This window comes from Coenobita brevimanus, chromosome 103 (genome assembly GCF_032717465.1).
Source record: "Coenobita brevimanus isolate Jiangsu-jjx chromosome 103, ASM3271746v2, whole genome shotgun sequence".
Lineage (NCBI taxonomy): Eukaryota > Metazoa > Arthropoda > Malacostraca > Decapoda > Coenobitidae > Coenobita > Coenobita brevimanus.
In genome coordinates this window covers 27,403,778-27,475,866 of record NC_137056.1, presented here as the reverse complement: position 1 = coordinate 27,475,866, position 72,089 = coordinate 27,403,778, and the positions used below count along the sequence as shown (strand labels likewise).

Genomic DNA, 72,089 nt, shown 5'->3' with positions numbered 1-72,089 from the left:
ACAATTACTGACATTAAAATCCATTTGCCATGTTTGGGCCCAGCCAAATAGTTGATCAAGTTCTCTCTGAATTGCCTGCTTCTACAATGTCATGTCTGCTCATTACCTGTTTTAGTATCACTAACAAATATAGAAATCTTGCAAATTGATTCTTCTTCAATATTGTTTATATATATTAGAAATAGAATAGCACCCAACACAGAACCCCACAGCACTTCACTTGTATTGTCTATCATTCCACTTACAACGTCTATCAAGTGTGATTCATTTTCATACATTGTAACTCTGTGCCTTCATCCTATAAGACAGTCATCTATCCACTCGAGGACACTGACATTGAAACCTGTGCCTTTAGCTTCTGAAGGCGTGTGGAACGTTGTCAGATGCCTTTTGAAAATCAAGGTAGACAACGACAATGGGATTAGTCTCATCATGCAGGATCAATATGTATACCATTGAAAAAATTCAACAGATTCATGAGGCAAGAGCAGTTACTCTGAAACGCATCTTGTGGATTTCATGAGATAATCTGATCTACCATAATTCAGTGTGTGTGTGTGTGTGTGTGTGTGTGTGTGTGTGTGTGTGTGTGTGTGTGTGTTTAATCCAGCCAGAAGTGGAAAAAGGATTTTGATGAAATTTGACAGGGTCTTTGGAACAGGATTCCACTTGGGTCAGTTTGAATTTCATATCAACTGGAATTTTGTGACGGGATGTTTTCGCCCCAAATAACTGTTCCCATTGGTATTACATTATGCGTACGCAGAAAATGCAGCAGGGCATTTCCCTGCAGTTTCATACATCTCCACAGGAGCAGGTGCTTTGCATCAAAGACTAGTGAAAAAATGGCTTTCACTGGGGTAAGTACTGAGCGACCCAGTAGGGCCACAAGGCACTTGTTTGTTCCCTGTTGTTTACCCAACTTGTTACTGAAGATAGTTTCTAACAACTGGCAAACCACTTATGTTAAACTAACTAAGCAACAGTTTTCTGGCTGTGCTTCCTTTCCCTTTTTGATTATTGGGTTTATGATTGTTGGCTTCCACTCATTTGGCACTTTACTGCTCTTTAGTGATAGGCTGGAAAGTTTAGTTAAAGGCTTTGGTATTTCATTCTGCAGTTCCTTTAATATGTGTACAGGTATTTTGTCCAGCCTTGGTGTTTGATTCACCTGACATTTACTAATTGCAAGTCGCACATCTGTCTCATTAACTGTAATATTGTTGATTATGTTACCTTCTTTTATAGGCACTGTGTAAACAGTAGGAATTCCACTTAATTTTCTGTTCTAAACATTGGTGCAAAAAAAAAAAAAAAAAAAAAAAAAAATTAATAATTCTACCATCATCGTTTAATCCTCAGTATGCTTACCATTTTCTGTGATTAGAGGCCTATTTGTTGGCGTTCTTACCTTTTGCTACTGATGTAGACAAGGATATTCGGGGGTTTGATTTACTAATAGTAGCAACATGAGCTTCAAGGTTTTCCTTGCATAACTTTATTAACATTTTTTAAATCAAACATCGTCATACTTGTATTTATCACTTTGCTTACTCTTGTCATTATAATTTTTGTGCTTTTTTTCTTCTTGCTAACAGGCAGTGTTCAGGATCGGAGTTCCATTATTTCCAATTAGAACTCTTAGTAGGCCTACTGCACATTAGAATACACAATTTGACTCATCTGTTAAGAGTTTCTGTGAAAAATTGTCATGCATCATTGATATCTAAACATTTCGACAACGAGATACCAATCACTGACACCTACAACTGCCTTTTTAAAATTTGCTTTCTCGTAATCAGGTACTTTCTCATATCCTGTCTTGCCATTGTCTTCACTGAATTTAACATTAAATGTAACCTACACCCTCAAGCAAATTAAACAAAATGTGATTTCCACTAATTTCAATCTAATCCCTTTCCATATGCCGAAAGACCAACATTTAATATAAAATTAAAAGTGGTCTGACGGAATCAGTGAAATTAATACATCAGCTGGATTGCATCAGCTGCTTTAACATGGTCTGATGAAATTACTGCAGTTATTACATCAGCCAGTCATTTCTGACGCAGTCATCACTCGTAATGGACGTGACTCTTAGGAAACGCAGCAAGATCTTTACACTGCACGAAAACACATCAAAGACCTACAGGGATATAGCAAAAATACCTGTAGCTGATGTCAGCCTCGCAACTGTCAGCCGTGTTGTGAAGTTGAAGAAGGAGACAGGATCCGTTTCTCCAAAGACTAAGGACATTGTGGTCATAGGAGTAAAAGTACTCCATGAGATTATGTTTATTTGCACTGGGAAAGCAAAAAAAAAAAAAAAAAAAAAAAAAGACCCTTGCAAGGTAAATGATACACTGGACAAAGATTTAAAGGATAAAGGAATAGATGTCATTTTTTCTACTGTCTGCAGACTGTTTCTAGAAGCTGGTCAGAAATCCAGGTAACCCATAAAAACCAACTGACAAAAGCAATGAAAGAAAAATATCACAAATTCGTGATGAAACACAAGAGCTGAACCAAAGAAGATTGTATAAAGCAAGGGCGGGGGGACTATTCTAGGGTACTACCCAAATATTTTTTTTTTAGTAAAATGAAATTACCTCCTGACTTCAAAGTAAACAAAAACAAGCTACGTTACTCCTACAATTGTTTCATATGGTAGAGTATCCAAAAAAATCAAATTAAAAATGTTTATTGGATCCAATATTATGGAAGAAAATAAGAAACTTACATTCTGGCATAAATATAGCACACAAACAAAATGACTAAAAATGATTGAAAAACTGAAGAACTTAATTCAAAACCTCTCCACTTCAAGATTTGGAAAAATGACACTGCTTCAATTTTTATGCAACATGAAAATCAGGGACTTTTGATATCAGAGCAACTTGGATTTTGTCTTCAGGGTGTAGCTGATTTTTGTACTTTGTTTTTAATTCACAAGGGCCATTCTTCACAAAGGTAGGCTGTTGCAAAAGGAAGAAGCATTCTTGTTGCTTCCACATGTGCAATATTGAAACCGTATGCGAGTATTGACATCCAAAAGATGAGAGATCTGCTTTATTCTGAAATTCTATACGTGCTTCACTGTTGGAGCAAGTTCAAGAAGAGTTTCTGCCAATTCTTCAGGCTCTTCAGGCACATCAACAAGTTCACAGTTTAAGGCATGCACAACCCAACTGACAGAATGTGAAGCAAGATCTGCAAAGTAATCAGAGAACTGCTGTTTGAATTTGGTCCCGTGCCTTATCACTGACTCCTTGATATCACCAAGACTGAAATACTCACAATCCTCCAACGGCTCTGTTAGCTATAGAAAGGCAACTCTCTTGTTCTTATTCACTTTTTGGTTCCAGTACAGAAGCTTCGATCCAAATGCTGATATATTTTCTCTTGCTAAAATGACATTCATTTTATTTCTTGTAGTTCCTTGTTCAGGACATTCACATGCCCAAAAATGTCAGCTAAATATACGAGATGTGCTAGCCAAGTGGAGTTGCTGAACTTATCTGCAAGGGCATGTTTTTGATCCACCAGAAACATTTTATGTTCGGTTCTGAAAGCCCACATTCCATTCAGAACATTTCCACGTGAAAGCCACCTCACTTCTGTGGGAAAAAAAGAGGCCTGAATATTTAGCCTCCCCATCCTCACATAAAATACGTAACAGCCGCGTGTTTAATGCATTCCCTTTGACAACATTGACAATCTTGCTCACATCATTCATGACAGCTTCCAGTTCAGGTTCCAACTGCTTCACAACCAATGCCTGGCGATGTATCATACAGTGAGAAACTGAAGTTTTTGGATTCTGCTCTTTGGCCAAAGCTACAAATCTACTGGCGTGATCCAACATGGCTGGAGCTCCATCAACAGACACATCAATACAGTCTACTCACTTCAAATCAACACATGGTGTTTTTAAATATGCATCAGCCTTGCTGAAGATAATTATCAGTTCCACGAGATCTCAACTCAAGTGGAGAACATAACAACATTTCTTCTTCAATTGCATCAGAAGCCTTGTATTGAGTATAAACCATCAGATGCGAATTGCTAGTGACATCTGTAGTCTCATCAAGTTGAATAACAAAATCTTTGGTCTCTTTTATCGAAGATATCACTTGTTCTCTCACATTTCTTGCTAGGATGGAAATTCCCTCTTTCACAACTCTTACAAATGCACTGAACCCAGTTGCATGGCCTCTTTCTGTCCACTCATGATTTCTCCCATTTTCACAACTGCAGGTTTGACTAATTCTTCGCCAATAGCATGTGGCTTCTTGTTTTGGCCAATAAACCAGGCCACATCAAAGCTATCTTTTGATGCTGAACGTTGATCCAATGTTGCTGTCTTGTTACTTTCCAGTCTCTGCCTTTTGACAATTCTTTCCAAACTCTCAAAGTAGTCCCGAGGAAGACAGATGTGAGTGCAGCTGATTCTTTTTTACTCTGCGCACAGCATTTTCCAACAGACGACGCTTTGTGGCTTCATCTGTCCATTGTCCATTATTTCTGTGAAGCCACACTTGAGGAAATCTGCCTGGTATATCTTTTACCTGATTGATGCCATCTGAAAAAAAAAAAAAAAAAAAAAGCCACGTCTGTGCACACATTTGTCAATGGTACAACAGCTAAGCAACAAATATCATGATACGTGATACATGATTTACATTTTGTTTGGTAGAACTTACATCATTTATGTGAAAAATCAGCAATATATCGCACGCAATACTTCTCATACTACACGCATTCCCCCCCAGATTTTTAGATTTACCCTATTTGGGGCAATTTCCCCTGTTCCCCGACCACTGACGTAAAGTAATGCTGTGTGATGAAAGACATTTCTTTTATCCAAGGCATGCGAAGTTAGCATGATGGAAGGTCACCAGAAGATAAGCTTCGGAATTGCCACATCGACCAGAGCTTGAAACACCCACAAAAGAAGATGTTTTGGGAATGCTTCAGTTATTACGGTGTCGGCTCCTTGTATCAAGTCAAGAGTATGATGTGCTCACAACAGTACACTGAAGTTCTGCAAAGGGATGTTGTTGCAGAGCTGGAAAAGTGATTTCCAGATGGATCTGTAATATTTCAACAAGATCTGGCGCCATGCCATAAGTTGAAAATGGTAAAGAACTTCGTGATCCAGAAGCATATAAAGGTACTGGACTGACCCAGAAACTTTATGGGCGCAGATTCAGGTCTGGTTCAATGACCCAAAAATCATCAGTGACTGTTCAAACTTAGTGGACTCAGTGCTAAACTGCGTTCAAAATATGCTGAAAACCTTAGGAGGTCATATCATGTACTATTATGTCGAATTATAATGTAATGCTATGTGAAGTTAAATCACAGTTTTGTATTTTTTGGCTACCTGTTTCATTTAATTTGCACAAGGCTATAATTATATGGTGACTGCATGTACTAAATATTTCTGCAATAATGTTACTCACTAAATTTTCTGATGAGGATGCATGAAAAAAAATGTTTGCTCCATCTGTTGGATAATTTACAAACTGATCAATTAGCTTTCCTGCATAATTGTGAACAGGTCTAACTCTGCCTGTGAGGATAGGGCTTCTCATTTGAGAAATTTAACCTGTTTGTGCCCCGCGTCCCCGATATGGGACGGAACAGGGCATTTTAAAAATTTAATAAAGAAGGGAACCCCGGGGTAGGGACCTATGAGCTTCGCGACTATGGGCCGACAGGCTGAGGGCGATACGCCCAGCACCCTTCAGGCACAATCCTTTGCACAGGAGCTCTGGTCCCTAAGGGGTTAAAATTACTAAAGTTTACAATATTTTGTGCACAAGAGATTTTGGCAGTTTGTTGATTTCATTGTTGATATAATTTTATTATAGGGTTCATGTCTAAGATGGCGATAATTACTATCGATGTTTTCGGTAGATGGCTTAGTATTTATAAATGAATAGCACCCAGATCTAATGTATAGCAATACACCACGCCCTACTCTATCTTTCCTTTTCCTACTGAAAATGTGATAACCGAGTACATTAAACTTTGCTAGAAAATGTCTTCGTATGTTATCCAGACACGATTCTGTTGTGCCAATTACATCATAATCTCTATTAAAGAAATGAGTCTCTAAACCAGAAGACTTTTCATGTAGATTGCACTCATTTACAGTACAAGAGGAGCTGTATTTTATTTGCCTTTCTGATGTGGGGAGCTTATGTTAAATAAAAGGGTATTATTTCTATGTGGGCTGGTGTGTTTACAACTTGTGATGATTGGTTCTTCTCCAGAAACAATTGTATTGTGACTCATCAAACAACATAAATGGCAAAAACCAATAATACTCAAGCGTAGTCCTTCAAACAATGCTTGCTGCTCATAAAAGTGGTTCCATGTGTCAATGAACTCTATGCATTGCTGTGAGCAAGTGGTTTAACTCTGTCATTTATAATAAAAGCTTTACTGAAGAAGATATTCCCTGGATCGATCGTTGGGAGTATATCTGAAAATTAGATGTTTATTTTCTTCTTGTAGCTCTGGATCATCTTTCTGTACAGTATCTCTCCACCAACTCTTCTGATTGGAATCGTACGGCATCATTGGTTCCTGCATCCTCAACAACAGCATCCACAACTTCAGTTACTTCGTACAGTCCTGCATCTGGAATGTACGAGTAAACTGTTTTCATTTAAAGCACTGATTCCCAACCTGTTTAATTACCCACAAGTGGCTAATTCGGATGTTCTGATGTGGGTAATTGGAAGCTGAGAATAAAGGTGATTATATCTAAATAAAAGTCCTACCGGAAGGAAATTCAGGGCAAAGCTTAGACTGCTGAATTTCTAATACTTTATTTAGATCAGTTTAGGCTCTTGTATAATTCAGACTTGACTTCTTAGAATTTAGATATTGAAAGAACACTTTGGGACTAACAATTTTTTTTTTTTTCAAATTAGAGGTGGCAGTGTTGCAGGAGATGGCAGGAAAGTATGTTACTTCCTTGGCATATTCTCAGAACTAAATAATCTTAATCCTTCTCTCCATGGGAACAGTAATTGCTCTATTGACTTACATGAGAAGGTGCATGCATTTGATGATCAAGTTATCCTAAGTAAACGAAGAATCAGTGTAGAAAACCTAGTAATTTTTGATGAACTGAAGTATATAATTAAGGAAGTAAGCTGGAAGTGCACCTTCAAAAAACGTATTCTCAGTCATCTCGCAGCCAGGATACCGCTCTAGAAAAATACTTTCGGGTAGACTTAGAATTTAGCTGCTATATATATGGATTCATTAACCTTTCATGTTTCCTTGCAGCAGCAAAAGAAGATGCAGACCCTGCGAAGGAATCTTTCTTAAAATTAAAATTTGATTCGACGCTGTGAGTGCAGGTGATGGATAGTTAATGGTTTCAGCAATTTCTTGAATCACTTTATTGCCTGAATAACGGTTCTTACCAACAGTGATTCACTCCAGTTACTTCCATTCACATATACATATTGCTGCAGGGCAGATATATCCTTGCTTCAGCTGTCAAAACAAAGCTGTGCTGTGGTCTGTTTCCTGAATGATGATCTATGCTTTCTGTCAAACATATTATTAAGTGACTAATAAATAGGATAATAATTCTTTTCAGGTTTGTCCTCGCAGTGCACAAAAAATTTAATTTTTCCACAAAAAGATAAATTTTTGAAGAAAGTTAAGTCTTTAAGAATTTTAATATGATTATGGTCATGTGTATTTCACAGTTCTGTTTGTAACTGAATTCATTAAAAGGTTAAAATTTTTCCTACCTGGAAGATTTGCTTCTTGTAAAAAAAAAAAAAAAAAAAAAAAGACTATAGGATATAAATAGATGTAAAACTTTAATCCTTTAGCATGGCATTTTCCTTTTTTAATAACTGACATTTAATCATCATAAAATACTACTGTATGTACATTTCATGACCTAGGAACACAATGTTCGAAATGCAGGGGGGATTGGGGGGGGTTGACCCCTTCAGATAGAAATAACCTATGCACGAGAACCCACCCTGATTCATAAAAAGACCCCCTGAAAAAAGACATGTTTAATTTTAGTATGTAGGATTGGATGATGGATGGATGATGGATGGAAGTACTTATTTTACGCACATGATCATTCAGGTAGGTGGGTACGCTCACCATCCACTCACTCGATGTAGTGCTGCACTTGGGTATCTGCCCTTTCCTCTCCTCCACCCTTTTTTCTTTCCATCCTCTTCTGTCTTTCTTTTCGTCATTCTTTCCTCGTCCTTTTGCATACGGGTGACTTGACACTCCCTCTTCTCTCTTTCCTTCATTCTTTCCCCTTCATTCTGCCTGTGGGTGACTGCACTGAGTGACAAGCCAAGTGGTTTCCTGGACACCAGTAAACCATTTATTGCTCTGGGTGGGAACCATAAAACCAAATTTTGGCGTCTGGTGGTTTAGTGTGTAATTACGGCGCTCCAATCGGATTGAGCCGGTGAAGGTTTATATACAAGGGATGGTTGGGGCTTATTGCTCCCGTAATGCCACTCAAGGATGAGTGAGGCTGGTCACTCTCATCTTAAATGTCAGGACCACCTTGCCTAGCCTCGGGCTCCTACGCTCCTCATGGGGCAACGTAGGATTAGATGATGGATGGATGAACGGATCATTCAGAAGGTAAATAATGTGGCGGGGGGGACACAATCTGGCCGCAATATGGGGTGGTACTACTACTCTGTGGCCAGGTTGTGTTAGGAAGAATAGTGCCACCGTATTCCCTGCGTGTCGTAAAAGGCGACTAATAGGGGCGGGGTGAGGGGACTAGGGACTCCCTCCTCTTTTTTTTTAGTTCCTAAAAAGAGACAGGCCAGAGAAAGGGATGGGGGATGGAGTTATCCCCGTATCCTGAAGATTGGGTCTATGAATGTGCGTGGATGTAGTACGATTGAGGCTAAAAGGGAGGAGATTGGGAGAATGTTTGTGAGAAGAAAGTTGGATGTGTTAGCTTTGAGTGAAACGAAGATGAAAGGAAAGGGTGAGTCTATGTTTGGAAGTGTGAATGGAAGACTGTCAGGTGTTGATAGAGGAAGGGCAAGAGAAAGTGTGGCCTTGTTAGTGAGTCCGGAAATACAACAGTGTGTGATTGAATGGAAGGATGTGTCATCGAGACTGATGTGGGTGAAAGCGAAATTTGAACGTGAGTTGTGGGTGTTTGTGAGTGTATATGGGCCTGGTAGTGAAAGGGATGAAGAAGAGAGGGAGTCTTTCTGGAATGATGTTGATGAGTGTCTGCAGAGTTTTGGAGCGAATGTGAATGTGGTAATGATGGGAGATCTGAACGCAGAGTGGGAAATGTAGCAGTTGAAGGTGTAGTTCGTATGCATGGTGTGCCTGGAAGAAATGAAAATGGGGAACGAATATTAGGGATATGTGTTGAGCGAGAGATGGTGATTGGAAATACGCTGTTTGAGAAGAAAGATATTTATAAGTATACATGGGTGAGACAGGAGGGTGGAAGGGTTGTTGATAGAGCTTTGATGGACTATGTGGTTGTGTCTAGGAATGTAATAGGAAGATTGTTGGATGTGAGAGTTCTGAGAGGGGAGGGTGGAGGATTGTCTGACCACTACCTGGTGGAGGGAAAGTTAAGAGTAGGTAAGAGATGGGTGAGAGCTAGGAGGGTTAGGTGTGGGAGGGAAGTTTTGAAAGTGAGTGAGTTGGATAAATGAAAGGAAAAGATAGAGTATCAGGAGAAATTGAAAGGTGAGTGGAACGCAGTGAAAGATCAGGAAAATGGCAGTGTGGAGGAGGAATGGCAGTTGTTTAAGAGTGCTGTGGTGGGGCATGCAGAAGAAGTGTATGGTGTGAGACGTGTGGATGGTGGTGTAAGAAAAAGAAGTGAATGGTGGTGCGAGGAAGTAAGTATGGCTGTGGCTGAGAAGAGACGTGCATATGAAGTGTGGCTGCAGAGGAAGGATGAGGTGTCATGTATAAGGAAAAGAGGAATAGGGCGAGAAGGGCTGTGCATGATGCTAAAGAGGCAGGAGATGAGAGGTGGGGTAGGTGGCTGACAGAGAATTTTCAACAGAATAAGAAAATGTTTTGGAAGGAGGTGAAAAGGGTGTGAAAGGGAGTCTGGAAAGGAAGAGCGAGTAAAAGCAGAGGATGGAAGGATGTTAATTGAGATGGATGCAGTAAGGAAGAGATGGGCAGAGTATTTTGAAAGATTGTTAAATGTAGTGGAGGAAAGGGTGGCTGAGATTGTGGCTGATGGAAGGGTGCAAGGAATAAATGTGTTGGGAGATTTGAATGATTCTTTGATCACGAAGGAGGAAGTGGAGAAGGCAGTAAAGAAGATGAAAACAGGGAAAGCTTCAGGTATGGATGGGTGTGCTGTGGAATGCCTGAAGGGTGGTGGAGTGACTATTGTTGACTGGTTAGTAAGATTGTTGAATGTATGCTTTGTCAAAGGTATGGTGCCAATTGCCCGGGCAAGTGCTTGTGTGGTCCCGTTGTATAAAGGCAGTGGTGATAAGTATAAATGTACTAGCTTTAGGGGTATAAGTCTGTTGAGTGTTGTAGGTAAGGTTTATGGTAGAGTGTTAATTATGAGAGTTAGAGAGGGTACAGAGGGAGTGATTGGTGATGAGCAGTGTGGCTTTAGGAAAGGGAGGGGATGCGAGGATCAGGTGTTTGCTGTGAGACAAGTGTGTGAAAAGTGTTTAGCGAAAGGCAAGGATGTGTTTTGGGCATTCATGGAGTTAGAGAAAGCGTATGATAGAATTGATAGGGAGGCTTTGTGGACTGTTTTAAGATTGTATGGACTTGATGGTAGGTTACTAAAAGGGGTGAAAAGTTTTAATGTAAATAGTAGAGCGTGTGTAAGAGTAGGAAATGTTGTGAGTGATTGGTTTCCCGTGAGAGTGGGGCTGCGACAGGGATGTGTGATGTCGCCTTGGTTGTTTAATATTTACATGGATGGTTTTGTAAGGGAGGTGAATGCAAGAGTTTTTGGTGGAGGTCTGAGTCTGGTGAATGTTGGTGGTGGAGAGTGGAATCTGAAGCAGCTGCTGTTTGCAGATGATACTGCACTGGTGGCTGATTCAGAGGAGAGATTGAGACAGTTGGAAGAGGAGTTTGGAAGGGTGTATGAAAGGAGGAAATTGAAAGTAAATGAGAATAAGAGTAAAGTGATGAGGTGTACGAGGTTGGTAGATGGTAGGGGGATGAATATAGTTTTGAATGGCGAGTTGCTTGAGGAGGTAGAGTGTTTTAAATATCTAAGGTCACATGTTGCTGTGGATGGAAGAATAGATGCAGAAGTGAAGTGTAGAATAAATGAAGTAGGAAAGGTGCTGGGAGGAATGAAAAAAGTGTTTAGATGTTGTTTGCTTAGAATGGATGTAAAGAGAAGGCTGCATGCGGGTGTTGTCGTACCGACTGCGTTATATGGGGCTGAAACATGGAATATGGGTGTAGCAGAGAGGAAACGTTTGAATGTAATGGAGATGAGGTGTCTGAGGAGTATGCGTGGAGTGACGCGTATGGATCGAGTGCAAAATGATGAAGTGCGAAGGAGAAATGGAGTTGTTCGGGAGATGGCTGGTAGAGTTGAGTAGAGGGTGTTGCGATGGTTTGGACATATGGAGAGAATGGATAATGAGTGATTGGTGAAAAAGATAACTAGATCTGATGTGAGGGGTGTAAGGCTGAGAGGAAGACCATGAATAGGATGGATGGACAGCGCGAAGAGAGCGCTGGATGCAAGAGGTATGTCTGTTGAGCAAGGAAGAGTGATTGTGCGTGACAGAAATAAATGGAGAGAAATTGTGAATGAATAAGTGATGACGCAGCCCTGAGGGGATATTCTGCCACATTTGGTCAGATCAGCTAGTCAGGTCAGATGCGGGAAAGGGGATGGGTCTGATATGATGTGGCAGGGGTAAACCAGCTCTGCTGTGGGGCCCTGCTGCGGATGTCACTGATTGCATTGTGCAGTTGACCCTTGTGCAGTATGGTGCGGTGAGGGTCTGTCCTTTCTCCCCTTTGGGACTAAGATGCAAATGAATGTGTTTGAATGGATGAGTAAATGGGGAGTGTGTCGTCCTGTCTCGGCTACCTCCCTTTCCTTGGGGGAAGCAGCCTAGGTATATTGATCGATAGATAGGAAGTTCGGAGACAGGGTAATTCACTTGCATCCTATACACGATGTCAATTACATTGTGAAGAAGACTGAAACTGCTAAGCTTGTACCATGTCCCAAAATTTATCACTAATGATTTTTAGCCAACCTATACTTAATTCAGTGATGTAGTGTTAAGTTATGACAACACTGGAAATGTTCTGACTTTATTACATTTTCTTTCATTTCATTTACAAGAAAATTAAGAAATATGCTTGCTCAGTGCTATATGAATCAGGGAGGAAATTTGAAGGTGACACACATTATATATAAAATATTGAGAATACTGCATCCCGAAACACTGAATATTGGTTTGGAATCTGTCACGGGGTTTTTAAATATAAATGCAATTATTAAAGGATAATTCTCGATAATACTGAAGAGCAGGGACAATGAATTGTCTTGCTAAAATCAAGCAATGATTACTTTATTCTGGCTTGCTTCGCCGATTCTCTCAGAACGAGAATTTATAAACTTTCTCAACAGTACACAGCAGAGACTAATTACTCACAATTGCTGTTTATTAGTACTGTTAGCCTCTGGAGAAAGTGACTTCACCCCTGACAATAGATAACTAATACTATTAATGATATCAGGTTCTTGCTGATGCGTTAACTCCTAGAAGGCACAACGGATTTTAAGTTTAATACAACAAGACTGGCCTAAGTACCAGTTATGAATGGCAAAGCGTTTATGCAAGCTAGGAGCTATAAGGGAAATAAGCTTAATTATGGAGAAATGAAACACGATTTTACATTACATTAAGCTTAAAGAAAAAGAACTGTTAAATTTATTGATTACAAAGAAATAAATTTAACGTTACATTTCAAAGTGAATTCAAAATAAAGAGATCGCACTCACTTACTCACTCAGAAGCTAACCTCTTAAACCTAGGAAAATACGAAAAGAAAATACTGGTCAATGTAACGTATCAACAAGGAAGGGAGGGAGCCTGGAGAACTGTAGTCTAGTGGAGTCTGGGTGCTAGAAGACCTCTCTCACTCTCACTACTGGAGCACAGAACCACACTCCGTCACGACAGACAAAAGACTGATTCAAATACGATGTATGGGGTAGGATGCACAGGCCAGCCAGAAGAAGGCGTGGCCAACGGTTGAGGCAAGCAGGAGCGAACAATATAGAAACAATAATATTGCTCAGTAGAGCACTTAATGACGTCCATTAGAATGGTCACTTTTGAAACAGTGATGAATGTTTTGAAAAAAGCATACCATCCAAATGGAGAGAGAAACGGTTAACTGAACGATACACAGTGAGTTTTCCACTAATAGTTCGTGGTTTGTCACAAAAGGAAAATGTTGCGAATTTGATACGTGACATTACGCCCCTTCAAAATGAAATTTTTTCCTTATGGGAAAAAATTTGTAGATATATATATATATGTACACATCCTAACTCAGTCACACAAGATTCACACTGTGGTGTGTGTGCTATCCTGCTACAGGAGAAAATCACTATCGCCAATGAGCGGAAAAACCTCATATTTACGTTAATAGAGGCAAGCTTGAGGGAAAAAACTCCGTGACGACGGTGAAAATCCTGTACTCAGGTCAAACTGAGTGAAAGTTCGCTACATTTACACTGACAACTAATTGTTGTGTAGCGTGGTGTATGTGATACACGGTGTAGGTGTGACAGTTGTAGTGTAACTGTACCTACGTGTAAAATGATACAGTAATTATTAATATGGCGACGACGAAGGCAGAGGAGAAGAGGCGGCAGCGTGCGGCAGACGATCAGCTGGCCTTCACAGCAAAACTGCTACACCCATCGCTGTACCTGCAAAATCAATTAAGGTGGAGCATCAAAAGTGTCATGAGACAAATATTCTTATTACATTACAATTACTCTCTCTGCCTAGCAATCAGTACATGCTATGAAAGGTACGCTCTAGCTGAAAAATACGAGTGACAGCCTAAGCTTCGAACATTCGAGGTCGCCATTAATTTATTAGGTACATTATTAACCAGGAAACGTAGTCCCTGGACGCCGTTGGTCTCGAGGACTCGTGTAGTTTACTGGTTAAACTTAACTCTACACTTACAATTAGTGTCGGCAAGTTGAGAATCCCTGTGCAAACTCGGGCTCGTGTGTCCTCAGACACAGCCTCTGACTGCACACAGGTCCTCAACCTCCGCCTTAACCTAGTGCCTATATTAATATCGGGGAGCTGAAAATCCTTACGCAAACTCGGGCTCGTGTGTCTGCAGACACAGCCTTGGGTCGCCTCTGCGGGTTCTCGAACTTTCCCCCCTTAAACTCATGGTATACATGTATGTACAGGCCATGGACATGACGTGTCCTGTGGGGCTAATGGGTAAGACATCAGGTCTGCACCCACTTCACCACTACCCTGTCTCTCAACTGACTCAGAGATAACAGGTGTGGTTACAAATGGCACAGGAAGGACATGTCCCTGATTGGTGTTACATGGACACACATTGCAGGAATGCACAAAACTATCTATGTCTCGTCCCATCCCTGGCCAGAAAAAGTCAGCTCGGATATGGCCCTGGGTCTTCCTTTTGCCCAGGTGACCTCCTGAGGCTGAACAATGACCCCATTCTAACACTGCTAGGCGGTACTTGGCGGGAACGACAAACTGCAGTCAAACCTCGCCCTCGGGTGTTCGTGACTCACGGTAGAGCCGTCCTTGTTTGCGAAGGAACTTGGCTCGGCCTCCCCGTGAATACTTAATCACTCGACCCTTTTGTTTCTTTCGCACAGCAGCAAGTGTCGGTTCAGAATGTTGTTCTTGAACAACAATTTGGCTACACATCAGATCTTGCGGCGATTCAATGGTCACTGGGGTGACACAATCTGGAGCCTTAGTCATGGCTCGTGTTTCTGCAGCCGAAGTCTGAGTAGTGTCATCTTCGGTGCAACTATCCTTGACACTGGAAATATTGCCTACGATTAGGTTCTGGCATGACAACTGCGAGTGTCGTACCAGTATAAAATGGAGATGCCACCTGGATACATGCCTCAGGGAACAATCTCACTGATCCATTAATAAGGTTTGCATGGATCTGTCGACCTGTGTACTGCTCAGGCCGAACTAGACTCTGCTTGACAGAGCAACCTGAGGATGCATTATCTCTCAGGACCTTCACAGGGATGCCTCCCACAAACCCTGGCTGAACAAGGAAGGTACTGTCACCTGTGGGAGGGCCTGTGGAGGAAGCAGCTAGCCACTGATGAGGCTGCTGAATAGATGATGCAGCAAACATGGTGCCCTGAGAATTTGATACTTGAGGGATCGTACTCACTGCCTGTGGAGATGGAACATTGGCCATCTGTGGAGGGGTGTTCACTGTCACTGTGGGACTAGTGAACTGTGAGGGAGTACCCATACTGGTAGGGACATGACCACAGAGCTGTTACTGAGGAATGAAGGCTGCATTCACCTCCTACCTCCTATTCACTTGAGCTGTGGTGAAAAGGACGGTCCCAACGGTCGGTTGCGTGGCTGATACTGCTGCTGGTTAGGGTACCTGTTGTACCTCTTCCACTCAGGTTTCTGAGTGTTTTGCCCCTGGTCCTTCCTCTGCGGTTTTGGACCTTGGCCATTATTCTGAGAATGGCCTTGTTGCTGGGGTTCAGTCTGAGACGGTTTCCCAGATTTATCAGGTTTTTTGTTCCAGGTATGCTGCTTGTGAGTTTGTTACCCTTATGCAGTGAAATATGCGTCAGCCTTTTCCACCATTTGGCTGGCATCTTTCACCTGGCAGATCTTAAGCTGTGCTATGAGCTCAGCAGGCCACGACCTCTCTAGCTGTGTACCCAGCATAAGGTCAATTATCCCCTCATGCGTGGAAGGAGTTTCATCTTTCTCCATCCACTCATTTAAGTAAGCAGTGAGACGGTCAAGGAACTGAACAGCTGTCTCCTTGTCTTGGAGACGAGCTCGCATGAACTGAACTTTGGCGTCGTCTACTGTGAGACCATACGCCTTAATGAGTGCAGCTTTCATCATCTCATACGTGAGATTGTCTCCACGAATTCTGTGGAGAATATCGAGGGCAGGGCCCTCAAATAAACTAAGAAATTGGAGCCGCTTAGCTGCCTCATCCAGTTGATACATGTCTGCCATGTCCTCAAAACGAGCTATGTACAGCTCGATTCGCTCGCCTTCCTTGTATGAAGGAAGCTTGATGCGTGGGATCGCCAGGACATGTGTAGGAAGAGTGCTAGTGGAGCTTGGGTTGGCTGCAGCAGATGTGTCTGAAGCCAAGGAATCTCGTTTGAGCTTCAGCACTTCAAGTTCATGTTTTTCACGTGCTTCTCGCTTGGCACGTTTGTGTTCTCGTTCTCTCTCGCGTTGTTCACGCTCATATTCGCGTTGTTCTCGCTCGTATTCGTGCTGAATCTTACGCTCTTCACGGGCATCATTCTCGCGCTGCTGCTCCTGATTATGCCGTGAGAGTATGTACTCCTTAATTTCCTGGGATCAGTAAGCCCCATGTCTTTGGCTTCCTGTAAAAATACAGTGGTAGCCATGACGCTAATTTACTAAGCAAGCCGAAACTGAGTACTGACTGCTGCTTCGCAAACAAATGCTAATCACACAAGTAAAGCATACAGACACAAGCTAGTGGTGACCAGTCTTATCTATTTAACTGGCAAAGAATAAAGCAAAAATGCAAATGACTGGGAAGACTCAATAATTAACGCAATGGGTATGGCGACTTCCCAGGAGCGAATAAAATCGTCTGGCGTTACCAAGAATAAAGTACTAAATAGAGTTAAGTACTCTATGGATTAATAAAGCAGAAATTCACTTGCTAAACTAACGGTAAACACCAGTAAGCTTATGCCTATAAACTTTAATGATAAATACCTAAATATGAACAAGTGAGTATTTTCTCGTGAATAGCTTTAGAGCTAGGAGTTAATATCCTGGAATGAGGTCGCCAATTGTCACGGGGTTTTTAAAAATAAAAGCAATATTAAAGGATAATTCTCAATAATACTGAAGAGCAGGGACAATGAATTGTCTTGCTAAAATCAAGCAGTGAGTACTTTATGCTGGCTTGCTTCCCCGATTCTCTCAGAACGAGAATTTATAAACTTTCTCAACAGTACACAGCAGAGACTAATTACTCACAATTCTTGTTTATTAGTACTGTTAGCCTCTGGAGAAAGTGACTTCACCCCTGACAATAAATAACTAATACTATTAATAATATTAGGTTCTTGCTGATGCGTTAACTCCTAGAAGGCACAACGGATTTTAAGCTTAATACAACAAGACTGGCCTAATTACCAGTTATGAATAGCAAAGCGTTTATGCAAGCTAGGAGCTATAAGGGAAATAAGCTTAATTATGGAGAAATGAAACACGAGTTTACATTACATTAAGCTCACAGAAAAAGAACTGTTAAATTTATTGATTACAAAGGAATAAATTTAACGTTACATTTCAAAATGAATTCAAAATAATGAGATCGCACTCACTCACTCACTCAAAAGCTAAATTCTTACGCCTAGGAAAACAACATGCGGCGCAGCCGGCCGGCATGTGAGGGAACAGCACACTTAACTAAACTCTGAAGTCTAGGAAAACGAAAAGAAAATACTGGTCATTGTAGCGTATCACCAAGGAAAGGTGGGGCCTGGAGAACTGTAGTCTAGTGGAGTCTGGGTGCTAGAAGACCTCTCTCACTCTCACTACTGGAGAACAGAACCACACTCCGTTGCGACAGACAAGAGACTGATTCAAATACAATGTATGGGGTAGGATGCACAGGCCAGCCGGAAGAAGGTGTGGCCAACGGTTGAGGCAAGCAGGGGCGAACAATATAAAAACAATAATATCGCTCAGTAGAGCACTTAATGACGTGCATTAGAACGGTCACTTCTGAAACAGTGACGAATGTTTTGAAAAAAGTATACCATCGAAATGGAGAGAGTAACGGTTAACTGAACGATACACAGTGAGTTTTCCACTAATAGTTCGTGGTTTCTCACAAAAGGAAAATGTTGCGAATTTGATTCGTGACAGAATCCATTAGCCGCTGCATATGGCCACTTACTATCCTGATTTCCAAAACATTTACTGAAAGAGGATTACAACACCCATCTGTATAAGGCTTGCTGCGCTCACTCCACCCTTCGTTCCCCAGAAGGCTACCACTCTTCAAGCTGATGACCCGCCCTAATACAGTGAGCTATTTCGAACACAATAAAACATGAGGAAGTCAGTTAATGGGTAGGGAGTTGGAAAAGGTTGGGAACCACTAGTTTAGTGGGTGCTGACAAGTTCTGCAAACTGACCAAAGATGATGGTGTAACTTACACTTCATACCTAGCTGACTTCTTTCCCTATGTTTAGGAATCTTGGAGTTTTACTTATAGATGCTATAGCCTATTTGATTAACCTGTGCGGCTGAGATGCATGGGCTGAGAAGGGTGTCTTTGAATCGCGGCTGCTGATTGAGCCCCCGACGATTTAAATCTGCATCTCTTCTTATTTTAACACACACACACACACACACACACACACACACACACATATATATATATATATATATATATATATATATTTAAACTGCCTTCAATACAAGCTGCCCGATTAAATATGGAATAATTTCCGAAGCTGAAGAGGTCAAAATTAGCTTTCAATGTTTACTGTTATAAATAAAGTTAAACATGGTTATAAAGTTTCATAAAAAAATGAGTGAAGTTTGAAATAAATTATCCATCCACGGTGTACATCCACGTCCGCATGTTGCACAATACATGCCTGCATTTACCTCAATGACATCATCAGTGGCCAATCAGCAGTACTTGCAGCATACATCTCAGCTGCACGGGTCAATCAAATAGACTATAGTACTGTATGATGCTCCTTGTCCTAAGTGCCCTCGCACCATCTGCACCGACATGAACCCATCCTGTATAGTGGCGGGAGGATTTAATACACTGGGACGAGAAAGGTCGACAGTTATATCACCTTTGACAGCACCAACTGTTGGCTGAATGCTGATGTTCCCCTCCACTCTTTGTCCAGAGTTCCTTCCGGTAAACTTCTCCAGCATATCAACCTTTTGAGTGACACTGTTAATTATGTTAGTAGCCTCGGTCAGCTTGTCTTCTAGATCTTGACGTAGTTTGCATATCCTCCAAACAAATGTGCAATTTATGTCAAAGGATCCAGTGCAACTACCGGAACAGGCTACGCAAGTAATGTTCCTGAGCATTCTGAAATTCAAAGTGACTGTGGAGGAGGGATGACTGATGGAGAAGAAAGTGGAGAAGGTGAGAGAGGATGGAGGTCCTGGGGAGTGATAGACTGAGAAATATTAAGGGAGGACGTGAGAAAGTTGAAAGGGAGCAGGAGTGAGAAGAGGAAGGAAGGGAGATTAAAATCATTAAACAGAGGAGGGAAGTTAGGGAGATGGGTTGATTAGGAGTGAGTTGGGGAAGGGAAGAGAATAAGCAAATGGAGAGAGAAAAAGACAGTAAGACAGAGATAAGGGAAATGAGAGTGAATGAGAGGATGAGTGAGTGACATGGAAGGGCGGTGAGGGAGATAAATGAGGGAATTATGAATGAATGAGGGAGATGTACGTGAGGGGGAGGGATAAGAGTGACGTATAGGAAGGATAAGGAAGCGATGCAGGAGAGAGAGAGAGAGAGAGAGAGAGAGAGGATATGGCAATATCTTATAGTGATACTGTACCTGGTTCATGTACCTGTGTCCTAACAGTAAAGTTCTATCCGCTCCGCATGGTGAAAACAGATGCACGATACTGGGTATGTATGGGGGCATGTTTATTGCTTCCTGTGTATTGCCCATTAAAAATCATGTGTGGCCGCCAGGAAACACACACACACACACACACACACACACACACACACACACACGCTGTGCTATGTATACTTTTTCAGCTCGAACACGAAACGCAACTTTTTAAAAATTGCATATCGTCTCTAATACAGGCTATAAATCACGTTTCCTAGGTCCCGTGAGCCGCTAACGCCATTGAAAAGGATTTGCCTCTTGCCACACTCACACATCACTTGGTATTTGGACCTAATTTGGCCCGGAAATATTGGCTATCCACTTTGAATGCTGAGCTGTAACAAAAGATTACCAAAAGAATATGATGCCTGTGAAGGAGAAGTGTTATGGAGAGGGAGCAGAGTCATAGCGTTGTCTTCTGCCAATGAGATACGTGAAGTAAGCTGTAAAAGTGGAAAAATCTGTGTTATGAGTAGGTGAAATATATACTGTATATATATATATATATATAGATAGATAGATAGATAGATAGATAGATAGATAGATAGATAGATAGATAGATATATAGATAGATAGATATATAGATAGATAGATAGATAGATAGATAGATAGATAGATAGATAGATCTATAGATCTATATAGATCTATATATCTATATATATATATATATATATATATATATATATATATATATATATATATATATATATATATTGATACGTTAGCGATATTTCATTCACGTCTGTTGTTGAGGCAGTAAAGGAGGTCTTTAGACAACGTGTCACTGAAATAAATGAGCATGGTGTTATCGATTTTACATCCGTATTCTGTATGGAATACGGGGTATCCTAGCATCTTTTCTTTGCCATTTGCTTTGCATATTACTTCTTAGCATTGTCTTCTGTGATATTCATGTCTTTTTACTATCGGAATTATTTGCATCAGTAACATCTGTCAACCCATTATCCACTCATCTATTGCCTCCATCGTGGGTATAGGGGTCTGGGATTAGGCTAGTGAGTCCCAACTGCTGCATATATTTCTTATTTTTCCAAGTGAGTACATCAAATATTATGACATCGGAGCTTCACATGATACTTTGTATTTCAGAACCGTGTTTTCCTTATACACGTACAGTAGTATGGGAAATAAAGAAATTTTCATTTAATATCAGGGTGGGCAGACGAAGAGATCCCAAATATGGTAATCGTGATCCAGAGGGGATGCCCATGACTCAGATGTACCCGTGATACGGAAGTGGACTCTGCGATCCAGAGGTGGTGCCCGAGAAGAAATGTTACCCTTGATCCACAGGTGGTGCCTGTGAACCAGATGGTGGTACCGATGTAACAGATGGTGGTGCCAATGATCCACACGTGTTGTTCATGATCCAGAATGTCGTACCCGTGATCCACATATAGTGCCGGTGATCTAGATGGTGGTGACCATGATGGACGGGTGATGCCCGTGATCCAGATGGTGTGCCCATGATCCTCATATGGTGCCAGTGATCCAGATGGTGTGCCCATGATCCTCATATGGTGCCAGTGATCCAGATGGTGTGCCCATGATCCTCATATGGTGCCAGTGATCCAGATGGTGTGCCCATGATCCTCATATGGTGCCCGTGATCCAGATGGTGTGCCCATGATCCTCATATGGTGCCAGTGATCGATATAGTAGTGCCCGTAATTCACAAGTGGTGGCCAGGCAATTGTGTATGTGACTAAGAAGCGGCACCATTGATCCACAAGTTGTGACCATGGAGATGTAAAGCATACGGTTTTCTAGGAGCTGGGAAGTGTATTCTGAGTTTTTACCCGTCCCCGCCACGGACGGGCTTGGGGAAGGGTATTGTTTTCACTCGGTTTATCTGTTTGCTTGTCTGTCTGTCTGTCTGCTTACAACTTTACATGAAAATTACTGGTGAGATTTTTACTAAATTTCTGGTGAAACAGCATTAAATGTAAAGGTTGTAAGAAATTCGGAGACATTCATTGCCACATCGACAATATTTTGTGCGTCGAGTTGCAAAACCAGGAAATAACTTCCTCTACTATGTGTCAAACAAAGATGCAGCTGTAAAACTAAAAAGTTGTTTGGAGGAGGAGTAACTATCTTCATATCCTTTGGAAACCATGTTGAAGACTGAATGATACGTGTGTATCACGAAGGATACACCTGCAATACATTATGGTAAAGCATTTGTTGGTATGGCAACACTCCTCCTCCACAGCAGGGAGCAACCCAGGCTTTATTACTCTGAACAAGACATCACACTAGGAAGACAATTCGGCCTGCACCTGACTTCCAGTGTGCTTTATGAGGATGAGTGTGTGGTAATGACAGTACCCGACTGACGACCCACAAGCAATATTTGTCCATCATCACAAATGCTTGTTAATATACAAGCTGGCTCTCTCAGTGCTGCTGGCGTCCCCTTATTGGACAGGAGGAGTCATCATGTGTCCACCAATTACCCGGTTGATACTGTGTGGGAAAAGGGGGAAGGGAATGATGAAGTAATGGTTGTCGGGAAAAAATGAAACCCTGAACATCGTTAATGTTGCTGTATCTTCATTATCAGCATTATTAATTTCAATCTGCCACTCAAAAACTTAACTCTCTCTCTCTCTCTCTCTCTCTCTCTCTCTCTCTCTCTCTCTCTCTCTCTCTCTCTCTCTCTCTCTCTCTCTCTCTCTCTAGTCATCCTTTTGATGGGTTTTTACGCTGGACTCTTGGGTATTCTGTGGGGGAAATTACTCGCTCAGCTCTCCAGCACATAGTGACTCTTTGAATTTCACATTTTCATTTTTGGATGGCGCTTCGCAGGTTATGCAAAAATAAGAGAAGTGACAAATTCCATGGCAGCTTCAAGTGTGCCTGTGAGGTGTGAGGGAAGGAAAAGGTGAGGAGAAAAGTAAAACTGAAAAAAAGTGTGGGTATGTAGACTAGGCCAGCGAGGAGTTAGATCATCAATCTGGTATTTCATTCAGGACAACACCAGACCATTTTCTGTTGGGGAATATCAAAAGACGGTATGTAGTTCAAGCGTTAAACGTCCTCTGTGCTCTAAATACTCCTTCGTATTATCATTCAGACCACTACCACGACTTCACTACGATGTCATATTCTTAATTTATCTCTGGCCACCTCCAGAAAACCTTGTTTAAAATAGAAAAAAAAATCAACTAAGGAAGGGTTTAATGAAAGCCACTGCAACCCTTCCTGATATGGCATTCCCTAAACGTTTCCCCTAAGCCAGTCTTAATGCTCTGGTTCCAGTAAAAATTAATTAAAGAAAATTCGGCACTATACTGAAATGATGAAGATGAACAGATAATCTTCGCTCTTCTCCTTCCTCTACCCCAAACAACTTCCCCTCTCTCTTCTCCTGTCCATTCTCCAGTCACACACCTTCGTCCTCCTCTTCTCTTCTCTCCTTTTCCATCCTCACTCACCTACGTTTCCGTACCCTTCTTTCTCTTCTCAGCCTCATCCACAGACTCTTCTCCCATCATCCTTTCCTCCTTTCCTTCCCTACAAATTTCAGTCATTTTCCCAATCATCCTTTTCCCTCATTAACATTCTCTACCCACCTTCCTATCCTTCCCACTCCTATTCACAACAGTTTTCCTTCAGTCCCTCTTTCTCTCCTGCTCATATCCACTTTTGTCTTTCCTTTCCATCCACATTCATCTCCGCCCTTCCCTCCTCTTTTCTTCCTCCCCTATTAGCACTACATTCCCCCCCCCACCACCATCACCATTCTCCCACCTCCCCCGCCTCATCGTTCTTCTCATCTGCCTTTTTCTGTCTCCCGTCTTCCTTTCCCCTCCAGTCTCTTTTTCTCTCCTCTCCTCTTTCCTACCCATGAACGGCTCTGATCACTCTCCTCCGTAGTCTCCCATCTCCCCTCCCCTCGCCTCTCCTTTTATTTCCCAAATTCCATTCTCCTCCTGTACTACTCCTCCCATCCCTCTCTTACCTTCTTCCTTAATCTATCAGCACGCTCCTCCCTTCTCTTCACCTCTGTTTTTCCCAATCATATCTCCCCTCCCTTACCCCGTCCTTCCCTCCCCTCCCCCTGATCTCATCTCCTTTTCTCTTCCTTACATTTTCCCTAAATCATCTCTCTCATTCTGTATTACTTCTCTCTTCCCCAATCTCTTCCCTTCTCCACCACTGGATCAAGGAACAAGCATCGCATGAATCCTAGTTTCGCGGAACGAGCGTAGCAGAAAACCGCCTCTGCCTGGGATCCTGGCCTGTTCAAGGAATGAACGTCGAGAGGGGAAAGTTCTGTGATGCTCGCTAACCTAACCGAACTTAATTACCTCTCCCCGTTCCGGAGGGGTTCGGGGACCGGTATTGTTTTCACACGGTTTGTCTGTTTGTTTGTTTGTCTGTCTATCTGTCTGTTTGTCTGTCTGTCTGTCTGTTAACAACTTTACGTGAAAGCTACTGGTGTGCTTTTGATTAAAATTACAGGGGTGATGGGCTCTGACCTTCTGATCACTCAATTAAATTTTGGGTCAAATTGGGCCAAGGCCCAGATTGTAGGCCCAAAAAATGAAAAAAAAAAAAAGTTTTTTCGCCATACCTACTTCCAGCTTCGCCATATCGACATGAAACCAAAATGTAAAGATGCATCTTTCAAATCTGCAACCTATTACATTCCTCATTACATCAGGGGGGTCATCCCCAGTTAGCGGTAGAGGGGTCTGGCCTAAATTTCAAATGGGCATAAAATCTTCAATTTTCACCCGATTTACTCCAATTTTTTATGCGACATCTTTGATTTGGTATCCTGTTGTGTTTATACGTCAGCACTAAAATGACTGCCTGGGACGGGTTTGTGCCTTGGCACCGTGTCTTGTTTCTGATATTGTTATGTGAATGCAGAATGAGACTGGATGGTGAAGAAATGGACAATGTGAGTGCGTCCAAGCACTTAGCTAATGTGATGAGTAAGGGTGGAAGTTTGGAGGATGAAGTGCTTGAAAGGGTGAAACAATCAAGAAAGGCTGCTGGTTCTTTGAAAGCAATGATACGAGATAGGGAAGTGAGGATGGAAGTAAAAAAGTTGCTGCATGACAGTATTGTGATATCTACTCTAACGTATGTAAGTGAAGCTTAGACCTTGTTGGAAGGACAGAAGTCAAGAGTGATAGCAGTGGAAGAGTTATTTGAGAGGAGCATGTGGAGTTACATGGAGAGACTGACTATTGAAGAAGTGAAGAAGCATTGTATTGTGGATGTGGAAGTGATAGGAGAAATACATTGAGGTAGTTTGGCCATGTGGAGAGGATTGAGAGCAAGAGACTAACGAGGAGAGTGTATGTGAGTGAGATGGAGGGGAGCAGAGGGAAAGGCAGGCCGAGGATGAGATGGAGGGATGGAGTGGTGAGGTATATGAGAGAGTGGGGTGTGAACTGGGGGGAGGGCAGTGAGATTGCGGGGGATAGGGCGACATGGAGGTGATTTGTTTGTGGCCACCTCATACTGAATTGAGGTGTCTGGCAATAGATAGATTTTGAGATGGTTAGGTCATGTGAAAAGTATGGAGGATGAGAGACTGATTAGAAGTGTGAATGTGAGGGAGGTGGAGAGGGAGAGAGAGATATATGACGGATGGGGTGTACTGTAAGTTGGAGGGAGGGCAGCCAGATGGCAGAGGACAGGGTGACAAGGAGGTGATTAGTTTGTGGCCACCCCTTACGTGACCCGGGCGTCTGACAATAGAATGATAGATAGATTTAATGTTGAGTAAAATATTTTTTTTGCTCTTGGTTTATATACTCTAAGTTTGACGAGACCATTAAAAACCATGGATTACGCTGATAACAGTTTTAGTTCTTCATGAATTATGAAGCTTGGTATAGCCCGTAACTACCCATAAGTCGAGAGTGACCAGCTTCTGTTACACGGTGATTCATTGTGTCTAACATGTGTTACAGAGAGAGCACTGCCTGTCACAAGAAGAGAGTGACCAGCTTCTGTTACACGGTGATTCATTGTGTCTAACATGTGTTACAGAGAGAGCACTGCCTGTCACAAGAAGAAATACCATCCCAATATATAGTTCTCCGATTCCCTAACATTACTGGAGAGAGAGAGAGAGAGAGAGAGAGAGAGAGAGAGAGAGAGAGAGCCAGGTCATTAGCGTAGGACAGTATAGTTACTGAAAAAGGAGGTTTGGAAGGTCGTGGAGGAAGAGGGTAACGATAAGACCGAGCCCTTCGGGACACCATTGGATAATATTTTGAAATCGGAACTTTTGTTTTCCTAGAGTACTTGGGCTTATCTGCCTGACAGAAACATGGCCTTCCAGTTATTATCATTGTCTTCCGTGCTTGTGTTTAACATTCAATCAATAAATCAATCAATCATTTCCTGTGGCACCCCACGGGTTGCATAGGGCCTCAATGAACTCTCTCCATCAATATTTGTCTCTTGCCATTTCCTTCAGGTCCCACCAACACTCCTCTCCTACTTCTCAACCAGGTTTCCCTCGGCCTACCTCTACCTCTTCTTCTCTCTGGCACATTCTGTATTAAACTGCCTTCTCTCCTATTTATGTGCTCCAGCCACTTCCAGCGAGACAGTCTCACATATTCATCAACTGGTTCCACTCTTGTAGTATCCCTTACACTTTTATTTGTAACTCTGTCTTACCACTTTACCCCAAGAATCCTTCTCAGTATTTTATTCTCAAATCCTAATTCTTACTGATCTGTTGCAATTGTACTGTACCATGACTCATGCCCATGAATTAAAATTGGTTTAACCATGGACTTGTAAATTTTTACTTTAGTATGTACCGAAAGCATATTATTATTCCAAACAGATTTCAGCATTCCAACAGCTCGCCAAACCAGTCTAATCCTCTCCTCAATTTCATTGTTTAATGATCCATTAGGTGATACAATCGTTCCTAGATATTTAAGATTTTCTACATCCTTCACCACATTATTCCCAGTTACACAGTCGATTTGGTTCTCCATGTTCATATTCGTAATTTCAATCTTTCCACAATTCATTACCAATCCCACTTTTTCTCCTTCCTCCACCAGACAATCAAGCACCCTCTGCATCTCGTAAATACTTCCGCAAATCAGTACACTATCATCAGCATAGTCCAAATCCATCAGCTTCTTATTTTCTTTCCAGTTAAATCCTGCACCTGTTCTCCTTACAATCTTTTTCATAACATAATCCATAACCAAAACAAACAACAATGGCGAAAGAACTCCTCCTTGAATCATTCCTGACCAAACTTCAAATGAATCACTCAAAGAACCACCCACCATTACCTTACAAAAAGTACCTTCATGCAGGCTTCTAAAAATATTTACAAACTTTTCTGGTATACCATAGAATCTCATAATTTTCAACATAGCTCCACGTGAAACACTTTCAAACGCCTTTTCAAAATCCACAAAACACGTACTAAGTGGCATTTTCATCTCATTATCTTGTTGCATTAGATGCCTTAAAATAAAAATCTGATCATTACAACCTCGACCCTTTGTAAATCCCGCTTGTTCTTCTCTTAAAATTTTATCACTTACCAGCTCTATTCTGTTCAACAAGATTTTGGAAAAGACTTTTGCAGCAACAGGTGTCAAAGTTATCCCCCTCCAATTGCCACACACACTTAAATCTCCCTTTTTTGGTATTTTTATAATCACTCCATTTTTCCACTCTACTGGGATTCCACCATTATCCCAAGCCACATTAAAAAGTTTCAAAAGCACATTCATCAGCTCATCATTTTCCACCTTAAGCATTTCAGGAAATATCCATCCTCTCTTGGGGCCTTAAAATTCTTTAATTCCTTTATAGATTTTGCTACCTCCTCCAAGGTTATATCCCCTGTTTCTATCTGCAAATCTCTCTCGGCTGACAAAATATCCTCTTCAGTTAGGATTGGTCTATTCAGAACAGATTAAAAATGATCTTTCCTCCTAATTTTATATCCAAATCTTTAGTCATCCAGTTACTATTTCTATCTCGCACAGGTATTTCCTTCTTTCACTTTTCAGTCCCAGTTAACTCCTTTATGGCCTGATACGTTGCTCTTGTGCTCTGACAGTTATTTTTACTTAATTTAATTTCTGTCTCTGTTGCCTTTTTATCATATAGCCTCCTCTTATCACGTCTAACAAGTCTTTTAATTTCAGAATGTAAACTTCCGTACTTTGCTGTAAGTACTTCAAGTACCTGGTCATCAACATGTTGTTCTTCACTTCTAAACTTCGCCTCTTTCCTTTTCTGAATTGCATTTCAAGTTTCATCTGACATCCACTTTTTCCTTCTCGCTTTACCCTTTTTCTTAATAGTAACCTTAGCAATCATGCAAAACCTCTTTTACCTCTCTCCACATTTGATTAATATCATTGTCTTCAGATTCCATCTAAGTCTGCAGGACTAGGAACCTGTTCCTACATTCCACCGAAACTTTTCCTTCGTGTTCTCATCATTTCTCAGCTCATCAAAATCTTAATTATTACCTCCTGTACAATTACTATGAACGTTTCTCTTAAGTTTTATTTTAATCTTTGACACAACAAGTTGATGATCATTACCTGTATTTGTCCCCCCTCCTTACGCAAACATCTTGCATATAACTCCTATGCCTTCTGCTAATTGCAGTGTGGTCAATATGGTTACAATATTTACCACATGATGAAATCCAAGTAGTTTTATGTATTTTTCTATGCTGAAAGATAGTTCCACCAATTATAAGGTCATTTGCCAAACAAAAGCTTCCAAATCGCACCCTATTTTCGTTTCTTATACCAACACCTTCCTTACTCATACAGTCTCCAAAGCCATCCCTACTACTGCCAACAATCGCATTAAAATCACCAATGCAAACTAACACATCATGTCTTGCCACTCTATTCACTACATCCTGCAGCTTCTCATAAAATTCATCCCTCATTTCATCAGCAGCCTCATTTGTCGGAGCGTACCCTACCACCATACTGATATCACCATGGTCAGATTTTAAACAAGCATAAAGCAAACGCTCATTAATTGGCTCAGACTCACATACTGCCATACAAGCATATTTAATAAAGTCAAACTGTGTATGTGTGTGTTTGTCTGTGTGTTTGTTCGTTTCCTTCACGGGAACAGTAATAGATATCGACCTAATTCTTTTGGCATTAGTTCGGGGTAAGGCCAGGGAGTGCCTCCCCCCCCCCCAAAAAAAAAAAAGGCGACCAAGCACGACACAACAGAGCGAAATTGTTGGAAAGTGCGGCATGCAAATATGTTTGTCTGTGCGTTTGTTCGTTTCTTTCATGAGAATGGAAATAGATATTGACATAGTTCTTTTTGCATTAGGTCGGAGTGAGTCCAGGGAGTTTCAGAAATAAATGGCGACGCGACAGCATTAAATTTTTGGAAACTGCGGCATGTGAAAATATGCAAAAAATAATTCTTTCGACTTTTTGGTCAGAATTTGTCAATGTGGGCTCAATAACGGTATGTAAACAAAGATAATGGTATTTGTAAACATTTTGTGATGGAAAGGCTATTAGTTAGCCCTGCAATTTTTGTGGGCAACACTAGTGTATCTATCAGTCTATTTTTCTACTGTATCTATCTACCTATCTATCTATATATGTAAATATAAGTAGGCCTAGGCGATGATGGCCAGCTCTAAGTGGGCCATTGCAGTGCAGTCTGTATACACAAAGGAGAACCCTTATCTGGTTAGAGTCTAAAAATACCATCTCTCACCTCTCTTTGGACACAAACTAAACCACCCAGAGGACATAAATAATTTAATATTTGCATAAACACAATAAACATTAAAAATTGTGAAAAAAATCATAATATACATATTTTTAAAGAAACCTCCGGTATCATGTACTGATTTTGTTCACAGTACACATTATATAGTCATGTCAAACCACTTCAGCACCACTGAAATCTTCTTAGGGCAAAAGTAGGAATATTTTTAAGTGGAATATTTTTTCGCTCCTGTATATTCTCACCGGCGTGTACGCTGTCATTTTGCGAAATTTTTCGTGCTTCATTGCAAAACACAGGATGGGTTTGGGATGCTAAAACTTGCATTGCCAGGTGCACCGGACATTTCTCTTCAATGTGGTAAGAAAAAAAATCGAAAATCGAAGTTTGAAAAATGATGCTGGGGCAGGCCACTGGGTCCCAACAATTTATGGACTCATGGCCATGGAGAGGCTAAGCGAGCCATTACTAGGAAAAGAATAATCCCTAGACACCAATACCATGCGGACACAACTAGGTCATAGACTGGTCACTGTGTCCACATTTGGTCAGAATCAGTTAGTTCTGAAGGATGGAAGTGCATACCACAATTTAACACGACTGCCAAGGACACTGAGGCCAATCCTCTCAGGGTTGCCACACAAAAACTAGAGGAGAGAGGGGAAAATTGGATGGAACACTTCCAATAGGGAATGACCTCAAGATTATGCTTAAGGAAGTCAGAGCTTTTTACTTTCATTAGTAACGTTTTTACAGCTCAAAACGTGAAAAGTACGAAAAAGCGGTTTTTCGGCCGTTGCTTGACAATGAGCAGTTGCCTAGCAACCAAAACCTTGCGGACACAACTAGGTCATAGGCTAGTCACTTATCCAGGTTTGGTTGGAATTGGTTAATTCTGAAGGGTAGAAGTGCCTGTCACAGTTAAACAAGAATACAAGACTACAGGACTACAAGAAAGAAAACGAGACTAACAATAAGGGCAGCATTCAGCTGGCCAATATACAGTTTACACACGAAAGAAAACGAGACTAACAATAAGGGCAGCATTCAACTGGCCAATATACGGTTTACACACACACACACACACACACACACACACCGGAACGCTAGAGATGTGGGTGGGTGTGACATTGGCTGGTGACAAATGTGTGCCTGGGACGCGAGTGGTTAGGGAAAGGAGGGTCGGCATGGATGACTTATGGACCTTCTTGACCAGCCATGTGACTCCCTCCACCCTCTCTCTCTCTCATCCAGCTGTGCAGACCCCCTCCTCTCCCTCAGTCATCTTTCTCTCGTTCCATCCCCTCTCTTCCAGAGAATCCTCCCGTTTGTTTGTTGCCTCCTCTCACCTTATCCATTGTTGTTCCTTAGTCTCAAACATCTCTGCGCTTTCTCTCTTTTCTTCCTCCTTTCCTTCTCCTCCCTACCTCCCTCCGTTATACTGCTTTTTCACCCCCTTCTCTTCTCCCCTGTCTTTTTCCCCCACTCTCCCTCTCCTTCTCCATCTTCTTCTTTTTTCTCCTCGTCTCATTCCCTCACTTTTTTCCTCCCTTCCTCCTTCCCTCACTTTTTTCCTCCCTTCCTCCTTCTTATCGCCCTCCTCCTTTCCTTTCCTCTCATCTCTTCATGCTTCTCTTCCTCCTTTCCCTTCCTCTCGTCTGTTCATGCTTCTCTTCCTCCTTTCCCTCTCCCTCTTGCCTCTTGCTTTCACTACTTACCCTCTTATTCCTCCCTTATTTGCTTCTTATTTTTCCCTTTTGTTCCTTCTTTTCTCCTTCTCACTTTCTCTCCTCCGCTTCTTATCCCTCATTTGTTACTATCCCTCTCTTCTTCCTCACTTTTACCTTCATTCCTTCTATGTCATTTTTTTTCCTCTTCTCCTCTTGTTCTTTCTTCAGTCGTCTCTCACTCTCTTCGTTTTCTTAATAGTCCATCCGTTCTTCCCTCTCCTTCCTCTCTCACATCCCTTCCTCCTCTTTACCCTTCACGATCCTTCTCTCTTCTTTCCTTCATCAATTTCTTCTCATAATTTTTTCTCTCCTTTCTCATTCCGTCTCTTATTCTCCTCCTCTCTCTCTTTTCTAGATTCCGTTTTCTGTTTCCTCCCAACCTCATTTCTTCTCTCTCTCTCTTTCATCCCCTTTCCTCCCCACACAAACCACACAAACTCATATCTTAAATCTCTCTCCTCCTTTCCTTTGTCCGTTCCTTTCTATCATTTCCTTCCCTTCCTCCTTCCTCCCATTCCCTCTCCTTCCTTCCTTCCATTCCCTCTGCTTCCTTCCTGAGACATCTCTCCTGTCTTCTCTCATCCTCCCCTTCTTCTCCTTCCATTTCCCTCTTCTTCCTCCGACCCTTCTCAGTTCCGTTCTATTAAGCTCGTTCTCTTCTCCTCCCATCCCTTTCCCTTTCAGTTCTTCACTTCCAGTATCCGTCCCCCTACCCTCATCATCTCACAGCTCCTCCCCTTCCCTCTTCTGTTTCTGTACCTCTCCCCTCCATTGTCGCACTCCCTCCCCCCCCACCTCTCTCTCTCTCTCTCTCTCTCTCTCTCTCTCTCCCCCCTCAGTTGTTCCTTCCCCCTTCCTATCCCCCTCTCAGCCTCTGCCAGTCCATTATACCCCGCCCACCCAGCTCCCTTTTATTAATGCTGGCTATGACCGTGACAGATGGCTTGATTGTCCAACGTTTATTTCATCTTTTCTGCACCAGCCACGCCAGGTCATGAAATACTCCCTCTCGCAACTATTCTCCCATTATACTCCACTGCATTTGCTATAATTTAATGCTTCGAATTTGGATGGAATTATTTTGCACTTACGGACATATATATTGGTTAACTTTCCTTCACTAGCTAACGAAATTCCATGTAATGACTCGAAACTCAGTGATGTGACCTTTGGAAGTGACCAAGCTTTACAGGATAATATGCCAGAGTTTGTTAATTGTTGTACTAATAAATGAAGCGGTACTTTTGTCCGTAATTGTACACTTGCAGTGAATAGTTCCTTTACGGCTTATAGGCTTACGATGTGAGATTCCACCTTTTCCAGCTCGTATTTTTTATCCCCTCCAATATATTCTTTTTACCTCCAGGTGATTTAATTCAGTGTAGACAATGGCAGGTGAGGATGTCCATCATCCATTCGCTTGGTGAAGTGTTATCTTCAAGTTATTGTACTCAGTGATAAGTCAAATGGTCTCTTGTATCGCAGGAACCATTTACTGCATGGTGTGGTAACCATATGACACATGAATGCGGTGATGCCGTCGGCTAAGGCACAACATGTGAAGGATGGCTGAGATTCACTGCTCCCATAATACCACTCACGGACACAGGTTATTGATTCTCGTACCTAAGGGCTATTGATTCTCGTATTGAAAAGTTTATTGATTCTCGTACTAAAGAAGGTATTGAGATTGCTACTGATGTTATTACCGGTGTTGATTTTCGTACTAAAGGAGTTAAACTTGTAAGGCTCTTGATGTTGGTATTGACAGGGATATTAGTCTTTCTACTGAATCTCTATGTTCCCACACTTAGCCTATTACTTGTGTGGACCACCTAATTCTTGTATTGAATGAGATTACGATATAATTTTCTTCCCCTCCAGCCTGCCACGCTGATCGGTCATTTTGTTTTAGGTCATGAAATTATTTAAGGTATTAGGGATGCAGCTGTCTCTCTGGTAGCTGATGAACGGACCATCTTAGAATTTATTTAGTATTATAACCCTGATTTGTTTTGCTGAAGGAACAAGATATGGAAAATTTTTGCAGCTTTTTCCCCCTGCTGTAAAAATAAAGCACATGATGAAATTCTTCTCGTAACTGTTTTATTTTTTTGACGTGGGATTAGTAAAAGCAAGTTAACCCATGTTATGGAACGGAGTTCATGACAAGTCTGTTAATGAATCAGAATACTGGTCTCGTTGGATGGGGTCTGAAAGCGAGAGTCCCTTTTCGTAAGCAACTGACAAACGAAATTTGCTAACTAAACGTTCATTAATTTGGATAAATATTTAGCTTCATAACTCGGCGAGAATTGAGGAGTGGAAGGGGGATGGCGAGGAGAGGAGTGGAGGGAATAGAAGAGAGATTTCTTTGGGAAGAAAGAAGAGAGAAGAGAGTGTGCCATTCTCCTGTCACAAAGACTCCAGATCCAGGACCCGGCGTCTCCAGGTGTGCCCACGACCTAGCATCTATGCGACGCACATTCTCCTGAAGACGAAGAGAATCCTAACTGCTCGTCAGATATTGGTTCTCCCTGGCACCCAGGTGACATTCTTTCAGCTCTGATGTGCGAATCACCAATTCTTTGGGATTCACAGAGAAGGATGGCCGGGTTACTTAAGCAGAGGGTAGGTATGTTATATTAAATAAAGTTGGGTTAGGTTAGCGAGCATCACAGAACTTTCCCCCACAACGTTCATTCCTCGAACTGGCTAGGATCCCAGGCAGCGGGGATTTGCTTCGACGCTCGTTCCGCGAAAGTAGGATTCGGACGATGCTTGCTTCTTGATCCAGCGGTGGAGAAGAGATGGGACTGGGAAAGAGGGAAGAAGTAAAACAGAATGGGAGAGATGATTTAGGGAAAATATAAGGAACAGAAAAGGAAATGAGATGAGGGGGAAGGGAGGGAAGGAAGGGGAGTGGGACGAGAGATATGGTTGGGAAGAAAGAGTGGTGAAGAAAAGAAGAGAGAAGCGGGCTGATAGATCAAGGAAAAAGGTGAGGGAGGGATGGGAGGAGTAGCACAGGAGGAGAACGGAGTTTGGGAAATAAAACGAGAGGGGAGAGGAGGGGAGATGGAAGAGAACGGAGGAGAGTTATCAGAGCCGTTCCTGGGTAGTGAGCGGGAGAGGAGAGAAAGTGAGGGTGGAAGGGAAAGAAAGAGGGCAGGAAGAAGGCAGAGGAGAAGAATGATGATGAGGGGGGGGATGGGAGAATGGTGGTGGGGGAATGTAGTGCTGATAGGGGAGAAAGAGAAGGTGAGGGCGGAGATGAATGTGGATGGAAAGGAAAGACAAAAGTGGCTATGAGCAGGAGGGAAAGAGGAATTGAAGGAAAACTGTTGTGAATGGGGATGGGACGGATGGGAAGGTGGGTAGAGAATGTTAATGAGGGAAATGGATGACGGGGAGAACGATTGAAATTTGTAGGGAAGGAGAGGAGGAAAGGAAGATGGGAGAAGAGTCTGGATGAGGCTATGAGATGAGAAAGAAGGGTACGGAAACGTAGGTGAGTGGGGATGGAAAAGGAGAGGAAAGAGGAGGAAGAGGAGTAGAAGGACGAAGAAGATAGGGGAGTGGGGGGGTGGATGGTGTGTAGGAGGAGAAAGGACAGGAGAGGAGAGAGGGAAAGTTGTTTGGGAAAAAGAGGAAGGAAAGGAAGGAAGATTATCTGCTCATCTTCATCATTTCACTACAGTGCCGAATTTTCCGTAATTAATTATTATTGATACCAGAGGATTAAGACTGACTTAGGGGAAACGTTCAGGGAAAGCCATATCAGCAATGGTTGCAGTGGCTTTCATTAAACTCTTCATTAGTAGAATATTTTTCTGTTTTAAATAATGTTTTCTGGATGTGGCCAGAGATAAATTAAAAATATTTTATCGTAGTGAAGTCGTGATGATGGTCTGAATGATTTACAAAGGAGTATCTTTTTTTTTTTTTTTTATGCGAGGAAGAAGGAACCAAAGGCCATGAGCCCGCAGTAACAGTTCCCTCCAAGAGAAAAACAAAATACAATAGAGAGCCAAATTCAAGATCCGATCATTTCGAGATGCCTGGACACACTGCGTTTGAAAGACTGGAGATCATAGGCAGCAGGAAATACAGACAGAGGAAGACAGTTCCGGAGTTGACCTGTTGCATAAATGAATGACTGGGAGTAACGGTTAACTCTTGCATTAGAGAGTTGGACAGAAAAGGGATGAGAGTTTGCTGCCAGACGGATGCTACGCGCCTGTCGTAGAGGTGGAGGAATGCAAGCAGACAGTTCAGAGAAGCAGTGACCATTAACGCAGCGATAGAAAAGAGATAAAGATGCAACAGTGCGGCGAAGAGACTGAGGTTGAAGGGAGTCAGGAAGAGGAGGAGAGTTAATGAGACGAAAAGCCTTTGACTCCACCCTATTGAGAAGAGCTGTATGTGGGGAGCCTCCCCACACATGAGAGTTGTACTCCACACAGGGGCGGATAAAACCCCTGTATAGAGTCAACAATTGTGCAGGGGTAAAGAAAGAGTGGAGTCGGCTTAGCACACCCAATCTCTTGGAAGCAGATTATACAAGAGATGTAATATGATCTTTCCAAGATAAGTCCCGAGTAAATGAAACCCCAAGCATGTTCAAGGATGATGCAGGATTAAGCTGAATATTATTAAACATTAGTGGGTATACCTGTGGAAGATTTTGTCGGGTTGATAGGTGTAAGAACTGAGTCTTAGATGCATTAAAAACAACCATATTATTTTTACCCCAGTCAGAGATACGAGCCAAGTCAGACATTAGGTGTGCCATAGCCTCATCCCTTGCTTGTTGAAGTAACTGCTGAGATGGGCGTTGCGGGAACCGAATGGAAAGGTGAAGGGTGGAGTCATCAGCGTATGAGTGGATAGGGTTAGATGTACAGCTTAGAAGATCATTGATGAATAAAAGGAAGAGAGTTGGTGATAGGACAGAGCCCTGAGGAACACCACTGTTGATAGATCTAGGAGAAGAACGATGGCCATCTACAGCAGTGGCTATAGAACGACCAGAAAGGAAGCTAACGATGAAGGCACAGATAGGACAGAAACTGTAGGAGGGCAGTTTGGAAATTAAAGATTTATGCCAGACTCGATCGAAAGCCTTTGAGATGTCAAGTGCAATGGCAAAGCTTTCGCCAAAGTCCCTAAAGGAGGATGACCAGGAGTCTGAAAGGTAGGTGAGAAGATCGCCAGTGGAGCGTCCCTGACGGAACCAGTACTGACGATCGGAAAGAAGGTTGTGATAGGAAAGATGCCTTAAAAAAATTTCTATTGAGAATTGACTCGAAAACTTTTGAAATACAGGACATTAAAGCAATTGGACGATAGTTGGAGGGTTGGGAGTGGCCACCCTTCTTTGGGACTGGCTGAATGAGAGCAAACTTCCAGCAAGAAGGAAAGGTACAAGTTGACAGACAAAGGCGAAAGAGTTTGCCTAGGCAGGGTGTAAGCACAGAAGCACAGTTCTTGAAAACAACAGGAGGGACCCCATCAGGCCCATATGCCTTGTTAGTACTGAGGCCAGTGATGGCAGAAAATACATCAGCTGAAGAAATTTTAATGTCAGCCATGAGGAAGTCAGAGGGGGGAAGTGATGGAGGAACAGCACCGGAATCGTCTAAGGTGGAATTGGAGGAGAAAGTCTGTGCAAAGAGATCTGCTTTATCAGTAGAAGAAATAGCTACAGAACCATCAGAGTAGAAAAGAGGAGGGAAGGATGATGAGGTAAAGTTGTTAGAAAGGTTTTTGGCAAGGTGCCAGAAGGAGCGGAGGACTAAAAGCACGTTTGACGCTTGAACTACATACCGTCTTTTGATATTCCCCAACACAAAATGGTCTGGTGTTGTCCTGAATGAAATACTAGACTGATGGTATAACTGCTCGCTGGCCTAGTCCACATACCCACACTTTTTTTCTTTCAGTTTTACTTTTCTCCTTACCCTTTCCTTCCCTCACACAAAGGCACGCTTGAAGCTGCCATGATATTGACATTTTTCTTGTCAATTTGCATAACTTGCGAAGCGCCGTCCAAAAATGAAAATGTGAAAATCAAAGAGTCACTATGAGGTGGAGTGCTGAGCGAGTAATATCCCCAACAGAATACCCAAGAGTACAACGTAAAATCCAACATCACAAAGGATGACAAGAGAGAGAGAGAGAGAGAGAGAGAGAGAGAGAGAGAGTTTAATTTGTGACATACTGAAAAAAAAAAATGTTGATAATGGAGATAATAAGAACGATCTTGAGGGCTACCTTTTTTTCCCGTCTTCCATTACTTTATCATTCCCTTCTCCCTTTTTCCCACACAGTATCAACCGGGTAATTGGTGGACACGTGATGACTCCCCCTGTCCAATAAGGGGACGCCAACAGTAATGAGAGAGCCAGCTTGTATATTAACAAGTAATTGTGGTTGATGGACAGATATACTGCGTGTGGGTCGTCAGTCGGGTAATGTCACTACCACACACTCATCCTCATAAAGCACACTGGAAGTCAGGTGCAGGCCGAATTGTCTTCCTGGAGTGATGTCCAGAGTCATAAAAGCCTGGGTTACTCCCCGCTGTGGGGGAGGAGTGTTGCCATACCAACAAATGCTTTACCATAATGTATTGCAGGTCTGTCCTCAGTGATACGATGAAGACAGTTACTCCTCCAAATGACTTTTTAGTTTTACTGTTGTATCTCTGACACATAGTAGGTGAAATTATTTCCTGGTTTTGCAACTCTGTTGACGCAGATAATATTGACGATGTGGCAATGAATGTCTGCGAATTTCTTTCAACCTTTAATCATAATGCTGCTTCACCAGACTATACGCACACACACACACACACACACACACACACACACACACACACACAGACAAGGAGTAGACTGTAGCACCAGCCGAACAGGGCGGTACTCCCAAGGTGGTTGAAAGCTGGTGACTGAACTGTAGCTCCCGTTTCATCAGTCCTTGGGACAGACTTCTAACCATCCTACTTTGCTGAACTTTTACAGTGTTTCTGTAACACAGAGAGTAGGCCCAGCATATTCTCTTATACAGTTTCCTCTAACCGTCAACACCAAACCACATGCACATTGCACACCACACTTCCTATTCTAAATTCAGAAAAAAATTGGCATCTCAGAACCTAGGATCGGAGTCCCTGGGAGGGGATTGGCGGGGTATAAGAGCCCCCCCCCCTCTCCCGGTCAAGGAAAATGCATGAAACCATTGTTTGGCTCGTTCTTTGTTCAATTCTGCAACGTTCATAACCATTCCTCTATTTTCATTCCCTAAACTTTACCTCCTCTTCCCTATTGAGACTCAGCTGTGTCAGGCGACTGAGAGCAAACACTTCTCTGTGGTCTCCTACTCTACTCATACTATTTCAAAGCCTCGTCTCTTGGCTGTTGAGTGTATTTACGCCACAACATATCTTGCTCTCGTGTTCTTGAAAACTGCATCTTCTGAATCCCCCACTCTCTGGCCCCGGCTATCCTGTCATTCTCTAGACAACTCTGTGATGTGTACTCGTACTTATCCCCTTCTACAGACTGGAAAATTCACTGACTGTCTTACTTCTAATTTGGAACACATCCTATTAGTTTCTCCTTTCTCTTAAATCTCCATTGTACGTTGCTTCATTGCTCACCATCACCTTTGGCTTTCCTCTCTTTTCATTGATCCACATGATGAACAGACTTTCTCCTCCAATTCCACCTTAGACGATTCCGGTGCTGTTCCTCCATCACTTCCCCCCTCTGACTTCCTCATGGCTGACTTTAAAATTTCTTCAGCTGATGTATTTCCTGCCATCACTGGCCTCAGTACTAACAAGGCATATGGGCCTGATGGAGTCCCTCCTGTTGTTCTCAAGAACTGTGCTTCTGTGCTTACACCTTGCCTAGGCAAACTCTTTCCCCTTTGTCTGTCAACTTGTACCTTTCCTTCTTGCTGGAAGTTTGCTCTCATTCAGCCAGTCCCAAAGAAGGGTGACCACTCCCAACCCTCCAACTATCGTCCAATTGCTTTAACATCCTGTATTTCAAAAGTTTTCGAGTCAATTCTCAATAGAAAAATTTTAAGGCATCTTTCCTATCACAACCTTCTTTCTGATCGTCAGTATGGGTTCCGTCAGGGACGCTCCACTGGCGATCTTCTCACCTACCGTTCAGACTCCTGGTCATCCTCCTTTCGGGACTTTGGCGAAAGCTTTGCCATTGCACTTGACATCTCAAAGGCTTTCGATCGAGTCTGGCATAAATCTTTAATTTCCAAACTGCCCTCTTACGGTTTCTATCCTTCTATCTGTGCCTTCATCGTTAGCTTCCTTTCTGGTCGTTCTATAGCCGCTGTTGTAGACGGCCATCGTTCTTCTCCTAGATCTATCAGCAGTGGTGTTCCTCAGGGCTCTGTCCTATCACCAACTCTCTTCCTTTTATTCATCAATGACCTTCTAACCTGTACATCTAACCCTATCCACTCATACGCTGATGACTCCACCCTTCACCTTTCCATTTGGTTCCCGCAACGCCCATCTCAACAGTTACTTCAACAAACAAGGGATGAGGCTATGGCACACCTAATGTCTGACTTGGCTCGTATCTCTGACTGGGGTAAAAATAATATGGTTGTTTTTAATGCATCTAAGACTCAGTTCTTACACCTATCAACCTGTCAAAATCTTCCACAGGTATACCCACTTATGTTCAATAACATTCTGCTTAATCCTGCATCATCCTTGAACATGCTTGGGGTTTCATTTACTCGGGACTTATCTTGGAAAGATCATATTACATCTCTTGTAAAATATACTTCCAAGAGATTGGGTGTGCTAAGCCGGCTCTGTTCTTTCTTTACCCCTGCACAATTGTTGACTCTATACAGGGGTTTTATCCGCCCCTGTGTGGAGTACAACTCTCATGTGTGGGGAGGCTCCCCACATACAGCTCTTCTCAATAGGGTGGAGTCAAAGGCTCGTCTCATTAACTCTCCTCCTCTTACTGACTCCCTTCAACCTCTATCTCTTCGCCGCACTGTTGCATCTTTATCTCTTTTCTATCACTACTTTAATGGTCACTGCTCCTCTGAACTGTCTGCATGCATTCCTCCACCTCTACGACGGGTGCGTAGCACCCGTCTAGCAGCAAACTCTCATCCCTTTTCTGTCCAACTCTCTAATGCAAGAGCTAACCGTTACTCCCAGTCTTTCATTTATGCAACAGGTCAACTCTGGAACTGTCTCCCTCTGTCTGTATTTCCTGCTGCCTATGATCTCCAGTCTTTCAAACGCAGTGTGTCCAGGCATCTCAAAATGAACGGATCTTGAATTTGGCTCTCTTTTGTATTTTGTTTTTCTCTTGGAGGGAACTGTTATTGCGGGCTCATGGCCTTTGGTTCCTTCTTCCTCACATAAAAAAAAAAAAGCCTGCATCTTTTCTATCATTAATGAACTAGAGAAGCTTGTATAACACCCTACCCGTCTCTGACCACCATGAAAAGTGTTCCAACATACTTAACCTCTTTCTTACAACTAATCCTTCTGCTTGCTTTGTTTAATTTTTTTGTCTTCCCGATTAAAAAAAAAAATCGTTTTGTTATACCATTAACCTGTGATGCAATGAGAAGAATATAAAATCTCACAACTAAACCCGGTCTCCTCTGTGTTGAAACTTTCACTAGGGCGGTCAGGTTACTGGTTGGGTGCTGTACAAGCAGCTCTAGACTATTAAGAATAGAAAATATGAAGGCTTGTTCACTAGGTGGATCAGTAAACGGACAGGAAAGCCAAAGGTCGGGGATGAACACTGATATCACCTAGAATGGAGATTTCAGGGGAAGAAGAATGTGATAGGATGTGTTCCGTCTTAAAAGAAAGTCAATGAATTTTTCAGTCATTGAAATTATGGGGTAAGCACACACACACACACACTAACACACCCACACACACATATATATATGTTGGAGAACACACCTTACACGCGTGTGTGCAAATGGTTTTTACGCTCCTGACTGGGAATCGAACCCCAGACCTCTTAGACAGAAGTCAGACACTGATGCCACTCCACCACGACGTGACAAAAGCTGAGACACCTGAATTTTTGACGAACCAGGTAAATCCATCGTGGAAGGATATATTTCAAACACAACAGATTAGGATTATTTCTCAGCCCCACGCAACTCGGCAAGTGACAGAGCAGTTTTAATCTGTCCCAGACACAACACGAGCGTCTTTATATGTTGGAGAAACACATATTACACGTGTGTGTACAAATGTTTTTTACGCTCTGACTGGGAATCGAACCCCAGACCTCTTAGATAGAAGTCACGCACTGATGCCACTCCACAGGATTTACCTGGTTCGTCAAAAAATTCAGGTGTCTGAGCTTTTGTCACGTCGTGGTGGTGTGGTATCAGTGCCTGACTTCTATCTAAGAGGTCTGGGGTTCGATTCCCAGGAACGTAAAACACACACACATCTATCTACCTATCTATCTATCTATATCTATCTATCTATATATCTATATATATATATACAGTATATTAATAGAATGACGGGACAGCTGAAGCCAGAGATTAGAGAATTCAGAAGATTTAAGTTCAGGAACACGAAAGCAAGATGTGTTGCTGCGTACAAACACAACAGCCACCTTTGCCTTTGAAGTGACTATAAAGAAAGTAGGTCACAGAGAAGGGTTTATTGTCAGTCACTTCAGACAACTGAGTGTCAGTGAGGACGAGAAAGCTAGGTTTAGAGGAGAAAGATGGTGTTCAGCAAAGAGAAAAATAAAGGAAAGGCCACGAATGTCGCAGAAATGAACAAGATGTGAGTCAGACAGAAGTTCAAGGCATCTCTCTTGGCCGTCACTCGTACAGGGACGGATGGTGGGGAATTCTATGCTCCCCCCCATTTTCGGGGACACCGAGGTTGGAGATGAGATGCCATTTATCTGAATTTAGAATAGGAAGTATGGTGTGCAGTGTTCATGTAGTGTGGTGTTGACAGTTAGAGAAAATTGTATAGGAGAGTATGCTGACCTTCTCTCTGTATTATTGAAACTGTGAAAAAGTTCAGCAAAGGGGGATGGTCAGAAAACAGTCCTGGGGGCGGATGAAACGGGAGCTCCAGCTCTGCCAGTCACCAGCTCCCCATCCATCTTGGGAGTACCGCCCTGCTCGACTGGTGCTACAGACTGCTCCCAATCCTTCATCTTCTGCTTCCTGTTTGTTCGTTCTGTTACTGATGTTATAGACGGCCACTGCTCTTCTCCTAGAGCTCTTTCCTGTCATCAACACTTTTCCTTAATGACATAAGCAATAGCCTTCATCTAATCCTACTCACCCATACGCTGGTGACTTCACCCTTCATCTTTCCATTCGCTTCCTGCAGCGTCCATCTCAGCAGCTACTTCAACAAACACGGGATGAGGCTTTGGCACAACTAATGTCTGACTTGGCTTATGTCTCTGATTGGGGTAAAAGTAATCTTGTTTTTAATGCATCACAAACTCAGCTCTTACACCTTTCGACCATTCAAAATCCTCCACAGGAGCGTCCTCTAATTTTTAGCGATATACAGCTCAGTTCTCCATCATCAGTGAATATGCTTATGGTTTCATTCTCTCGGGATTTATCATATTACCTCTCTTGCAAAATCTGCTTCCAAGAGTTTAGGTGTGCAACGCACACTCGGTGCCTTCATTACCCCTGGACAGTTGTTGACTTCACGCAGGGGTTTTATCAGTGCCTGTGTAGGGTACGACTCTTATGTGTGGGAAGGTTCCCCACTTATACCTCTTTTCAACAAGATGGAGTCAAAGGCTTTTCGTCTCATTAACTCTCTTCCTCTTATTGGGTCCCTTCAGCTTCAGTCTCTTTGCCATTCTGGTACATCTTTACTTTGTTTCTATCGCTACTTCAATGGTCACTGCTCTTCTGAACTTACTGCTTGCATCCCTCCACCGCGTGAAGCACGTCTGGCAGCAAACTTTCAACCCATTGTTTCCAGTTTTCAAATGCAAAAGTTAACCGTTACTGCCAGTCCTCCACATATCCAACAGGTCAACTCTGGTACTAGCTTTCTGTATACTACTGTCTGTGACTTCCAGTCTTTTAGACGTATTTTGTCCAGGAGTCTCCAAATGAACGGATTTTGAATTTAGCTGTTAGTTATTATTCTATTTTTTCTTGGAGGGAACAATCTTCGGGCTTGTGGCCTTTGGTTCCTTCTCCCTTTCATAAAAGAATAAACACACAGTATTATTGGTACCCGGCGTTGACCGGATAAAAAAGCTATGGCCCTGAATACCGGTTTTGCCCCAGACTCCAGGAGGCCACCCACCACCACCCTCCCCTTGGGTGCGCAATCTAAGGTGGTTATACCCTCCTAGCACCTGATTCAGGTGGAGGCATAGCCCTGTGCAGAATCTCGTTTTCCCAAGTATGTAAAAAAAATCATACTACAGATACAGCGAAATCTCGTTTTCCCAAGTACCGGTATATAAAAAAATCATACTACGGCAATTATCACCGCCACTGTCGTCACTACCATCAACACCATTACCGGAAGCATTACCAACCTACCCACAAGCCGTTATAACAACACCTGCTATCTACACATACACCTGTACCTTCCCATCTATGCCACTGTTTTGCACTCACTCCCTTGCATATTTACTTGAGTTATATAAGTTCGTTCATATGGATATGCCTCGTATCTACTTGACATTACTGTGACAAAACATAAACCTCCTGTGTACAAATAACAGTCTGTGTTACTTCTAGTCTTACTTGTACAGTGAGCAAAGTTTAAAGTATATGTACAGTATATATCAATGCATAGCTAGATAGCTGGCTAGGTAGACATAAAGACGTAGAGAGAGAGAGAGAAGAGAGATGATCAGATTTTAGTTGCATCGAAACACCAGGGTGTTGTGCGTTTGGTCTGGTTTGTTTATCGCTTTGTTTGTTAGTCTGTAAGCTTATGGAAAAACCATTCGATAGAAGTGGACCAAATTTGGCATGACTGAGGACCATCAAGTGAACAGAGGATTAATTTTTCGCAAAGAACAATGAAATGACGTAAAGGAAGAAAAAGTAAGAGTTGACGTCAAGGGAAATGCCCGCTCAAATAGTTCCTGTCTGAGTCTAACCAAACTTGATGGAAGGATTGGGAGACAAAGAAAGACGAAGCAATTGAGTCAATCAGAGGTAAAAGTCACAGGACAAGGTGCAACGTTCGGTCCTTTAACTCAAATAGCTGTTTTTCGATTCGGATCAAACTTGGTGGAAGCGTTTAAGTTTCATCAATATATTCTTTTTTCATAGCAATCATTCAAAAGTCAACATAACTGGATAAGGTTGACTAAAACAATTTTGATCCGATTTAGGCTAAACCTAGAGGATGGATTAAAGGTCAGGTAGAAAAGAAGTAAATCATATCTGGGAGTAATCAGTCAAAGGTAAAGGACAAAGACCAGGGTCAAAGTGTCAGCCTTAAACCGACTGCAGGGTGCGGCTGTTGCACGCTTTGCTTGCTCCTTGTTTGTGTGTGTGTGTGTGTGTGTGTGTGTGTGTGTGTGTGTGTGCGCATTGTTTATCCAATCTCCAAGCCTTCCTTTTTTTGGTAATAAAGCCAGTGACACTTCCTGACGTGACTATGACAAGAGAGAGAGAGAGAGAGAGAGAGACAGAGACAGAGACAGAGACAGACAGACAGAGACAGACAGACAGACAGACAGAGACAGATAACCGTCTCCGTTTTTGGTTGTTGATGGAAATAATGAAGCATCAATATTCACTGGTGTGGCAAAATCCCACTCAGGAATTGTGTAATTTCTAGTTCCTGATAATTACAGTTTGAGTCTGCAAGGCTTGGTGGATGAGTCTGAGAGAGTGTGTAAGAAACGGAATCTAAAGGTGAATGTAGGGAAGAGTAAAGTGATGGTCTTTGAGAGAGGTGAAGTCAGTGAATGTACAGCGAGGTTGGATGGTGAGGAATTGGAAAATGTGAGTACGTTTAAGTACTTGGGTAGTGTGATGAGTAAGGATGGAGGTTTGGAGGGTGAAGTGCTTGAAAGGGTACAGCAGGGAAGAGAGGTTGCTGGTTCTTTGAAAGCAGTGATAAGAAACAGGGAAGTGAGCATGGAAGTGAAAAAGTTACTACATGACAGTATTGTGATACCAACTCTAACGTACGGAAGTGAAGCTTGGAAGGACACAAGTCAAGAGTGAGAGCAGTGGAAATGAGTTATTTAAGAGGAGCCTGTGGAGTCACATGGAGAGACAGGCTGACGAATGAGGATGTGAAGGAGCGTTGTGGTGTTGATGTGGATGTGATAGGAAGGGTTATGAGGAACACACTGAGGTGGTTTGGCCATGTGGAGAGGATGGAGGGTGAAAGACTGACGAAGAGAGTGTATGTGAGTGAGGTGGAGGGGGAAAGAGGGAGGGGGAGGCCGAGGATGAGATGGAGGGATGGGATGGAAAGGTATATGAAAGAGGGGGGTGTGAGTTGGGAGCAGGGGAGTGAAATGGCGGGGAACAGGGCGACTTGGAGGCGATTTGTTTGTGGCCACCCCAAACGGGATTGAGGCGTCTGGCAATAGATAGATAGATAGTCTTTCCGTTCCGTGACGCTACTTGCAGGCGAGTTTATTCATAATGGAAAAGACCTTTTAGCACTGGTAAGTTAATTAAATGCATATCTAACATCTCCAGTTCCCAAAATCTTCCTAAGCTCTATGAAATGGACTAGAGATTGAAAGAATAAGATAAAGAGGACACCATGGCAGGAAAAGTTATTGCAACTAGAATATTTGTCTATGTGGTTACGTCCCTCTCATGAGACAAGAAAAATGGAAGCAGTTTTGTATTATATTCTGGGTCTCTGTAATATTTTGTGTTTTTCAAAGTAATATTACAGCTAGAATATTTAACTCTTTCATGACCGAGACAACTGTAGCTTTGTATTCAGACGAACATCAGTCATAGTCAGCTGAGAGTGAGCCTTGGATCCTGAGAGTGTTATTACTGTCGCCGTAAACCGTCTCATGGCCGGGACAACTCTTCTCCTGTATTCCATCTAACGTAAGACGTTTTTATTAGGCTTAAAGTGAGCTATAGGAGCCTGAGTGTCGGCAGGAATAAAACAGCTAACATTATTCACTTGCTGAAAGGCCTTGGCTACTGAAGAATTTTTAGCCTTTTAATCCAATGGCGCATAATATTTAATCTTGCTGTCTCCGGACAATCGTATTTTATTCGGGAAAGGCTTTTCAAACTTGACGACTTACATATAATCCTCCCTAACTTCATCGCTATCAAAAGGCTTTCTTACGTCGAAAAAAAAAAAAAAAATCGTCTGGTGGTGTACACTGAAAATACCCCATCGGATCGAAGGTTTTACATCTTTGGGGAAGTAAATCCACTCCTAATCAAAATAAAATCACCTGTAAGAAGTAAGAACAGAATATGGAAGGTTTCCTACGTGCAGAAGACGTTAACTGGTTCGCTACGATGACATCTATATACGAGTATTTATTGGTTTATACACGCATCTGATGATTTTACTCAGCTCAGAAAAGACTTGTCAGAATCGAGTTCTTAGACATACCCTTCGTTTACCCAGTTACAACCTGGGCCCTCTCGTAAGTGAAATCAAATTGTCTGGGTTTGATGGAGTTGTCTCCACCATGAGAGGGTTATCACTCCCAGGCTCCTCTGATTCATCCTCGGCTGAATAAAACCCTCTCGCGTTAACTATACTAGAATGACATTTTTTTTTTTTTATTACGAAAAGGTTAAGAACATTTGTTGCTCTGTACTTCTTTTTTCCTTGGCACCAATTTTCATCCTTTTTCAGGCAGTTCAGTGGCAGGACAAGATAATGCTACGGCTCTGCATCCTTTCTATAGTATCTACGTGGGACAAGAACCATGTTGTTTTGTTGGCATTTTGTTATATCTCAGCACTCAAGAAACAGAGGTGTCAGTTTTAAGCTAAGGTAAAATGAACAGAGTATAGTAATGATGAAAGACAATGGTGGCGCCTCAGTTTGTTACCCGCCTCCTCGACCAGAATTCTCGGTAGTTAAGAAGGCTTCCTGCCACCTCTTCCTTACACAGTTTATTTGTAAATATGACACGTTAATTGTCTCATATAATATTTATACAGTCTGTGTTCATATCAGGGATATCAATAACTCAGGTGAGCGAGATATTACACGTAATGTGGAAATCGATGAAGAAGACTTGTTAAAAAAAAATAAATAAAAATCTTAATCGCACGAAAATATGGCCCCTACTCTTTTTCTGACAGTGATGATGATTTGTTGGTTAAAAAAGGAATCTGCTTCTGAACCGTTGCAACTTTGATTCTAGTTCCCAAGTTGGATATATATTTTATTTATTTGAATTTTATGAAAACAACCTTAACTCATCTGCAGCAAGACCCACTGGCATGTAACAAAAACATCCCTGCAAATACCATCACGCAAGTCCTGAAAGAGGGAGCGTGGGCAGGTATTACGGTTCATAGTAGCATCGATGTGGTGACACTTAAGGTTGAAGGCTCCCAAGAGGAATACTGGACCTCGGGGAACTGGCAATTCAGAGTCGAACACATAAATAAGTCCAGTGACTGACATCTCTTCTGACTGGTTGCAACTTTCATAACCTTAAAAACATGAGACAAATGTTTACTCTCAGCCTGGGTGATTCTGCTAAGAGGGAACATTACAGTAAAATACCTCGAGTGTTACAAATTAGTGTATAAAAAATATTTCACTGAGCAGTAGTTTTAGGATGAGGTAAAAATATTAATATTTTAATAGTTTCCTCTCTACAGACAAGGACCCGTTCAGTTACTGCGTTATTATTAGACGCTTGTTTAATAATATTCAGCTTAATCCTGCATCATCCTTGAACATGCTTGGGGTTTCATTTACTCGGGACTTATCTTGGAAAGATCATATTACATCTCTTGTAAAATCTGCTTCCAAGAGATTGGGTGTGCTAAGCCGACTCCGCTCTTTCTTTACCCCTGCACAATTGTTGACTCTATACAGGGGTTTTATCCGCCCCTGTGTGGAGTACAACTCTCATGTGTGGGGAGGCTCCCCACATACAGCTCTTCTCAATAGGATGGAGTCAAAGGCTTTTCGTCTCATTAACTCTCCTCCTCTTACTGACTCCCTTCAACCTCTGTCTCTTCGCCGCACTGTTGCATCTTTATCTCTTTTCTATCGCTACTTTAATGATCACTGCTCCTCTGAACTGTCTGCTTGCATTCCTCCACCTCTACGACGGGCGCGTAGCACCCGTCTGGCAGCAAACTCTCATCCTTTTTCTGTCCAACTCTCTAATGCAAGAGTTAACCGTTACTCCCAGTCTTTCATTTATGCAACAGGTCAGCTCTGGAACTGTCTCCCTCTGTCTGTATTTCCTGCTGCCTATGATCTCCAGTCTTTCAAACGCAGTGTGTCCAGGCATCTCAAAATGATTGGATCTTGAATTTGGCTCTATATTGTATTTTGTTTTTCTCTTGGAGGGAACTGTTACTGCGGGCTCATGGCCTTTGGTTCCTTCTTCCTCGCATAAAAAAAAAAAAAAAAATAAGTTGCGGTAAAACTCTTTCCTGAGTTTGCATAAAACCAAATCACAAAATGGAAAGTGAGAATGAACACTGTATGCGATAAAGAGGAGATAAAAAAGGACAGGGGCTTCGCTTGAGATCAAACAATAGGAAAAAAAATATTCAATGGGCCAAAAATGTAAAATTTGGTTGGTGATAAGCGATATTCATAAAGATGAGATCAACCTTTTAGTAAAAAAAAAAAAAAAAAAAAAAAAGCAAGACATTACTATTGATAACATAACTGTAGCAAAGCAGTGATGAGTGGTGAGAAAGGGGCTTGGAGACAGTCTTGTTAACCCCTTCACTACAATTTTCACTTGACTCAGGCTACCACCACGTGATTTATGTATTTATTAGGCTTGGTCCCTTAATAGTGAAACTGGTTTGAGAGGCTGTAGCTAACCTCTTCAACTCAAAACGACTCTCCAAAATTGTATATAATCGCTTGGAGGTAACAAAATTTGTCTGAAAAAGACGTCTTTGAGCTGAAAGGGTTACCGATACATTGGACAGACTTTAGTATTAGGCGTCTTTCGATAAGAAGACAGACATATCTAGCAAGCTAGGAAGCTTGATAGATAGATAGACAGACAGACAGCCGGATAGGTAGATAAATGTTTACTCTCTAAGTGCCAGTTGCCTATGTTTTATATCGATCAATCTAGAGCGTATTCAGATCGTTTTTAACAGTAGAGGTGTGTGGGTAAATGGTTTCCACTTGCCCAACATTACTCCCAGGCCTCTGCTAATATTTTCATGTGAGATGTACACAGTACACAGCATTTACGCAGGCTACATTGTTTGTAAAATGGATCGTGTGCTGTACCTGAGTAAGGCTTTAGTCATAAATTTCTCACAAATTGTTTCTGTCGTCGTAAATTTCTGCAGCGCGTCATGATTGCAATTTTGGCACGTGCGTGTGCTTATGGGGACAATTGGCCGAGAGAGAGAGAGAGAGAGAGAGAGAGAGAGAGAGATTCACCCTCCACCATCATCATAGGAAATCTTTTCCATCTCACCGCATCCTTTCCACCAGCACAACCAGCTTCATATCACACCATTAATACCACCACCAACAACAAAACAAAACAACAGAAAAATAAACAATCTCCACCACAAACACACCAAATTCCACTATCCTCACCACCACCCTGTCTCCATCACTACCATCCTTCATACTCGCAGTATGTGGGTGATGGGAGGCACTGATGTACAGGAAGTACATGAACTGGAGAAAAAGACTGGCAGTGGTGGTAATAACAAATGGTAATGAGAGGAATGATCATGATGATGATGAAAATAATGATGGTAATGATGAAACCCAGAGATGGTGGTAAAAACAAATTACCTATTAAACCTAAGGAAGTATGGTTTATTTATTCTGGCTTCCTTCAGACGATTTCTTTCAGCTTACAAGGGTCTTTTCGAAATGGACGGGAGGTAACAAGAATAAGGTGTGAAATACATCATCCGAGAATAAAGGTTTAGACGGAGAGAACCTAGCCAGATAAAATGATATAATAATATTTGGTGAAAATGAAACTGGTGGACAAAGAAATAATAGCAATGAGAGCAATTACTATTAAGACTGGATGCCAGTGATTAAGAACAGGTGATGGGTGAAAGAGTGGGTGACGAAAATGCTTCTTGTGGCGATAAGCAGAACTGTGGTGGTGACAGAAGCAATTGATGATGCTAGCGGTGATGTTGATGTTGATGGTGATAATGTTACGGTCACCATGAGAGAGAGAGAGAGAGAGAGAGAGAGAGAGAGAGAGAGAGATCCAGGTCAATAAATTTTTTCATCATTCCTCTCACCGACTGACCACGTCCTACTTCCCCCCCCAACGTGGCGGTGATATTGTGTTTACCCGCCGTAGGGCAGAAGAGACCCGCTCCCTCCCTCCACCCTTCCATGTGATTGGATCCGCCCCAGCTGCTCCCCAGAGTGGTGATAAAGCCTAGCAGAGACTCGAGATGAAATTACGTGTTATGATGATGATGATGATGATGAATGTGGTTCTAGGGAGAGATGAGAGGGATGATAAAAAAAAAAAAAAAAACTGAAGTGGTCTTGTTGAGAGTGAGATAGAGATTATCTGAGGAATATTTAAAGACAGAAACAATATAATGATGATGATGATGACAATAATGATGATAATGATGGTACTAGGAAACATATGAGCCACTCAGTGTATGAAGAAAAGAATAAGACAGTGATGAAATGAATTAGGAAGGCTAAGGATAAATAATAATTGGCAAACAAATAACAGAATAACAGGCTGAAATCAATGCTTGCTGATGGAAGTTAATGGGACTCTCAGCAAGTTTGTACACGAAAATATAAACAAAAAAGCAGTGGATTCAGCCAAAAGAGTTTGGAATAATTACTAATTGGAGAATCCTATATAAAGTAATAGGTTTGTGGTCAGTTTACGGATGGCAATGTATATCACTCTTTGGGAAGTAACTGGAGTCTTCAAGTAAAAAAGAAAACAAGAAAGGGGGGGGGGAGGAAACAGTGCTGGAGAGAACAAGGTGAGCATGGGCTAGATGAATGATTGAAGCAATGTTGATCAAAGGAGACTCAATACGAAGGATGTAATATACCAGAATATACTCTTTCTTTCATTTCTCCTCTGGTTAATTATATATATATATATATATATATATATATATATATATATATATATATATATATATATATATATATATATATATATATATATATATATATATGTTACTTTTTTTCCGAAATCGGTGATTTTGCAAAGTTCCCGGTCAGTTTGCAAATAAGCCAAAATCCTGGTGAGTGTGCAAAATACCTTAAATATCTAGTTACTTTGCAAAAACACGAAAACACACACCCACCACAAAGCCAGTCAGAAGACAGGACGTGTGTGCTGGGCAATCCACAGGTACTTGTCCTCCCCACTTACTGTTTTTTAATCAGCCCATACACCACTGACCGGGCTAATGTATGGCCCGGCCTGCACTATATGTGCAGGGAATCTTTCAACGAACGAACGAAACACGAAAAACGGGTATTTTGCAAAATCATCGATAAGTTTGTCAGTCAGTTAGCATATTAACAAAATAAGTTGCCAATTATAGCAATGGTTACAGTTTTATTTGTTTCCAATTATATTTTATTACAGTAAGTATTAAAGTAGTGAACATATTATTATAATATTATAGTAATTAAAGTAGTTAACATTACTGTACAAGAAAGTTCAGAAATTTTTAGTTGGAAGGTAAACAAGATAAACAAGTGACCAGTTGACAGTTATATTAATGGTTACAGATTTATTTGTTTCTAATTATATTATACATATATTATAATACAGTAAACAAGTAACCACTTGACAACAATTGTGGTTCGAGTGTGTGTGTGTGTGTGTGTGTGTGTGTGTGTGTGTGTGTGTGTGTGTGTGTGTGTGTGTGCTTACCTAATTGTATCTTTACAGGAATGAGCCAAGCTCGTACTGTCCCGTGTCTTAAACCATTTTTATCGTACACATCCTTAAATTTGTGAATTGTTTTGGCACACACTATTTCATTCGGTAGTGCATTCCACTGATCAGTTGCCCTATTTGGGAAACTAAATTTCCTTCGTCTTTATCGCCTCTCTTTTTATGCATTTTTTTGCAGTGTCCTCTTGCTGTTGCTTCCCCATAGGTTATATATTCATTTATGTTTATTTTCTCCTTCCCTGATTTGCATTTATATACCATAATCATGTCTCCTCTTTTCCTTCTTTCCTGTAGTGTAGGTAGATTTAGTTTTTCTAGTCTTTCTTCATAGCTTAGATCCCTTAAGCTTGGTGCCCATCTTGTAGCGGCCCTTTGAACTTTTTCAATCTTATCTATGTGTTTTTTGAGATGAGGATTCCAGACTACTGATGCATACTCCAAGGTTGGTCTGATGAATGATGTAATTATCTTTCTCAGCATATCTTCATTAATGTACGTGAATACTATTCTCATATTTGCAAGCAATGTATACATGTTCCGTACCTTTTCATTAATGAGGTCAGCCGGAGATAGTCTGTTATTGATAATCACACCTAGGTCCTTCTTTCTCTCTGATGTGTGTAGGTTTTTACTTCCTAACCTATAATCCCAATCAGGTCTTTTCCCACTTTTACCAAACCTGATTACATGACACTTGTCCACATTGAATTCCATTTGCCATGTATTACTCCATTCATGAAGTTTATTTAAGCCTTCTTGTAGCTCTTTACAAGAGTCTGTGTTAGTAATTCTCCTTTGTATTTTTGCATCGTCAGCAAACATATTTAGATAGCTCTCATTTCCCATGTTGCTGTCTATGTCAGTTACATACACTAAAAACATAATTGGTGCCAGCACTGAACCCTGTGGAACTCCACTAGTTACTTCCCTCCATGATGAGTAATTTCCCCTTAGTACTGTTCTCATTTCCCATTTTCTGAGAAAATCTTGCATCCAACAGTACAGTTTTGCATCGGATTCCTCCTTGATGGTACAGTTCCATAAAAGTCTTTGGTGCGGTACACTGTCAAATGCTTTCTTGAAATCTAAATAGATACTGTCCACCCCTCCTTCTCTTTTCTGTAATGTTTCTATTACCCTATCATAGTAGCTCAACAGATTAGTAACACAGGATTTTCCTTTTCTAAAACCAAACTGTCTTTCTGTTATCATATTGTGTTCTTCTAGATGATTTACCCAAACTTTTCTTATCAGCTTTTCTAATATCTTGCTTACAACACTGGTTAGAGATACTGGTCGGTAGTTGAGTGGATTTTGTCTATTTCCTTTCTTGAATAAGAGAACAATGTTCGCATTCTTCCAAATATCAGGCAGTTAACCTTGATCTAAGGATTCTTTGAATATTAAAGATAATGGTCTACTTAACTACTTTGCACATTCATGTAGCACCCAACATGAAATTTCGTCTCGACCATTTGCTTTTCCTTTGTCTAATTTACTTAACTCCTCTTGTATTTCTTTTCCTGATATTTGTATATCTGGAAATATGTGTAGGCATGCATGTTCCATATCATCCCTTTCTAAATTATTTTCTTCTGTAAAAACTGATTGGAAATTCTTATTTAGTGCATCACAAATTTCTTCCTCTTGTGTATAGGTGGTCCCCTCGTCCGTAATGGATTGTATTTTATCTTTTACTTTGGTTTTACATCGGATGTAGCTATAAAATAGCTTCGGTTGATCACTACTTATATTTGCGATATCTTCCTCAAAATGTCTTTGGGCTTCTCTCCTTATTCTTGTATAATCATTTCTTGCCTGTTTATAGTTGTTATATGCTCTCTCATTATTATGTCTTTTGTATCTTCCACAACAAGTCTCTTTTTTTTTCTTTTGATTTTTTTACATTCTATATTAAACCGTTTCTTTATTTTCTTTTGTGCTTCTTTGTGCTGTGGGATGTAATTTTGGACTCCTGTTTCATAAAGTTCATAGAATTTTTTATACATAACATTTAGAACTTGTCCTCTAAGCTCCTTTTCTCAATCTGTTTCTAAGAAGTGCTTCTTCAGTTCATGGTAGTTTCCCTTCCTATAATTTAGGCTCTTTTTGTAACTTTCATTACTGTTAACTATGTCACATGCAATCCTGAAGTTGCAGTTTAATACAGCATGGTCGCTTTTCCCGAATGGAGGTTGATACATGATACTGTCAATATCGTTTTCTTGCCTAGTAAATATAAGATCTAGTACTGATGGTACAGTGAGCAACAGTAGTAGTGTCGCGGTTTTGTCCGAAGATTAAATGTAACTCGTGAAACATTATGAACCGTCCGTATGACAGACGGCGGAATGTACCAGACGCTTAGCCCGTTAGCTTATGTTTTCACCAAATTTCACGACACGATTATTGTTGCTTACTGTACATCAAGACCTCTCTTTCTGGTGCTTTCCTTTACATGTTGCGTTAGGAAAAACTCCTGCACGAGGTCCAGGAGCTTTTGGTCCCTAAGCTTTCCTGACTTTTTATATCTAGTGTATTCCAATTAATATTTGTATTAAAATCTCCATTTAATATAATTCTTTTAGATTTCTCCTCCATTCTATGTAGTAATGCTTTTAAACTCTGAATTGTACTCTCTGCCAGACCTTCATATTCTCCTCTTTCCCATGTATTCGATTTGGGTGGCATGTATAATTTTGTGACAATTATTTTCCCTTCAGATGTATTAATCTCTACAGTAATCAATTCTACTTGTGAGGGTATATCTAGTTGTATTTCTTTGACCTGCAGATTTTCTTTGAATAATTATTCCTCCTCCTTTTTTTAAAGTTCCTATCTCTCTCCATATACTGTATTCCTCTAGGTTTAGGGTACCGTTAGATATCCTTGGTGTTAATTTTGTTTCAGTTAGGCAGATAATATGTGGTTCATATTCTTCAATAAAATCATTCATCTCTAATATTTTAGATACCATTCCATCCACATTTGAGTACATCAACTTAATCATCTTGTTTACATACTTGTCATGGCTTGGTTCTACTAACTTCCTCCTTTTTATTCCCTCCTGTTTATGTACCACTTTCGTACCTGCAATCCAATTACTTTGTAAAAAAAAATATATTCTTCTCCTCCTCTGATCTTCCCTCTTTTTTTGTTTTTGCTTCCTCCCTCTTCTCTTTCAGTAATTCCAGTTCCTCTTGTGTTAGGCATCTTTTTATCCATACATTGTTGAACTCCTCTTTTTCCATAAGTTTCTTGGCATTTTGTAGTATCTCCTCCACAGTGCTTACACTCTGGAAGGTTACCTTTAAGGGCACGGACTTATTACTCTCATATTTTCCGAGCCTTTTGTGTTCCTCTATGTCTTTATTACAGATTTCTTCCGATACTTCCTTCAATATGCTCATTACATTTGCCATCTTTTTGTCTCTCGAGATCTTGTTCTTTATTTCTTCCTCTTTTATACCAGCGATTACTATAGATTTGTTGATATCTGTTGAATCTTTGACCAATTTGGGACTGTTTTGGATTATTCTCTTCACTTCCTTTTTAATGCTTTTTTCTTCTTCTCTTGTTACTAAGTCTTTCTTTACTTTCACCATTTCAGCATGTGTAGTTTCCACATCATTTTTGTAGCTTTGCATCGCTTCGTTCACCTGGGTTATCTTCTCAATGTCTCTGCTCTGATCTAACAGATTGCTTACTTTGTGTGTGTGTGTGTGTGTGTGTGTGTGTGTGTGTGTGTGTGTGTGTGTGTGTGTGTGTGTGTGTGTGTGTTTGTGTGTGTGGTTTTTGTACTGGTTTGGCTGGTGTGTCTGGTGACGATGTTATCAGTCGGGCACTACTGAAAGTCAAGCAGGCGCGGGCATACTGCTGTTTGTTGTAGTTTACTCGTCATAGTGGTACACCTCGGGATTAGCCACCCCAGGTTAAGCGGTGTGCGTCCCGCCTTCTCATCGTTACAAACGGTGGCATTGTGGTGTAGATTTCTGCTTACTATCCCAACTATGGATGGAATGAAGAAGTTTGACTCAGTGCTGGCTGAAATATAATCCATATAAGCCATATAATCCATTGGGCTTAATGAAAATGTGAATACGAGAGAACTGTTAATCGAATGAAGGAACTTGAAAAAACTGAGGTGAAAAAGAATCAAAAGGATTATCGCCTTTTAAGGAAAAACGATATAATGGAAATCTCTGTTGAAGGGACAACAGTGCAAAAGCTTGTTAAAAAAGGAAGCATTCATAGATATGTCTGTGCTGAAGATCTGTTTGATACAAAGCTGCCCATCTTGCTAATGAACATGGGGGAAGGACTATTCTTTCTAAAGAATTAAGTGAAAAATATGCCAATATAACCATAGATAAGATAAAAGTTTACTTGCATTTCTGTGAAGAATGTCAACTGAAGAAACCCAGTGTCCATGTGCCTTTGGTTGTCAAGCCAATCCTCTCGAGTAGCATGAATTCAAGGTGCCAGGTATGGAAAATACTACATCATCAGTTGTCTAATTATGTGATATGTTTTTCTTATATGATGTTTAATAGTAAACCAACATATATCGGTGGTACTGATTGGTGAAGAACGAAATGGAACATTAAGTTAAAGAAAAAAAAAATGACAGACTAGATTATCGGTGATATTGCATAATACCAGTTTTTCGTGTTTTTTGCAAAGTACTCAGACATTTAAGGTAATTCGGCAAACTCACCAGGATTTTGGTTTATTTGCATATATATCCAGTGGCAGGATCCCACTGCTGCCTGGCGCGTCTCCGCGTGGCGGATAGGGGAAGGCCTTGTAGATATACAAGGTACTCTCATAGACGGCGAGGACCATGGGACCCCCTATAGATATATAGGGCTCCACCGAATATAACGAATAAGTTGGCAGAAAAATTACATCTCGCCAGAAACTATGTGGCAGGGAGGTGAGATTATTTGCCACAATCCTCCCAATCAAACATGAGTTCTATTGCAAAGTATTTGACGGGCGTTCCTGTTGGATCATCATCTACCAAAGGTCCAACCACACTGCCTCCTGTGCTTACAGGCAGTGTGCCGCCGAAAGCGAGTAGGTACTGTGTTGACAAATTAGAGACTGGGATATTAACCCCTACACCGCGGGCATGTTTACCGATGTTTTGCGTGTGCCGCGGGGTTATTCGGGCTCCAACAGACTCTCAAAAAATATTTGCCAAAAATCAGTTATTAGTCCTAGAATATTGAAATTACATATGCTTATGGCACATACCTTCAGCTTTCTCCTGGATTGTTTGTTGAGCCTTCGTCAGTTACCGTAGGACTTGTGGAGACCTCTGAAGTTGGGTAACGAAGTCTCCACTTTACACTTCCCGACAACCCGTAATATGATTACCACAGCCAGACATTAACACTATAAACACTACTCTATGATTTTCAAGTAGTTTGGTATCCATACTCCAAAAAAAAACCCACTGTGAAAGCAATGAAAATTACGAGCGCGTCTGACCGTCGCACTTACGCTAGTTTGCTCTTGGTACTCCGTCATTTATTATTCATAAAACCCCTCACACTTTATATTTCTATTACTATATAACACTTATATATATCTACAGTCTTTATCCATAAGTTTCCTTCAGTAGTATTAGTTTATAGTCACTGTAGGGATTCAATTTCTTTCAGTAAAATACATAGGATTCACTTTCTCTTCCTGTATACTAGCATTGAGAGTGAATGTCACTTTCATCTTAACTCTCATAACTCATAGTATTCAGACATGCTAGAGTGAAACTTTCACTTTCATTACTCCTAGGGTATATACTCGTATTCTTATAATACTACTCATTTACGTTTCTATTTACGTTCTCTATTTTATTTACGTTATTTACATCTCTTTTATTTACACTGTGTTATGCACTGTCACTTGAAGTAACTTGTAAAACTATTTTCCATTGTTCACGTATATTTACATTCATTACTTTCATTTGCTGTTTACACATTATTTACACATTATTTACAATTCCACTTGCACTGTTTTACTCAATAGAAAGATCGTAGTCACTCTTATCAATTGTCAGCCCTTTACCTCTTTCCACACGAGGTTTAGTAGGGGGCAAAGGTCACAGGGCCCTTTGCATGGGGGTGAAAAAGGACCTGAAGTCAGCAAGAAGAAACAGACGTACCTCTACTTCGGAAGATGAGAGTAAACTGATAACGGAGGGCCGGGGTAGAGGCCTACTTAGGGGATATTCAGTGCTACCAATGTTCGCTCTTGAAACAGCTATGTATAGGACTGAAATGATTGGCAGGAAATCTAGACAATACATTATAAATTAGGTAGTTCCAGGTGAATGTAAATATCACTTAGGCTTCTCCCTTCCCTCCTTACATGTATATTTATTACGAAAATGGATTATACGGCATATTTCAAGGGGAAAAAACAGCGAAATTTAGCGAACGAGTGCTTGTGAGGTGTTGTCAGGTGATAATTAGCCAATTCCAGGTGTATGGCACTCTCACTTACCTTATTTCTTTCTTGTATATATTATTTGGTATAAGAATAGGGCATAGGGCTTATTTCAATGGATGAAATCAGTGAAAAATTCCAGGGAAGATTTACTTAGCGTAGCACGGCCGGGCAGGCGAGAGGATAGGGTAATGGAGGGGGGGTCGGGAGGGGAGTCAAGAACGGGGAGAAATGGCTAAATTGTCAACAATGGATGGGAGTACAGATGAGATTAGGAGTGCTGACTAGTGTTGGACATTGCCAGTACTGATAGATGATACAAGCCCCCACTTGGAAGCCCGGGTGAATTCAAAATAACACAATCACAAAAGCGACGCCCCGCGGTATGATCCCCTGCTCCCAAGCGTTACGAAAGTGACGCCCCGCGGTTAAGGGGTTAAACACTCTTAAATCCATGAAGATCTATGCATACACTGTAAGAAGCTTCGCTGAAGATTACAAACTTGATAACTTAATGGCTGAACTGGAAAACATTAGGTGGGATATTGTGGGTTTGAGTGAGACCCACAGAAAAGAAGAAAAAGTAATTCAGCTCGATGCCAGTGGCCACCTATTTTACTACAGAGGAAGGGAAAATTAAAGAGTTAGTGGTGTAGGATTTCTAATTAACATAAATCTTGCAGACAGCATTGCTAAATTCAGCAGTGTATCTGATAGAGCAGCAGTGGTTGTAATCAGACTATGCAAGGAATATACCCTGAAAGTAATACAAGTATATGCACCAACTTCTCAGAGCTCAGATGAAGAAATTGAAACATTCTGTGATGACATCTCCCAGATTATGGAAGAGGAAAAGACCACCTATATATATTCATGGGAGACTTCAGTGCAAAAGTTGGAAGATCAAAAAATGGAGAAACATGTATAGGAATATTTTGGAGTGGGAGAAATGAACGAAAGAGGAGAAATGCTGGTAAACTTTGCAGAAATGTTTAACATGAGAATAATGAACACATTCTTTCATAAAAGAACAGGGAGAAAGTGGACCTGGAGAAGCCCAAATGGAGAAACAAAGAATGAAATAGACTTCATTATACCAAATAAGAATAACACGATCACAAATGTCACAGTTATCAACAAAGTAAATATCAGAAGTGATCATAGAATGGTGGGTTGCACAGCAAGATTCAATTTCAAAAGTGAAAGAAAGAAGATGATTAAAGATAAAAAGATAAGCCTATTATAAGTAAATGAAAACAAAGCAGCCTTTCAGTTGGAAATAAGGAACAGAGTTCAGGCTCTCAGTAATGCTGAATGTGACATTGATGAGCTAAATGACAGACTAACAAAAGTGCTAAAAGAATCAGCAGAGGCAATAGGAAAACCTAACAGAAACAAAGCCAAGAAGTATTCAGAAAAGACAATTGAGCTTATGAGAAAAAGACAGGAAATGAAAGTAAAAACAAAGAATGATGAAATATAATGAGCGGAATTAAAGAAGCTTATTAACAAAAGACAAAGAGAAGAAAAAGGAAAGAGAAACATGGATCAAATCAAAGAAACCATCAAAAAGGGAAAAAGTCAAACAGGTCCGATGTAAAATGGCACTTGGAAAGCAGCAAATGATATCACTAAAAGACAAAAACGGTGAAGCCATTAAATGCAAAGATAAGATGTTGAAGAGAGTTGAAGAATTTTACATAGAACTGTATGCACAAAAGACAATAGTACCAATAGCTAACTTTTCAGTTGACACAAGTGAAATACCTGAGGTAACACCAGATGAAGTAAATAATTCTCTCAAAAATATGAAAAGAGGGAAGGCTCCGGGAGAGATGGAAGAGTAGCAGATTTACTGTTGGATGCGGGAGTAGAAGTACAAACTAGGCTTGCTCACTTACTTACTCATGTATAAAGGAGGAAGAAAATTCTCAAAACATGGTGCAATGCACCATACCACGTTGCGTACACCGCTTCCCGTCCGATCAGCGAATACAAGCAACGTTGGGTCTGGCTAGTACTTGGATGGGTGACCGCCTGGGAACACCAAATGCTGTTGGCATAACGTTCTCCCTACGTGTCCAGTGGGGTTGGTGGAGGATTAGTGCCCCTCCCTGTAAAACAATTACCTCTAAGCCCTTGGCCACCCCGTTTGGGATACATGGCGTCTGGCAATGAATGAATGGTGTAATGCAATAGTTATTTTACTTTACAAAAAAGGTGACTCAAAAGACCTTAGTAACTATTGACCCATTAGCTTGCTATCAGTCATTTACAGACTCTTCACTAAAGTCCTTACAAACAGAATTAACTACTGATTTGGAGGAAAACCAACCTCGTGAACAGGCAGGATTCCGAAGCGGGTACTCGATTACTGATCATCTACACACAATGAATCAGCTAATTGAAAAAACTACAGAATATATTAAAACAATGTGCTTAGGTTTTGTTGATTACGAATAAGCTTTCGACTCGCTGGACCACATAGCAATTATAAATTCATTGTGAGAACAAGGAGTGAATGAGAACATTGTAAAACTGCTTGAAAACATATATAGAGAGGGAACTGCTACAGTTAAATTACACAAGGACTCAGAAAAAATTAAGATTGAGAAAGGCGTGCGTCAGGGAGGTACAATTTCACCAAAGTTATTTACAGCATGCCTAGAAAGTATTTTCAGAAAGCTAGACTGGAAAAACAAAGGAGTGAACATAGATGGAGAAAAGCTACACCATTTAAGATTTGCAGATGACATTGTCCTAATCTCTGAAACAGCAGAGACATTGCAAGAAATGTTAAACGACCTGAACAGAGAAAGTCTCAAAGTAGGGCTGCAGTTGAACCGGAGTACAGCTAAAGCAATGTTTAATCCCCAAACACTAAAAAGCGTCATCATAATAAGTGGAGAAATTCTTGAAGAAGTCGAAGAGTAAAATTACCTGGGACAAATACTAAAATTAACGAAAGATAATGATAGCGAAATAAAAAGACGTATTACAATTGGATGGAAAGCTTTCAGTAAACATAGGGACATTATGAAAAGTAGCTTGCCAGTTTGTATGAAACGAAAAGTATATAACGAATGTATAATTCCAGCTATGTCGTATGGTTGTCAGACTCGGAAACTGACAAAATCGATGGAAAATAAATCAATTCGTTCTCAGACAGCAATGGAAAGGTCAATGTTGGGAATATCATTAAGAGACAGGAAAAGATCAACTTGAGTGAGAGAGCAGACTAAAGTCAAAGATATTATAGAAGTTATAAAAGAACAGAAATGGAGGTGGGCAGGCCATGTAGCAAGAATAAGGGATACTCGATGGAGCAAGAGGTTGACTGACTGGACACCAAGAGATTGTAAGCGTAGCAGAAAAAGGCCACACAGGAGGTGGGGGGGATGAGATAGAGAAATTTGCAGGGAAAACGTGGCAAAGATTGGCTCCCTCAAGGAATTCATGAAGAAGGTTGGGGGACGCCTTTGTTCAGCAGTGGACTTGTAATGGCTGTTTATATATATATATATATATATATATATATATATATATATATATTATATATATATATATATATATATATATAATGGCCGGATGCCCTTCCTGATGTCTACCAATGACCCTTGGGTGGATTCGATCCCCGACCCTTCGGTCAGAACTGAGCGCTTTAACCCACTGAGCCACGGCTGCTATAATATATATATATATATATATATATATATATATATATATATATATATTATAGCAGCCGTGGCTCAGTGGGTTAAAGCGCTCCGTTCTGACCGAAGGGTCGGGGGATCGAATCCACCCAAGGGTCATTGGTAGACATCAGGAAGGGCATGGCCATTATATATATATATATATATATATATATATATATATATATAAAGACCTGGTCATAAGATCCCCCCAAAAAATTTAAGTCCATTTTTTTTTTTTTTTAGAGGGGAAAACTTGTTCCTATATAAAGGCAAGAGAACTAGAAAATACTATATCCGTATCATGTCAGTAAGAGGTGGCGCCTGGACACTTTATTATGCAGCCCTTAGCTAGGACACTGTGACCGTGCATTACCCAGAACTCACCGCGAGGAGGTGGGTGCAAATGGAGTTCTACACCTAACCCATCCCATCCACCCTTCCATTAAATCAGGCCAGATTTAATCTGCTTTGACTTCCTTCTTTGATTGAATGCTGGCATTATTTTTCTTGGTTTGAGATGTTTCTTATATACCTATCTCGGTTTCTGTAACCATAAACTTTTGCAAATGCTTCAGTCACCAGCTTTACTGTGCATTCATATGACTGAGTATGGCAAGGATACTTTGGACACAGCTTTTCCACAAGTTCAGGACTTTCAGCCAAACCATTTAGTTCAACATCAGTCAAATTCTTGAGGAGTGGTGGTTCTGTAATATCCACCACATCTCAGCTGATCATTTGAGTATAATGATCTGCCCCAAAATTTATCTCTGGTACTTTGAATTGTCTTCTTTCTTGTCTCGGGTTGTTTCTTGCTGCTAGAATTTTCTTCACAGCATCTTTTCTGATGTCAATATCTTCATCAAATGCCATGTCCAAAAGCATGTTTTCCGGATGGCCGTAGAAAGCATTTCTTTGAATAGCCTGGGTAGCAGCCTTATATGCTCCCGAGCATTCATCTTTCATATATATATGATCTTGGTAACAGCACTGAATAGATGTATTGGGCCATTGACACAGGAAGGATTTTCTTAATCTCAAACCTGGTCGGAATGTATAGTCATCAAATATTTGGCTAATATTTTCAATGGTTTGGAAGGAAGAGGTAGCTTACTGAGCAATACAGTCTCAAATTTCTGGCACATGCTATCAGCCATCTTAAATTTGCTAATGGGCCTGGTTCAACTGAAGAGACTGATGCAAGAAAATTTTCCAGATGACACTGCATACCACATAGTCAGAATATATTTTTGATCCTTACTTAAATCTAGCTCTGAATAGGTTTCATGAAATCTTTTCTCATCATCTACTGGGATTGGTTCAAAATATACCACAGGGAGGATACTGCCTTTTTCTCCTATCTTCTTCCCAATCTTGCCTTTGAATTCTATGGGCCGTGAGGTTTCACCATCCAAATGTATAGTAACAAACATATACGATAAGCCACTGCAAAGGACGGTTATTAAAGTCTTCAGTCAATTTCATTACTCCGCCCTTTGTCTCTGTGTTAACAGGTGTACCATCACATCCTATTGCAACAAGTATCTCAGTCATCAGCTCACAATTCATCTAGCACTCAGAAATAGCAGCTGATGTTCCCCTATCAGGAGTTACATAGCCAAGGTATTCGGGGCCTGGCTTTTTAACTAATGAACTGTGTTCATCAAATTTCCTTACTTGGTGAATGGACAGAAAACCATATTCATTTTTTCTCTCTTCCATTGTTAATGTTTTGTCTCTTTTTCGATCAAAATAGAGTGCTGTTATGTCTTCCTTCTCTATATGCTGAAGTCTTTCTCTGCCTGACTTTCTGGTACGTCTTACTTTTGACTTGTCTATAACCAAATTCTTGTTTTCGGCTGAAACAAGTCCCACCAGAGCGGAAGAGGCAATTGAAGCGGCACCTCTATCACTCACATCAAATCGATCAACTTCTCTTGCAACCAGTTCACAGTTGATTCGCATTCGTGAGATCTTTTTTATTTTCCCCTTTTTCAACACTCTAACAACATGTTTCATTTGTACCATCATTTTCCAAACTATCATCAGTATCACTCATTTCCTCCATCCCATTTTGAACTATCTGCCAATAGAATCGTAAGTTTTCACTTTGTAGTTCTCTGCATTCTTTTTTTCTCCTCGTTGTAGCAGGATATTTGTTTCTTTTGAATTCACTTTTCCAATGTACAGCTGTCTATTTCCTCTTTGATCTGAAAGGAATTCTCTTTCACTTAAGGGCACCTTCCTTTCTTTGAACACATACACTCTTCGAAGGATTTACATTTGCAACAGGAACTATCAAATAGCTCCTCCTGCATATGAGTTTTATAATTTTCAAGCTGTTTGTTCTAGCAGTCTTTCCCCTTGTTTTTCACTAGGGTCTTGTACTTAAGATGATTGTACAAAACCAGCTGTGTAATTCTTGTTAGCTGAACGCAAAGAACTAAAGCTTTCCCAAAGACACCATAGTTCTGATCCAAGATCCTTCGCTGTTTCCTTCGCTGACTCTTTTGAGTTTTCTGTTTCAGCAAAAAGTGTCTTTCCACATCGCAGTTCATTGGAAGTTGCTTGTCACCAATAGCTCTTAAATTGCAAAAAATATCATGACTTAAGGCAGACCGAGTAGTGTGAGCCATATTTTTAGTTCCCCAAGATATTTAGCTATTGAGCATTAACAAATGAAAAAAAAAAAAAATATAAGCGCAAAGAATAGATGATAAAAAACAAAAAACAAATATAAGGTCTGACCTATAACACTCATACGACGGCAGTGATGCTCCAGATTCAGCTAATGGCGAGATATTGACGAGGCAGGCACCACCTCCATATGAACATAGATTACACCAATACTTTGCATACATGTTACTTTCTTTATGGGTCAGCTTTTCTTTGGTATTACAATTTAAAATTCACAAGCTGGATTTTTCGACCTTGTCTATACAGTACCGGTATATATATATATATATATATATATATATATATATATATATATATATATATATATATATATATATATATAGTCACGTAGCTTTAGTTCTGAGCAGACACCGGCTGATCCCGAACAAGGTGCGTAACAGAACCCACAAAACAAATCTAGTATCAAATCATTGGTTAGGAATCCTTGTGTTCCTTTTCCTTCAGGCTACATTAAAAATCCTCATTCCCTAAAACCTGTATTTACTTTCACCAACACTATTTACCACAATAAAGCATGAATCACATTACACACCGAATAATAAACATAACATAGAAATATACAAAGTTCTGCTATATGGGTCAGCAGATAATATCACTCACAAATACAGATAAATATATATATATATTGATGTAAAACCACAACCCGGCTCCGCCGACCACCGACCAGCCCTCGTCACCCTCTCCCTTCACAGTCAAAGGTAGTTCTGCTCATTCCCTCTTCACCAGCTCCCACTACAAATCTGTTTAGAATTCGAACGAGTCCGAATCCTCAAGCCCTGGATCCACAACCCTTGTTAACATAGCAAGTGTGCTGCAGCATGGTCCAGTCGTTCGGTCTTTGTCCCAACAGCATTCCGAGATCGCTAGTGAAGGTGGTGACATTACATGTAAAGATCAGGCACTTGTAGGTGGTCGGGTGAGCCGTGCCGTGTCATTGCCACCCACGTAACACCTCCCTCCTTAAAAGAAAAAAAAAATATTAACTTTTTTTTTTTTTTTTTTTTAACCAAAACCCATAGATCCTATTATTTCACGGCACATATTCTTATATACTTGTTATATATTTCATCACCAGGAAACTAAGCACACACATTATCTTAGAAGAGGTACTGGGCAACATTAGGTGGTCAACTGAAGAGGAAATCTTTACATAGATAACAGTAATATTGATACCTATATATTTTAGTTATTTACAATCTGTTTTCAATCATTATCTGACCTATCCTCTGGACAAAACATCAGCAAGGATATTTTCTTTTCCTTTTATGTGGTTAATATCCAAATTGTACTTCTGCATTTCTAAACTCCATCTTAAAATCCTTTGGTTCTTCCCACTCATCTTTGCTATGAAAGTTAAAGGATTATGGTCAGTATAGATCTTCACAGGTTCTCGAGCAGGATATAAGTAGACTTCAAAGTGTCTCAGGGCTAGCATCAGAGCTAATGCCTCTTTCTCTATTGTAGAATAATTTTTCTGGTGCTTATTGAATTTCTTAGAGAAATAACACACTGGGTGATCAATACCCCTGCTGTCTGTCTGACATAACACTGCTCCTGCACCAGCATCACTGGCATCAACATAAAGTATAAATCCCTTATCAAAATCAGGAGAGCTAAGAATGGGTGAGGATACCAGCATAGCTTTGATTGTCTTGAATGAATTTTCACAAGATTCTGACCAAATGAACTTTACATTTTTCCTTAATAAATCAGTTAATGGAGCAACTACATCTGAAAAATTTTTAACAAATCTTCTGTAATAACCAGCCATGCCAAGAAACCTCATCACCTCTCTCTTTGACTTTGGTACTGGAAACTTGTCAATGGCATCAATCTTGCAATTTAGAGGAATTACTTGACCTTGACCCGCTATATATCCCAGGTAGGTGACCCGCGCATGGGCAAAGTCACTCTTTGCAAGGTTTACCGTTAGGTTTGCTTCCTTGAGCCTCTCAAACAGCGTCTCCAGCCTCACCAGGTGATCATCCCAGGTCTCGCTGTAGATTATTATATCATCCAGATATGCTCTACATCCATGTAACCCCGACGTTAGACCATTATTTAGACGCTGGAAGGTCGCAGGCGCGGTTTTCAAACCAAAAGGCATTACACAATACTGAAAGAGTCCATCTGGAGTCACAAACGCAGATATTTCTCTTGCCCTTTCCGTCAGGGGAATCTGCCAATAGCCCTTCAGCAGGTCCACCTTAGTTACATACCTTGCCTTGCCAACTTGGTCAATACAGTCATCAATACGTGGTATGGGATATGAATCATCTCTAGTCAAAGTATTCACTCTCCTGAAATCCGTGCAGAACCTAATCCCACCATCAGACTTAGGTACCAGTATACATGGTGAACTCCAACCACTTACACTTTGCTCTATAATCCCGTTTTCTAACATGTACTGGACTTCATCCCTTAACTGATTATGCTTAGTAGGATTAATTCTGTACGGATGCTGCTTCACAGGACTATTTTTGCCAACATCAATATCATGATAAATTAAATCTGTGTGACCTGGAACATCAGAAAACAGGCAAGCAAAGTCTGATATTAATGTAGCCAGCTGCTGCTGTTTAGTTAAATCCAAGTGTCCAAGTTTTTCTTGTAGATTATTTAGTATGTCTGAATTAACTAACTTGGAGTGAGGTACATTAGCTAGAGGATCATCTTTCTCATCTCCATCATCAGTCCATCCCTTACATCATGAAGCATGATTACATCTTTACAGTTTTCAACAGGCTCTTCACCTCTACGTTCTATATATTTTTTTATCTGGTTGATATGACAAAGCCTTGACTCTTTACGTTTATCCGGAGTTTTAACAACATAATTGAGATCACTTAGCTTTTTCTCAATCACATAGGGTCCGAAATAGCGTGCCTTCAGTGACTGGCCAGGGACGGCCAGGAAGACTAGTACCTTATCACCAGGTGAAAATGTTCGTGACTGAGCATCTTTGTCGTACCACGTCTTCATCCGTCTCTGGGAGTCACAGAGGTTCGCTCTTGCCAGCTCACACATCCTGTTGAGTTTCATGCGAAAGTCCATTACATGTTTTAACACATTAGTTTCAGAATCATCACTTAACCATTTCTCTTTTAACATCTTAAGTGGACCTCTCACTTCATGCCCAAACACCAGCTCAAACGGGCTAAACCCCAGTGTATCCTGCACCGATTCCCTGACTGCAAACAACAATAATGGAATCATTTCATCCCACTGATCATCCTTCTCATGGCAACAAATTCGCACCATATTCTTTAGCGTTTGGTGGAACCTTTCCAACGCACCCTGCGACTCTGGGTGATACGCACTTGACACACGGTGTTCTATCCCCATCTGTTGCATTGCTGACTGGAACACTCGGGAGAGGAAGTTACTGCCTTGATCAGTCTGTATTACTCTGGGCAGTCCAAACGTGCAAAAGAACTTGGTTAGTGCTTGGACAATTTTGTTGCCACTGATCTTACGTAAGGGGATTGCCTCAGGGTATCGGGTGGAGGAACACATAATAGTGAGGAGATAATTATTACCAGACTTAGTTTTCGGAAGTGGACCAACACAGTCTACAATTACATGGCTAAAAGGTTCAGAAATAGCAGGAATTGGGTACAGAGGTGCAACAGGTATTTTCTGATTGGGTTTTCCCACAACCTGACATTGGTGACACGATTTACAATATTTTGCAACATCTTTCCGTAACTCCGGCCAATAAAAGTGGTTCATTATTTCCCTACAAGTCTTGTTAATTCCCATATGACCTGACAACGGTGAGTCATGTGCAAGGCCGAGAACCTGGGACCTGTACGGTGCGGGGACCACAACCTGGTGTATGACATGCCACTCATCTCCTGCAGCCACGTGACGAGGCCTCCACTTACGCACTAGCACTCCACCCTTCTTATAGTACCCCGTAGGGACACCTGACACTTCCTCTTCTGACATAGCTAGTTCAGCAATCTTACGCAGTTCTGCATCACATCTTTGCTGATCTATAAGCCTGCTTTTTTCAACAAGAAAATTACTTAGCTTGGTGTTATCACTGTCAGTCTCGTGATTGAATAATGAGGCTATCTCGTCACCCTCCACATTTCCATCTAGTCCACATACCTTGGATGGATAAGATGAACACTGACTCACATCGGCTGCCTGATGGGATTCGTGGTCCAGTGGATCGGGTCTGACATGCACGGCCCGTTGCATGGCCCTCGTGACCGCACAGGCGGGGAACACCTCCGTGGCGTCTGCTTCCTCCGGCTCACCGCTGTTTAGGTCTGGAGTACTTAGAACAGCTACCTTCAGTTTGGAGTTAACAAATACCATATCTCTTGCCAAGTCATTTGCCAATATAAATGATACACCTTCCATTGGTAACTTAGGCACCACTGCTACAGTTACATCTACATCAAGGAATTTACATTAGAGATGAACTTTATATAATGGAGCAGTCATGTGCCCACACTCAATGCCTGCTAAAACAACATTAGCATCAGAAGTCTCCCTAGATAGTGGTAACACACCTTCCAGCAGCAGTGACTGCACCGCCCCTGTATCTCTCAATATAACCACAGGCTTTTTACCATTTTCATCATCACGCAGGGACACACTTCCTTCTGAACAAAATGGCTTAAATTCATCTCTTACATTACCCATCTTACATGTATCTTCTACAAGCATATTGACATCTACTGGAGTTTTTACATCCTTTATACTTTTAATACTGGCAAGAGCTGTTGGAACATCCTTGGACTTTTTATCTTTTAAGAACCAGCAATTATTAACAGTATGACCCATCAATTTACAGTTAAAACATCTTACTGGCTTCCTTTTATCACTAGTAGAGTTACGACTAGGGCTGGCGGTCTCTCTTTTGTCACTTGTGAACTCATTCTTACCTGTCAGTGGAGTAGGCTGTGGTTCTACAAAGTTTTCAGTACCTACTACACTATGCATTTTATGGATCAGGGCATAATCCTCTGCCATTCTGGCAGCATCATTCAACACCTTTACCCGGTTTTCATTTAAATATACCTTAATTCGATCAGGTAAGCACCTCTTAAATTCCTCAACGAGTAACATCTGGCACAGCTTATCATAATCACGACCCACATTTTCACTCTCACACCATCGACCAAACAAACTTTCTTTTTCTCTTGCAAAATCCAAGAAACTCTGATTATCCCTTTTCAGCAGATTTCGAAATTTCGGTCGGTAAGCTTCAGGCACCAATTCATACCCTTTCAACACAGCACTTTTCACTTTCTCATAATCACGGCAGTCATCAACAGACATAGACATGTATATTTCTTGGGCTTTACCAGTTAACACAGACTGGAGTAGCACTGTCCAGTGTTCCTTCGGCCAACCCGAACTATCTGCGACTTTCTCAAAATATCTAAAATAATTATCCACTGCATTTTCCTGAAATGGCGGAACCAATTTCGCATTGCTAGCTATGTTAAAAGGAACCGTGGATGGTGCTGTTGCTCTAAGCTCCAACTCTTTTAATTTAATTTCTCTCTGAACCTCTAGTTCTCTCATACGGTACTGATTCTCTAGTTCTAGTTCCTTTATCCTCACCATATCACCATCATGCTCTATATAATCGAGTGCACCCTTATGGAGCAATTCTTCATCCACCATATACTTTATCAATTCATTCCTAATTTGAAATTTATACCAACTTTTCCTTACACTAAAATCCAACTTTTCAGCAATTTTAAGTAAGTCTGCCTTCTTCAAATCAATTAAAATCTCCACTGTAGGTGACTGAAGGAATTGCTCAGCATCAAAAGTCATTTTGAAGAGTTACTAATACCTTCTTTAAAATTTAAATACACATTAGATCAACACAATTAAAACAGTGCAATAAAGTAGCAAAAGGAGCAAAAGGAACCCGGACGGGCCCCCAATTTTGTCACGTAGCTTTAGTTCTGAGCAGACACCGGCTGATCCCGAACAAGGTGCGTAACAGAACCCACAAAACAAATCTAGTATCAAATCATTGGTTAGGAATCCTTGTGTTCCTTTTCCTTCAGGCTACATTAAAAATCCTCATTCCCTAAAACCTGTATTTACTTTCACCAACACTATTTACCACAATAAAGCATGAATCACATTACACACCGAATAATAAACATAACATAGAAATATACAAAGTTCTGCTATATGGGTCAGCAGATAATATCACTCACAAATACAGATAAATATATATATATATTGATGTAAAACCACAACCCGGCTCCGCCGACCACCGACCAGCCCTCGTCACCCTCTCCCTTCACAGTCAAAGGTAGTTCTGCTCATTCCCTCTTCACCAGCTCCCACTACAAATCTGTTTAGAATTCGAACGAGTCCGAATCCTCAAGCCCTGGATCCACAACCCTTGTTAACATAGCAAGTGTGCTGCAGCATGGTCCAGTCGTTCGGTCTTTGTCCCAACAGCATTCCGAGATCGCTAGTGAAGGTGGTGACATTACATGTAAAGATCAGGCACTTGTAGGTGGTCGGGTGAGCCGTGCCGTGTCATTGCCACCCACGTAACAATATATATATATATATATATATATATATATATATATATATATATATATATATATATATATATATTCACGAGTACATCATCGTCACCTGTTTGAGTGTCCACTGCAGGACCGGCCTATCCTGACCGAAGTCGGGACGATACATCTC

At 41.1% G+C, this 72,089-nt stretch overlaps 1 protein-coding gene and 1 pseudogene across 1 annotated transcript; one reads left to right on the top strand and one right to left on the bottom strand.

The window, feature by feature from the left end:
• Positions 1-21,465: 21,465 nt before the first annotated feature.
• Positions 21,466-71,042, bottom strand: LOC145415654 (uncharacterized). The gene is made up of 6 exons (XM_080284871.1): positions 70,295-71,042; positions 69,920-70,156; positions 68,204-69,799; positions 66,936-67,913; positions 47,927-48,115; positions 21,466-21,584 (listed from the first exon to the last, which is right to left on the bottom strand). Exons 1-6 carry the CDS (start codon positions 71,040-71,042, stop codon positions 21,466-21,468), a joined length of 3,867 nt encoding a protein of 1,288 aa, XP_080140997.1.
• On the top strand, positions 60,945-61,063 carry LOC145415809 (5S ribosomal RNA; annotated as a pseudogene).
• Positions 71,043-72,089: the final 1,047 nt, after the last annotated feature.

What these genes read in the sequence shown, in the direction of transcription:
- LOC145415654 (XM_080284871.1), bottom strand. Translation starts at nt 71,042, where the DNA reads ATGGTGGATGAAGAATTGCTCCATAAGGGTGCACTCGATTATATAGAG. An exon ending in ACAGCCTACTCCACTGACAG is followed by an intron (nt 70,157 to 70,294) that starts GTAAGAATGAGT and finishes GGTTCTTAAAAG; the next exon opens with ATAAAAAGTCCAAGGATGTT. An exon ending in CTTTCAGGACTTGCGTGATG is followed by an intron (nt 21,585 to 47,926) that starts GTATTTGCAGGG and finishes GCACCATATGAG; the next exon opens with GATCATGGGCACACCATCTG.